The 72089-nt window shown below is 39.6% G+C and overlaps 2 protein-coding genes across 4 annotated transcripts in view; one reads left to right on the top strand and one right to left on the bottom strand.

Moving 5' to 3' along the window:
* The window catches only part of LOC139653002 (mucin-2-like), a 29235-nt gene extending 690 nt beyond the window's left edge, over positions 1–28545 (bottom strand). Inside the window, exons 1-14 of one of the 3 annotated variants that reach the window (XM_071529941.1) lie at positions 28429–28545; positions 27609–27893; positions 26967–27239; positions 25952–25999; positions 16838–17110; positions 16431–16478; positions 6530–6802; positions 5283–5558; positions 5046–5144; positions 4490–4564; positions 3602–3655; positions 3039–3068; positions 2570–2644; positions 642–710 (exon numbers count right to left, since the gene is read on the bottom strand). In XM_071529941.1, the coding sequence (XP_071386042.1) occupies positions 642–710; positions 2570–2644; positions 3039–3068; positions 3602–3655; positions 4490–4564; positions 5046–5144; positions 5283–5558; positions 6530–6802; positions 16431–16478; positions 16838–17110; positions 25952–25999; positions 26967–27239; positions 27609–27893; positions 28429–28498 (1948 nt within the window). In that variant the 5' untranslated portion in view covers positions 28499–28545. Of the gene's footprint in view, positions 1–641; positions 711–2569; positions 2645–3038; positions 3069–3601; positions 3656–4489; positions 4565–5045; positions 5145–5282; positions 5559–6529; positions 6803–16430; positions 16479–16837; positions 17111–17444; positions 17730–18266; positions 18342–25951; positions 26000–26966; positions 27240–27608; positions 27894–28428 lie in introns of those variants that run through there. The other 2 variants (XM_071529942.1, XM_071529943.1) reach the window with 2 other exon arrangements.
* A 4868-nt stretch (positions 28546–33413) lies between these two features.
* Positions 33414–71719, top strand: atf6b (activating transcription factor 6 beta). Its single transcript, XM_071529932.1, has 17 exons — positions 33414–33716; positions 41363–41442; positions 42689–42770; positions 46232–46291; positions 46470–46549; positions 48224–48440; positions 50781–50945; positions 54328–54497; positions 56004–56183; positions 57712–57794; positions 59158–59382; positions 62841–62948; positions 63726–63825; positions 64257–64324; positions 64463–64562; positions 65884–65968; positions 67769–71719. Exons 1-17 carry the CDS (start codon positions 33644–33646, stop codon positions 68104–68106), a joined length of 2214 nt encoding a protein of 737 aa, XP_071386033.1. The 5' UTR covers positions 33414–33643; the 3' UTR covers positions 68107–71719.
* Positions 71720–72089: the final 370 nt, after the last annotated feature.

Below are 72089 nucleotides of genomic sequence, written 5' to 3'. Positions count from 1 at the left end.
AAAAACCTATTATCTGCAGATCTGTGTTTTCACCTGACAGCAGCACAATGTTGAGGAAAGACTACACACACAGCAGACAACAGATGTTTAATGCAGTGGAGGAGACATGAGTAGAAAGAGGAAGTAGTCTGACACTGAAATAGCGCAGTGGAAAGTCAGCGTGTGAACCTTCAATTTCCAACTCATAACAACAAGTTTTCTAATGGGAGGGACGTTTTAAAAGTGTTTTTTTTTGTTTTTTTGTTATCATGATCCAATCCCTAACCCTAAACTTAACCAAAGTTAAGGTTAAGGTTGGACACGACATTGTCACCTTTCAACAGGTGAAAAAGTCGTGTCCAATTCCTGTTATCGTCGCAGAATCCAATTTGTGGTGAAATTAAAGAGGGGAAAAATACAAAATACATTTGCCCCTCTTTCATTTGGGAAGAAACTTTTACCATCTGTTCATTGCTCAACATTTTGAAAATAGTCTCATTAGTGATTATTACAGCAGAATAATATGGAGCTGATATCACCAGTCATGTTCCTGACACAACATACGGATTGTCATATATCGCCCCATCCCTATTATTCAAATGACACTGTTTTTAGAGTATTTTAAAGTGCAACCAACATGAAAAGGTAATAATTAAAGTCACCTTCATTGTTTCCTTGAAGATTAGGCCCAGTGATCAGGGAATATGTGGAGTTGTTTGGTACAGACGTCTCTATGAGAGGAGAAAACATGGAGACTGATTACATGAAACTCCTCTCCACGCATGGCAGTGACCGGTCATTCTTACAGGTTTACAAGACACATAAATGGTATCTTTCGGTCTGGACCATCATTTTGTCAGTGTGCATGTGCTCTTTCACTCACACTGCATGAGACCTCGCTTCACTCAAGTGAAACTGTACGATGAAAAGGAAGAAGACCACTTCCTTTATTACCTTTCACCCCTCTGATAGATAAAAGTATGTTTCCACTGAACATAGAACAGAGAATGGGAAATGCTACTATAGCTGCTGCTACAGCATCATTGTTAGTGTTGGTTGGAGCCTAAAACAGGTCACCGCTCTTTTGCTGGTGGCAAAACAAGAGACAGGGACAATGCTGTTGTTCTCAACTGGGAACCTGGGAGGAAAAAAAAAATTAAGCTAAAAGCTGCTTTTACTACTTCTACTACAGTAAAAGTAGTAGTGGAAGCAGTAGCAGTAGTACTAGCAGGAGTAATTGTTGTAGTAGTAGTAGGAACTGTAGTAGCAGTAGCAATAGTGGTAGTAGTAACAGTAGTGGTAGTAATAGTACTAGCAGTTGCAGTAGTAGACCTAGTAGTAGCTGTTCTAGTAGCAGCAGTAGAAGTAATAACCAACAAGTCCTCCAAACCATACGACCACATCGGTCGTTTGTTCCTCCCCTCTCTAATACGACCCACAGGAGCGTTTCCTAAATTAGCGCCCCAACCGGCGGCAGGAGACGGCAACAAGCACTTCCAACGTGATCTCACAAAAATACGTGAAATGAACAAGACCTCGACGAATTTGAAAACGTTCCGCCACAAACTGAATTACATCCCAAAGGTTGGTTAATGGTTAAATTTAGGCAATTAAAACAAGTTTGGTTAAGGTTAGGGTTAAGGCAACCTTGGAACCCATCGTCTATCCGTCTGATGATGATTAGACTCAGGGGGCGATGGACAATATTTCGGGGTTTCCAGTGTAGCCAGCGGACATCCGGGCTAAGACTTCCTTTTCCGTGCGCCGGTCATTGTTTACAGTCCGATTATATTGGCCGTCACCCTCAGAGTCTAATCGTCATCAGACGGATAGACGATGGGTTCAGAGATTGGGGTTAAGGTTATGGTAAAGTTTGGCAAATAAAACAACTTGGGTTATGGTTATGGTTAGGCAACTAAAACAACTTGGTTAAGGTTAGGAAAATGGTTTGGTCACGGTTAAATAAAAAAAAAGTAAAATGTGACTCACGGTTGTATGTCCTTTGGAAACACTGGGAATCGAACCCTGGTCGCCAACATTGAAGGCAAACGTATACGCCCATCCACCATCCCCGACCACGACACCCTTACTTTCCACCGTGCTACTTCAATGTTGAGAGAGAAACTTGACGTGGACGCATTGTCGTTATTTACACGACCGCTAGATGTCACTTAACTTTAAAACATACCTATAGGTCGTAATAAGCTGCTTGTACAAACAACGTACGGGGTCGTTTTTTGGGGGAGGACAGTCTCGTAATAACAGTAGTTGCAGTATTAGCAGTAGTAGTAATAATAGTAGTAAGTAGCAGTAGTAGTAGTAGTAGTAACAATAGTAGTAATAGTAGCAGTAGTAGTAGTAGTGGTAGTAGTAGCAGCAGTAGTAGTAGTAGTAACAGTAGTAGTAGCAGTAGTAGCAGTAGCAGTAGCAGTAGCAGTAGTACTAATAGTAGTAGTAAAAGTGGCAGTAGTAGTAATAGAGGTATTAGCAGTAGTACTAGTAATAGTAGTAGTAAAACCGGAATATCCTGGTTTTATTACTACTTGGACTGTGTGAAGGTGGATGTTGATGCAGTGTGGTCGGTCTGTACCGGTCTTGTCTCCTGGCTGGACTGGAGCTGGATCAGGGATGATGCAGTATGTGTCGTCACTTTGGTTCGGTCCATCTGCACAACAAAACAGCAGCAAGCATTTACTGACAGAATGTAGACATGATAGACACACACTGAGCAACACTAAATAAGGCTAAACACAGCGGAAAGGAAGGGAAGGCAAGGGAGACAGGGGAAGGGAGAAACCTAACCAGTGTGTTGTAACCAGAGTTTTATAAATACGTTGCAGTAATACGTTCACACGCTACAGTTTGTGTCCAAATATAACAGCGATAAAAGTCCCACTTTTCACATGAGCTCATCTCAGCTCATCTGGAATTGTTTGAAAAATCCTGTACTTTCACAGTTTTCAGCACTCTTCGAATTTGAAGAATGCTGAAAACTGCGATTCATAGGGGCTGGATACCAGGCTAGTACTTTGTTGGGTTTAGTGAAAACATAAACTTACCTAACCAGACTGCAGGAGTCTTGCTTTTAGCTAGTGAGAGAAACAATAAATTACAGTTTTATGTTGGTATTTGTACAGAATGATGCAGTCATATATAAAGAGCACAGCACAGTGGGTTGGACTGTGGTTTCCCAGCAAGCGTTTGGCAGATGACGACGTGCAGCAGGAGGCCAAGTTCAGCATCAACATGTATATGATGCTATGTAAAGCCCTTTGAGACATGTTTGTGTGATAAAGGGCTATATAAATAAACAAGACTAGACTAGAGACTAGACCTCACACACAGTGCAAAGGGACAGTCTAAGATATATGATATACATGATATACTATGCTGGTTACTTTGCATGTAAATACCGACAGCAATCCACCAGTGTGCAGCCATTCAGGCAGCTTAGCATGCAGTGTGGGTTCTGTGGTGTTTCTATTGTGTTTCCTGAGGCAGTCTGAGAAGCAATAGACAGCAAAATGCAAAAAAACCCCCAACTTGATTTCAATGACTACAACTATAGTCAGTGTTAGAGTTATATATCACCAAAATACAGTTAGATTATTTTACTAGTTACCTGGGAAATCTGCCAAGTAGTATATAGCTGATGGTCCAGTGGGGCGTTTTACACCTAGAAGTAGAGTAGAAGTTGAAGTTAAAGTTGATGTATTTGTTTGATCTGTATTTTTCATGTGTTTGTTGTGTAAAGCACTTTGTGTAAGCCTGTTCTTTGTGTTTAAAGGTCCCATTTTCTCCACTTTCCAGAGTTTTATTTTGTGTCTTGAGCTCCATTCAAAGCTGTGTGTGTGGTGTCATGAACCAAAAACACTCTCAATCCATTTTTACACGTTCATTTTCCAGCATCTCTCTGAGCCTTACCAAGAACAGGCTGTTTCTGTCGCTGTGTCTTTAAGGCTCATTAATATTAATGACCCTCTGTTCCGATTGGCTAACCGTTTCAAGAGTGAAACGTGAGACGCCGCGGCCCGGCAGCTACAGGTAGGGAAAACTCTCCGGTAATAAACAATGACAACCGCTCAACTGCTTTGAAAAAAACACTTTGTTAGTCTATTATTTCTTACAAAAATGATAATGAGCGAACCTTTGTGACGCCACAAAGTTACGGAAGTCCAAACGGCTCGTTTTTCTAATATGGATTGTGTGGATTTAGTTGGCGACCGTGCGTTTTGATACTTTCACCATGTTTAGATAGACCATACAACTCCTTTATAATCAGAGGCAAGGGGAGTCCTGTTTTACACCATATGGGACCTTTAATAAATTTGACTTGACGACTGTGGTTTGCTGTAGTTAAAGGAACAGTTCACCCCAAAATGAGCCTGCCGGGTGTTCATGCCATGCCATAAGCACACAAGACCAGCTACTGTTATGTGTTACTCTGGCTCATAATGGAAAAGGGTAGTGATCTCCTTCGGAAGTGGCACTTCCCATTTCCCATACTCACCGCATGTGGGCTGAACCACAGATCCATCCGGTATCTCAGTATAGATTGGCTCGACCCTCTGTTCATCACTTCCTGCTAGAAAAGGTCAGGAAAGTGTCTTTCAAAATTTTATCCATTACATCACCCCTGATTATCTGCTTTAAACTGTAATCAGTAAATGTCATCGGCTAGGTTGGTCTGTAATGTAATCTAGCCTTTTGGTAGAAGCGCTTTCGTAAAAATCACTACCTTCAGTTCATCATGGGGCAACTGTAATATATGCATAATTTAGTCTAGAAACCAAGGCAACCAAGGGCTGAAGTTACCTGCTATCCTTTAAAAAATACCATGATTTGGTTTTAATATTTTACAATCAAATATTGTGTAAGAGTCATGTTTTTCCAATCGTGATGATCTCATTCAGGTCTTCTGATTGCATCAAAACTGTTGATTTCTGTAAAATATATTCTGATGCAGAACTGGCACATATAAATAACAAGAATACAGTATAATGTAAGTGTTTGATTGGTAATATTCTCAAAAGAACAATGCCACTTTCAGGTCAAGCTTCGTTCACCTCGTCTTTTGGACCAGCATCTCCAAGTGATGAAGACGATGATGAAGAGCAGTATTCCAGACACCGTACCAACAGGAAGTTGCCAGTAGCCAGGAGTAGCTGGAGGACAAAAAAAAAACAAAAAAAACATTCTGCACCTTATGCTTACCTTCTTAACTTTCAATTTTTAACATGGTAATATGTTCCGTTCATAAAAACTAACTTGAAGAGTTAACATTTAGATCTGTTTTGCCTTACTCGCAGTCATCCTGGTTGTTGCCAGTGGGGTTGATGGTAATATAATTGTTGGTGGTGTTGACGTTGACGGTGATGTTGCCAGAGGTACTGGTGCTATCACTGTTGTTGTTGTTCTTATTGTTGTCATTGCAGTTGCTGTTTCTGTTGGCGGTGTTTCTGTTGGTGGTGTTGACGTTGACGGTGATGTTGCCAGAGGTACTGGTGCTATCAATGTTGTTGCTGTTCTTATTGTTGTCATTGCAATTGCTGTTTCTGTTGGTGGTGTTTCTGTTGGTGCTGGTGGTGATAATGGAGTGTCATTGCTAACTTTGTGAGGTATAGAGAAAATGTTAAACTGGGCAGAATATTACAAGTAAATGAATGCAATTATTAGTTATTGATTTACTAATCAATGGCAAGAGCTTCTCATTAACAGCCAATAGCGCTGCATCTATAAGATGTAGCATGGAGGTAGTATAACCAAAATACTGACTAGGTGCCTGATACAAAAAGGCAAAACAATGAAAATGAAAACAACGATAAAAAGGTACCGGATTGATTCTCCTTTGTTGGTTTCTCATAGCAACAATAGAGGTCGTTCTTTACTGTGGTTATAGGTAAAGCTGGGCTGTAGCCTACTAGCACCACCAAAGTAATAATCTCAGTAAAAACAAAATGTCCTCAAATGTATTGTGACTTTTATACACCAGTTACAGCACATGTGCAGTGACTGAAAAGTTTTCTGGCAAAGGAACCAATAAAGTGCAGCTAGCAATGCTTTATGGGAATTATCAGCACATTTGGAACGTGTCTGTGATCAATCAGATTGCTTAGGTGAAATTATTCATTGTATAATCAGCAACGTTTCAACCTCAACTATTTTGTGCAATATGCCTGAGACCAGCTGAGGTTAAAACGTTGCTGAAGGTTAGCTTGTTAGTTAGATGACCTTCAAGCTCAAACTAGCCATACTAGCCTATAGCTATCTATGTAAGCTAGTTAGCTAGCTGCTGACCTTCAACATCATGATGTCATGGTCATGAGTGTATGATAAAAATAAGACATTGGCATTTATATTTTCATATTTTGATGACTAGACCCTCTTTGAACTCAGCCTAAAGGCTGCATCTGTTAGCTTGAATAAATAATGTACTTTCTTTTTTGCATTAAAACTTCTTCTTGATTTTCTCCCCTTATTTTAGCTTTCTTTGGAACTTTTTCCCTACTTCACGAATGTACTTGCCTCGCATCTGTCACAGTCTTCTTACCTTTGATCACAGTCAGATGCACAGCTGGTTTACCATCACAGTAGTACAATCCAGAGTCAGCAGGCTTCACTTTAGTTACAGTCAGTGACTTGTCCTTGGTGGAACCAAAACACCTGCCTTGGCCTGGAACATGCTTGCCCGTCCCGTTTTCAATAACATAAATGTCTTGTTCTCCTCCACTGATTATTCTGCTCCATGTTAGAACATCTAAACCAGCATGAGGACATTTCAGAGTGACGTTGGTCTTCTCTACAGCTCTTTGTCTGGCTGTTCCTGTACACAACAAACATATTGAGCAAGTAAAAACCTATATTCATGTTGCATAATATACCAACAATATCTACTGCATTACCAATGCTGTAATGAAGCTAAAGCCCGTTTTGGGGCTACTATTAAAGTAATGAGTCATCTTAAAACTTTGACTTGCAAAACAGTTGTGTTATTAAGGACAGAATCATCTGTGAACAATGAATTTCAATAATTTCTTCTTTTTTTTTACATAATGAACATGCAGCATTTTGGAATTAAATCTTTCAAATATCAAGTGGAGACATGTTTTTAAAAAATAGAAAGCAGAACACTGATATATTTTAAAATACAATTCAGTAACTTTGATGTTGCTTGATATTACCTGGTGGTATCACTGTCAACTCCACAGCTGGTTCATCATTACAGAAGTACTTTCCAGTGTCTGAGACATTAGTTTTGGTTATGTACAGTGAATTATCTGCCAATGATTGATATCGTTTAAATGGGTCATGAATGTGTTTTTTGTCCCCGTCACCAGCAACTGTAAGTATGTCAACTTTGCTTCCTTTACTCTCTCTGCTCCATGTTGCTGTAGGCCTATCCTCCACAGAGGGAGGACATGGCAGAGTGGCTGGGTCCTTCTCCTCAACTATTTTATGGTTTATCTCTGCAAAATGAACAACATTTTTTAATAATAAGCATCTGTTTAGAAAGAAACAACATTTCTAATATTGTGAGCACCTCTGATCTAGCAGGTGGCTTGCTATTTTAAAGCCAGAATAAGAATTATTTTTAACTGCCAAATGCAATGGGTGCACACTGAATTTGATCTGGTTAATTGGTGTTTACACTTTGTAAGACAGACACAAATTACATGACTGACACACTAGTTGCAACTCCAAAACATGACAGGACCTCAAAATATAGATGTACTGTATGACTAAACATAACAGTAAACATGATTAAACATAAACCCACGACAGTTAAATTATTTTCAGAATGTAAAAGATCAGATAATTTTTTTCAAACTATAACAAATCAGTTCAAGCACCCATTTTTCAACATTTTGCGCTCTGTGGCATGCATATGAGCTGTAAGAAATTAATCAACTGTAATGGAATCAAGTAGAGCAGATTAAGAAAATGTAAATAATAATAAATGTATTAAAAGAATATTACACTGGGTGACTGACTAATTTGAAAAGTCCTTACCTGCATTAGTATTACTGCCGGCACAGACCAGAGCAAAGGCTAACAGGCAGTCAAAGACATTCACCCTCATCCTGATACAGGCTGAAATGATCAGAGAATGAACAGAGAATAGAGACTGACCACAGTTTCCCTCTGAGCTGAGAACAGGAACTCAGCTGTCGCCGTTTACGTGAGTTCCTGCACTCGAAAGGGATGCAACGTTTTCAACACATCTGAGTGTCTTGTTTGAGAAGAAAAACACTGGTGTTACTTTCGAATGCACTGAATTTCACTACCAACAAATATTGTGTCAGAGGGTGCCTGTCTTTATACGGTAATAAACCTCACCGATGGTCTGGATCTGTGATGCTGTCAAAGTGTTGTTTTCCTCTGCTTCACCTGTTTATTGCAATACTTACAAGTTTCAATGCTGTTGATACTGTCCATCTTGAGAAAAATTGGGTCTATGAGCAACTCCTGTTTATGCAATGTGCCTAACATTTGGTATCCTTGTGTCACACCTTTTGCCAAGCTGGAATTAATTTAGTGATCATAAATGTAACAAGGACACATACAGTGTAAAGCCCCTTTCACACTGGTCAAAAAACCCACTAACACCCGCTAACATCCGGCTTTTGTCTTCAGTGTGAAAGGGTCCAAGCGGCATTCACTCCTGGGTCAAACGACCCTGCAGTAGTCACGGGTATTTTTCGGCTCCACCTCCGATCGGCATTGATGTGAACATGACACCCGGGTGGACACGCTAATTTTCGCCGCGACGCTATGACGCGCGATGAAGTACCGGACGTTATTGTTATTTATTTATTTTTTTATATATATATGGCTGTCGGAACTGACGTCCGGTAACTTACCAGCTACACCACTCGGCTGCTCCAAACATCAGACCACGTGCGTCCATGAAGAAAACGTGAGTAGCTTGTTCTTCTTAGGGGATTAAGCCCTCACTACGATCGTAATATCACTGCTGGATTGAACGCTGCATAATTCCAACCGTTAATAATAATAACTAACTATAACTAATAACTTAACCACGGTAACGTTGTCACTGGCCTCCATGCGTTCTACTGTTTGCTAACTCTGTTTTCCGGGGTGTGTTCGTGACGTCGAACGTGACACAGCAGAAAAAAAACAGAAAGGCAAACTCGTCTACTGAAAGGAGTCAATCGCCTATTTTTAGCGGATTTACCCGCGTTTAAAAAACCCGCGTGTACATGCTAATTTTGGTGTAAAAAGGGTATAATAGATGTGAAGCAGATGTGAAGCAGCTAAACGTTACTATTCCTCCTAATGGACACTGGGGGCAACAGTGAGTGAGTGAGTGAGTTAGATACAGGTCCATGAGTTGCTTTGAATCTAAAAACAATGCTACTACAAACCTGAGTTGTAAAATGTTTATTCTCTCGGCAAATAAAACTATACAACAATTGAAATACAGTCTCTATGCTTTGACCAATTAGTGCAAATATCAACCGCTCCATTCAGAAGCCACCAGAATCCACCCTAACAAATAGAGGAATGTATATTAGAGGAACCCTGTGAACCAAAATAGTCAATGTGAACGTTGGACGTAGTTAGAGGCTCATTTTACACCCTATGGACTTTCACATTATATTAAAAAGGGGGTGGGATCTGGATTCCCATATTTGGCCTAAAAAATTACATTGTGCTTGACCAGTTTATAAGTCTGCTGTTCTTTGAGCCAAAGAGAAAAATGGCTGGGCCAGTGATAAAAGTGGGCGGGACTAGGCCCAGTACTGCCACTGACATAACAGAAAATGGTCGAAGAAGAGAGCTGACCTGCTAAACAAAGAAATAAGTTCCATATTAGACAGAGCAAATTGGAAACTTAAGGCAAGGGAAACTTTATTTATATAGCACATTTCATACACAAGGCAAATACAATGTGCTTCACATAAAACAGAAAAAATACATAAAATGACATTATAAACGAAAGAAAGAAAGATATTGAGCAGTCACTCTCACACTGGTGACACCTCTGGTCAGCCATAACTTCTCTGAGAGTGACTCCCTCAGTTTTTCCTCTCAAAAGGAAATCAGTTTAGATGAGATCTTGAAGGATTCTTTGAAGGATTCTTCGAAGGAGCCTAGAGTCTTTCCAGTGGTCTTACCCCACCCTATAGGCAGGCCCCACAGCCCCTATAGGACTTGTAAATGTTCCTGTAGAACAATACACAGATCATCTAAACAATTACAATTATAAACTTCAAGAAATCCTTCAATTCTCAATACAGGTTTGAGGATCCCGTCAGAGCGGATAAACTACTCACCAGAGTTCCTCTAGACTCCTGTTGGGATCCTGTTCCTGAAGCCAATTGATGAATAATTTTGTATAAAATAGGTAAAACATAAATAAAATACATGAAATAAATAAATAAAGATAGTATCTGTTACATCTACATACAGATGATTTAGCAGAAGGCCACAGAGAAAAGGAATGTTTTGAGCTGACTTTTAAAAGAGCTGACAGTGGGAGCATATCTGTTTGTGTGTATGTGTGTATGTGTGTGTATGTGTATGTGTGGGTGTGTTTCTACCCTGTGGTGTTGGCTTGTCTGATCAGAAGTAAACGTCTCTGCGGTCTGCGTCATCCAGCGTCCTCTTTCACCTAAACACACTTCAGTTAAATTAAGCCACTGGCCTCTTTCAATGAAGAGAAGTGTTATAAAGTCTCTCAGTAACTCACATTCTGGACACATTACTGTATAGACACGTTACCTGTACATGTGTCATGTGGATAATCTGAATATTTTACAATGCACATTTGCACTTCTAGGTACATTCTGTCCATATGTTCTGCATGTGGAGAGGAAACTGTGAACAAACATGTGAATCTGTCCATGAAGACGCTTATTTTAATTATGTGTTGTATTATCATCAATTTGTTCATTTATTATTGTATTTTCTTCAATACTGTATGTTTTTTCAGTTTTTACCTACATCCCATTGTCTGCAATTGCAAAGTTTAGTCATTGCAATAGCAGACAATGGGATGTATTTATTAGCAAACAGCTGATAAAATGGAGGGCCTACATACAGACATAGAATACAGTATCGTCAGCAAAGCTAGGTTATAGTATTTTACTTACACACATAGAAACACTGCTGATAGAATAATGTGATTCCACTGTTACATGCCAGAGTATGTGTTGTCTTACCATCATAAAATTATTTTACTATATACAGTGATAGGTATCATCATATATGTTCTTCAAGATGTTTTAAATGTGTGTGTGTGTGTGCGTGTGTGTGTGTGTGTGTGTTAAGACACTCCATCAGAACCAGAGGTCTTGTACTCTTCTTTGAGGTAGACCTTCACACCAGTTCAACCAGTGATGTTCAGCTGGAGGTCCGCCGGCCGCAACTGAACCCCAAAGCCCCTTAAACCCAGCCTCAGTACATCCATTTATTTATTTTGTTTTATACTGTTTGTGTCTTCATGTTCTCACTCATCTCTCACTGACCTTATTGTGGGCCAAATACCTAAAAACGTGAACCTAAATCCTCCAGATTCTCAAGATCCATTTGTTTCAACAGTAAGACAGAGCCAGACTGAGTTTCCCACCACAAGTGTGACAAAAGTTCAACATGGCTGCTTTGGGGAAACCGTTTATACTGCATTTATTTTTACATCTTTGGAATGTAGTTTTTATTTGTTTTATTTTTCTCTTTGTCTTACTACATTGCACAACTCTCATAATGCTCATTCTTTCATACTTTCATACCTACATTTCTATTTAATAGAATCTGGTGATAATTGTCAGTTGTTTTATGTTTAATATATATACAGTACCATTTGCTCTATTCTTATTTATATTCTATTTATCTTTTCTGGATCCTGTTACATCCCCATAGGATTAATAAAGTTTAATAATCGTATTTGTCATCTTATATGTGTGTATGTGTGTGTGCTGCACAAAGCCGTCAGATGGAAAATTATGGCTAACCAACAACACGTCCTCTCTCTGTGTGTGTGTGAGTCTGTTAAGGCGTCAGTGTTTTTTTTCCACATCAGGTACTGAAGAACAACCACAACCACAGTCTATTAACTACATGCAGGGACTTTCAAAGCTATAAAGTGATATACGGGGCTTTGGTATAGAACTGGGTGTGTATGTGTGTGTGTGTGTGTGTGTGCGTGCGTGCGTGTGTGTATGCATGTGTGTGTGTGTATATACAAAGAGACTTCTATTCCAACAACTGATCTTTCACTCAGTGTAAAATCTAGACAATCCAGTCTGTAAAAGTTTTCTCATTTAGTCAAGCTGGGGGACTTTTCATACTTTGACTTAAATGCTTTATACTGAATTTAATTATTTTAATCATTTATGTCATTTCCAAAACATTGATTAAAAAAAATAATCAAATGACCAATTTAATACATTTTGAATTCAGGCTGCAACCCCACACAATGCTGAGAAAGTCAATGGGGTTGAATACTTTCTGAAGGCACAAACATGTAGAATACCCAGATACTGATACCATGTGGAAATACAAACGACACTGTTACTGCTTATAGACAACACTCAATATAAGCAAATATCTGTTTTTTTACTCCTATAATTAGAACCTCAGTTTTGTCTTTATTCAACTGCAAGAAACTCTGTGACATCAGACGTTAATGTGTTTAATACACTGAACCAGTTGGTTGATATAGAAATATACAATTATGCATCTTCAGCATAGCTGTGAAACTTGACTCGTGCTCTCTGTTTCCTAAAGGTAACATATAAAGACTGAATAATGAGCGTGTAAACATTTTTGCATTAAGATGTCAAAAGTCAAAATATTCAGTGTGCTATAGTTTAATTCATCAGAAGAAAAATATTTCCTAAACATGGAAAACTTCACATAATAAGAGCATGCATTCAAGTATTCATAAGTGGATTCAAAGGTGGGCACTACTGTTGTCAAAGTTCAGGAACCTCAATGAAAATATAGTTTGGATTACAAAGAACATTTAAATATATAATGTGTGTATGTGTGTGTATGTATGCAGCGATGGCTCTTCAGAAGGCCTGACTGAGTAAAGTGCTGCTGACAAGATTTGGCGGCAGTTTGGTTTCTCAGCAGTGTGTCTGTAAGGTGCTAAAGCTCTTCTAACACTGCAGACAGCGGAACAGTCTCTCTCTGGTGTGGCTCCTCTGCTGCAGTCAGAGGCTCTGAGATGTGAGGAAGCCTTTGCCACACTGGTTGGGTTTCTCTCTAGTGTGAGCGAGTCAATGTTTTGTTTCACCTGCTCAGCTGACTGAAAGACTAACCTGAAAGACTATAATTAGACATAGCCAACTGTTCCTCTCTCAAAATGAGTTGGCCTGGTCATGGTTTGACACTCCCCCCTCGGGACTGGGTGCCGGTCCCAAGTCCTAACAGTTGGCATGATAACAGGAAGTGAAAAAAAACATTTCTATTTATTTAAAAGAAGTTGGTGCATTCCTCTGCAATCAAATCAAAGTGTAAAGGCAGTTCCAGATTACATTCACCAAAACACAAGTGTTAATCTAATTTATTTATATTGTCTGAACTTTATTTACAAGAACATTTTTTGGAAACAGAGGTCAGAAGCTGAACAGTGACAGAATGAATACGAATAAAGGAAAGTTATTTGAGCTATCAATCAGGACCCGGACCGCATCACGTCACCACAGATCCTCCTGATGATGTCTTCTTCCATCTTCCAATACAAACACAGTGACATTGATCAATAAATGTCTTTACTGTTTGGTTTTGTGTAATTATCCCAAACTATTGTGGATAGATTCTAAGTATACTTGTGATTTTGTATACCTCTCTTACTTCTAATCAACAACAGCAACATTACTGCTACTGCTACTACAATTAATCATCACAGTCATGATGATAGTATTGCTTTTAATAATGCAACTTTCTAGAAGAAAATATTTACAGAATGGTAGACCAGAATCTGGACATTGCTGGAGACGATGTAACAATTCAATGGCTGATCACTTTCACATATTTTGGAATTGTCCAGCATCCCAATCCTATTGGCTAGAGATAGTAACAGAAATAAAATCAATACTGGGTTTTGAGATTGATTATAGTTTTGGCACTATATATTTAGGTAATATACCAACTGGATTTAACGCTCATGACAAGTACCTTCTTAAAGTATTACTTGTAGCTAGCAAAAAAGCAATAACTAAGAAATGGCTAGACAAGGATCCACCAACAAAAGGAGAGTGGATAGCGATAGTAAAGGAAATGTATGATATGGAGAAACTGACCTTTTCTCTAAGACTTTGTATCGATACATTTTGTAAGTATTGGTCGAAATGGTTATTACATATTAATATGGATATTACTTTTTCTCTCCTCCTTAACTTTATGTATGTGGTTTACTAGTATTATCACATTTCTATATATATACTGTATACCATATTTCCTCTAATATTGGCCCGGGCCTTTATTTACCTCAACTGCAGAGGCTACCAGGCCTTTATTGGAAGCAGGCTTATATTAGAGACAGGCCTTTATTTGTAATTCCCTCTGTTTGATAAGTATATTTGCTCATATTTTCGTACGAAGCCTCCTTGTTTTCTGATCTGCTTCTGTTGGGTTCGTTAGATAGCCGTTTTTTTGTTACTGCAATGCATTATGATAATTACGGTAATCGAAGGCGGCACGCTCCAGAGACTTCCGCCAGGAGTTTACAGGTATCCACCGTTGTTTTTAGCTGCGACCAGCAGCACTAGAGCTCGCTCTGTCGGTCGGTCGGTCGGTCCACAAAAATTTCCCCACACAGTACGTGGTCGCAGCTATGGCGAATTCACGCTTGTTTCCTTTGTTTTTTTCCCCGGCCTGTATTTTGGGCCGGCTTTTATTTGTTCGTGTCGACCACGGCCCCGGCCATTATCGGAGACCCGGCTTTTAATTGACTACCGGCCACTATTAGAGGAAATACGGTATATATATATTTTTTTTCATTTTTTGGAAAATGGGTTTGTATGTGAACTTGTTGGATAAATGTCATAAGACAATTATCATTTGAACTTACTTTGAGGACTAGATGGACTGGGACTGATATAGACTTGAGGTGATCCTTACTTGATGCCCTGTTGATGTTTTCTCTTTATGCCTCTCTTTCTTCCTGGGACTATCGGGAAAGTAACCCTTAACACAAAGCTAACTACTGATAACATAAGAGCTGTATTGTATTACCCCTGGTGACCTGTCTTTTCAGTTCTCCTGTGTATTAAACTACAAAAATGAAGTGATAAAAAAAAGTAATACAAGTTTCTGCAAGCACAAGTCACATTATTATTTTTCTGTCCGTTTCCTCTCTATAAACAATCCATAATATCACAGAAATACTGAAACACTGCTTGCATTCAGTCTCTGTTACTACTGATGGGTTTGAATCCTGGCTGAATTCCAATAGGCCAGTAGGTATACAGTATACTCGCTCTCTCATCCATTCATCTCAGAAGTGATGCTCAGTGGTGACATTGGCAATGACATCATCATACTCAACATCCAATCCCTCATCAGCCTGGCTGGGCGGGACTGTTACCGTGGAGACGGGCAGGTCATTTCCTGCAGTCAGAGAATTTAGACAATTTGTCATCTGACAAATTATGTGAAATCAACATCCATTAGTTAGTGCTCATCAGTTTTTAGAAAGTTGGTTGATTATTTAATTAGTCTTTTACCTCCACGCCGGTGGTAATACATAGACAGCATCAGGAGAGTTGAGATGCAGTAAGGACAGAACACCACTAGGTGGCAGACCAGTCTTTCAGTAGACAGGAGGGGAGCTGGGGGAGGGGGCGGAGCTGTGGCAGGGGGCGGGGCTAGGGAGAGAAGTACACCGGATCAGATGAACGTCTAGATGAGAGTAAATCATGGACCACACAATTCACACGAAACTTGGTGTGGAGCATCTTGGGACTGTGCTCTTTCAAACTTCTATTTGGATAATTGATTGCCATAATGGGTTGGCTTTTATCAACCAATAAACTTTTAATGAAACATGCCCTAACACAAAATTGGCCATAAGTCCTTGACCATTCATCTAATCAAGCTAAAATTCATAACACATGTTGAGAAGTGTTGTTTGAGCACGCCCACAAAAGCATTTGGAGTTCCATCACTAGTTGGCGCTACAAATGCAAAAAGTTTATATCTCATAATTGACTGAATGAATTTTAATGAATGAATCTAGGACCATGTCCAAGTCGATGTAATTGAATAATGGAGTGCACTAATACAGTTAAAATACTCTTTCTAAGGCTTTAAACGGCCTATAGCTTGGACAGTGGACTCACCAGCCTAGTGGTTAATGTGTATGTCTGCAATGCAAATGGTTGTAAGTTTGAATCCTGTGGGTAACACTATTGCCTCACACCATTAAGCGTAATGTCTTAAGTTTCTCATTTTTGGACAAATGACCATATTGTGCTTACCCTGTGTCATTGCAGTTGCTGTTTCTGTTGGTGGTGTTTCTGTTGGTGCTGGTGGTGATAATGGAGTGTCATTGTTAACTTTGTGAGGGATAGAGAAAATGTTAAACTGGGCAGAAGTAAATTAATAACTAATAACTGTATTAATTTACTTCTGCCCAGTTTAACATAACAGTTATTAGTTATTAATTTACTAATCAATGGCAAGAGTTTCTCATTAACAGCCAATAACGCTGCATCTATAAGATGTAGCATGGAGGTAGTATAACCAAAATACTGACTAGGTGCCTGATACAAAAAGGCAAAACAATGAATTTTGAAATGATTTTCTCCCCTTATTTTAGCTTTCTTTGGAACGTTTTCCCTACTTCACGTATGTATTTGCCTCGCATCTGTCACAGTCTTCTTACCTTTGATCACAGTCAGATGCACAGCTGGTTTACCATCACAGTAGTACAATCCAGAGTCAGCAGGCTTCACTTTAGTTACAGTCAGTGACTTGTCCTTGGTGGAACCAAAACGCCTGCCTTGGCCTTGAACATGCTTGCCCATCCCGTTTTGAATAACATAAATGTCTTTTTCTCCTCCACTGATTATTCTGCTCCATGTTAGAACATCTAAACCAGCATGAGGGCATTTCAGAGTGACACTGGTCTTCTCTACAGCACTTTGTCTGGCTGTTCCTGTACACAGCAAACATATTGAGCAAGTAAAAACCTATATTCATGTTGCATAATATACCAACAATATCTACTGCATTACAAATGCTGTAATGAAGCTAAATAAAGTACTGAGTCATCTTAAGACTTTGACTTGCAAAACAGATGTGTTATTAAGGATAGAATCATCTGTGAACAATGAATTTCAGGTAGAGATTTTTTGTTTTTACAAAATGAACATGCAGCATTTTGGAATATAACCTTTCAAATATCAAGTGGAGACATGTTTTTAAAAAAATAGAGAGCAGAACATTGATATATTGTAAAATACAGTAACTTTGATGTTGCTTGATATTACCTGGTGGTATCACTGTCAACTCCACAGCTGGTTCATCATTACAGAAGTACTTTCCAGTGTCTGAGACATTAGTTTTGAGTATGTACAGTGAATTATCTGCCTCTGATTGATATCGTTTAAATGGGTCATGAATGTGTTTTTTGTCCCCGTCACCAGCAACTGTAAGTATGTCAACTTTGCTTCCTTTACTCTCTCTGCTCCATGTTACTGTAGGCCTATCCTTCACAGAGGGAGGACATAGCAGAGTGACTGGGTCCTTCTCCTCAACTATTTCATGGTTTATCTCTGCAAAATGAACGACATTTTTTAATGAATAAGCATCCGTTTAGAAAGAAACAACATTTCTAATATTGTGAGCACCTCTGATCTAGCAGGTGGCTTGCTATTTTAGCGCCAGAATCAGAATTCTTTTTAACTGCCAAATGCAACGGGTGCACATTGAATTTGATCTGGTTAATTGGTGTTTACACATTATAAGACAGACACAAATTAAATGACTGACACACTAGTTGCAACTCCAAAACATGACAGGACCTCAAAATATAGATGTACTGTATGACAAAACATAACAGTAAACATGATTAAACATAAACCCAGAACTGTTAAATTATTTTCAGAATGTAAAAGATTAGATAATTTTTTTCAAACTATAGCAAATCAGTTCAAGCACCCATTTTTCAACATTTTGGGCTCTGTGGCATGCATATAAACTGTAAGAAACTGTAATGAAATCAAGTAGAGCAAATTAAGAAAGTGTAAATAATAATAAATGTATTAAAAGAATATTACACTGGGTGACTGACTAATTTGAAAAGTCCTTACCTGCATTAGTATTACTGCCGGCACAGACCAGAGCAAAGGCTAACAGGCAGTCAAAGACATTCACCCTCATCCTGATACAGGCTGAAATGATCAGAGAATGAACAGAGAATAGAGACTGACCACAGTTTCCCTCTGAGCTGACAACAGGAACTCAGTGTGTGTCTTGTTTGAGAAGAAAAACATGCACTGTATTTTACTACCAACAAATATTGTGTCAGTGTGTGTTTTTCCAAAACACACAGATGTGTTGAAAATGAGAGGGTGCCTGTCTTTATAATAAACCTCACCGATGGTCTGGATCTGTGATGTTGTCAAAGTGTTGTTTTCCTCTGCTTTACCTGTTTATTGCAATACTTACAAGTTTCAATGCTGTTGATAGTGTCCATCTTGAGAAAAATTGGGTCTATGAGCAACTCCTTCTGTTTATGTGATGTACCTAACATTTGGTATCCTTGTGTGACACCTTTTGCCAAGCTGGAATTGATTTAGTGATCATAAATGTAACAAGGACACACACAGTGTAATAGATGTGAAGCAGCTGCATAGTTCAGGAGGCGAGTGAGTTGTCTGTAAATGTTGCTATTCCTCCCAATGGCCACTAGGGGCAACAGTGAGTGAGTGAGTGAGTGAGTGAGTGTGAGTGAGTGAGTGAGTGAGTGTGAGAGTGAGTGTGAGTGAGTGAGTGAGTGAGTGAGTGAATGAGTGTGAGAGTAAATCAGTGAGTGTGAGAATGAGTGAGTGAGTGAGTGTGAGTGAGTGAGTGAGTGTGAGAGTGAGTGAATGAGTGTGAGAGTGAGTCAGTGAGTGTGAGAATGAGTGAGTGAGTGAGAGAGTGAGTGAGTGAGTGAGTGAGTGAGTGAGTGAGTGAGTGAGTGAGTGAGTGAGTGAGTGAGTGAGTGAGTGTGAGTGAGTGAGTGAGTGAGTGAGTGAGTGAGTGAGTGAGTGAGTGAGTCAGACATAACAGAAACAGAACAGAAACATGCTGCGCCGCACAGCCACACGCTCACTGGCATCTGCCATGTCGGATATTATTATAGTTAATGCATGTGTAATCGTTATTGATTACAAAATGGACAGTGGTGATAGCATTTTGTCTTCAAACGTATAGAAATGATATTTAGCAAGCAATTAAAAGCTGGAGCTGCAATGTCAAATATTTTGCTTTTTAACAGATCACTCACATATCTGTGTGTTAAAGGATTACATGTTCCTCTATGGACTGTGAAAACTGTCTGACCCCTGGCTTTATTAAACAAATCCAGTTACATAAGATCAAACATGTACTTTTATCTTACTGTTTCCTGGTGTTTTAGTGTATGAAAGGCACATTCTTTTTTATAAAAGAGCAAAACAAATAGTGATTATTATTATTAACTGCATGGTGCTCAAGCTCAACACAAGGCTGTTTTTCTTGACCTATACAAGGTTTTCACCCAACAGCAGCACTATGGTACAATGAAACTGTGACTGAGATAAACTTTAAAGTTTTACTTAATTTCCACAGATCACTTTTGAGATTTACTGGTGCAAAAAACCTCAATAATACACAACAATTTGTCTGTTATTGCAATGTTGTTTCTACAGAAAACAGTATTGGACATCAGTGGCAATACTTTTACATATGTGACAGTAATGTAAAAATCAATGTAAAATGAATATAATATGAATGTTAATCTCCAAATAGTATGGATGAATGTAACATGAATGTAATGATGAAGCCTCACACTGCACCTGAGAAGGTTTCACTGCAGGTGGTGATAATGTTGATTGATGTTAATGTTAATTGATGTTACTTCTGTTTAATTGTTGTATAACTGCTGTAAAACTTAAAAAAAAAAAATTAAATAATAATAACTATGTCCCACTGTCATTGGGGGCCGCCATCGTTCCACTTTAATACACACTGTCAGTCCAATGTAGAAGGATTATGTCAGCTGTCAATCAGAGCCGAATACACACACACACACACACACACACACACACACACACACTTCTCAGGAAACAGCTTCATTATCTTAAATCATCACGTCATGTTGTACATCATGTGAACTTGGGGGTGTGTGTGTGTGTGTGTGTGTGTGTGTGTGTGTTCTCAGGAAATGATGGGTGTGTTTTTTACATTTCTTTTTATGGTGCATTATCAATGGTTTGGCTTGGTTCTGAAACGTCAGCTGTCAAAGTAAAATTTAAAAAAGAAGTAAAATATCTTTTATTTTATTCATGAAACATTCATTCAGTCCTTAAGTGAGAACAAAAAAAACTGAAATAAAATATTATGTGCCATATATCATTTTTTTTTAAATAAACAATATTTTATATATGTATACATACTTTCTGCAATTAAACAGAAGGGAAAATCAATGTGTCAGTTATTTAGATGAATGTCTGTAGTTAGTTGGAGTAGAAGTTTTCTCTTTGATCCAGAGGAGTTTCTGTAAAACAATAATTTAGTTAGAGTCATTTATTAATAACCATGTACAGGAATGTCATTAATGAAGGCTTTCATTCTAAAAGGTTATTCCTCCATTTTGGGTAAAAAAAAAAGAAACATTATGTGTGTCTATAGTTCAATATTTAAAAAATACATGATGTTATCCTCTTATGTGACAGATTAATCACTCCTATTGATTAATAATCTGTACAATGATCACTATACAGCAACACTGCATCATTCTATCACGGGGTGTTCTTTCAAAATGTCTTGAAACCTTTCACATCTGTGTTTTCACCTGAGAGCAGCACAATGTTGAGGAAAGACTACACACACCACAGATGATCGATGCAAAAAGGATTAAGTGGAGGAGACATGAGTAGAAAGAGGAAGTAGTCTGACACTGAAATAGCGCAGTGGAAAGTCAGCGTGTGAACCTTCAATTTCCAACTCATGACAACAAGTTTTCTACTGGGAGGGACATTATAAAAGTGTTTTTTTTTGTTTTTTTTATCATGATCCAATCCCTAAACCTAAACTTAACCAAAGTTGGTTAAGGTTGGACACGACATTTTCACCTTTTTTTCACGACCTTTTCACAGGTGAAAATGTTGTGTCCAATTCCTGTTATCGTCACAGAATCCAATTTGTGGTGAAATTAAAGAGGGGAAAAATACAAAATACATTTGCCCCTCTTTCATTTGGGAAGAAACTGTTACCATCTGTTCATTGCTCAACATTTTGAAAATAGATGTGGTTACATCCTGTAAAATGTCACTTGTTTGTGAGCAAAATTCTTGAGATGATCTTATCAGTAAAATTAGAGTGGGCTACACTTTCATGCCAGCAATCTCATTTTATGTGAAAATAAAAAATAGAAAAATAGGAACCTGCATACTGTTAAGAAAAGGGGAGGCTTAGAATACACAAATCAGAAGAAATCAGAAGAATTGAACACAGTGTTCAGGCGTCAAAAATGGTGTCGCACTATGTGGATATTCTCCTTTTTCCAGCGTTTCCTCTCCTCTCTTTGATATATTTTGTATTTATTTAGAACACACACAGCTATTGAAAAGCACAAATGCGATCCATTGTAACACATAATTACATAATTATTTATTAGGGATGGGACGATCTGCTTATCTCACGATACGATTCAATACACAACATGTGGTTCAGGATTCAATACAACCACGATACGATGTGATAAAATAAGTTCAATGACAACAAAGTCTGACTGTGCAGAATTCTGTTTATTTCTGAGCCGCAAATCTTTCTAGCGATGCCATTGGCTGCTAGAATGTAAACAACAATTTAAAAATGTCATTATAAAGTGACAATAATATAATTTGGATGGAGAGCTTGTGAAACTGTGATGGTCAAGAGTCTCATTAGTGATTACTACAGCAGAATAACATGGAGCTGATATCACCATTCATGTTCCTGACCCACCATACGGATTGTCATATATCGCCCCATCCCTATTATTCAAATGACACTGTTTTTAGAGTATTTTAACGTGCAACCAACATGAAAAGGTAATAATTAAAGTCACCTTCATTGTTTCCTTGAAGATTAGGCCCAGTGATCAGGGAATATGTGGAGTCGTTTGGTACAGACGTCTCTGTGAGAGGAGAAAACATGGAGACTGATTACATGAAACTCTTCTCCACGCATGGCAGTGACCGATCATTCTTACAGGTTTACAAGACACATAAATGGTATCTTTCGGTCTGGACCATCATTTTGTCTGTGTGCATGTGCTCTTTCACTCACACTGCATGAAAAGGAAGAAGACCACTTCCTTTATTACCTTTCACCCCTCTGATCAGCAGTAGTAGTAGTAGTAGTAGTAGCAGTAGTACTAATAGTAGTAGTAAAAGTGGCAGTAGTAGTAATAGTAGCAGTAGTAGTAGTACTAATAGTAGTAGTAAAAGTGGCAGTAGTAGTAATAGTGGTATTAGCAGTAGTACTAGTAATAGTAGTAGTAAAACCAGAATATCCTGGTTTTATTACTACTTGGACTGTGTGAAGGTGGATGTTGATGCAGTGTGGTCGGTCTGTACCGGTCTTGTCTCCTGGCTGGACTGGAGCTGGATCAGGGATGATGCAGTATGTGTCGTCACTTTGGTTCGGTCCATCTGCACAACAAAACAGCAGCAAGCATTTACTGACAGAATGTAGACATGATAGACACACACTGAGCAACACTAAATAAGGCTAAACACAGCAGAAGGGAAGGGAAGGCAAGGGAGACAGAGGAAGGGAGAAACCTAACCAGTGTGTTGTAACCAGAGTTTTATAAATACGCTGCAGTAATACGTTCACACGCTACAGTTTGTGTCCAAATATAACAGCGATAAAAGTCCCACTTTTCACATGAGCTCATCTCAGCTCATCTGGAAAATCCTGTACTTTGTTAGCCTGGTGTCCAGCCCCTATGAATCGCAGTTTTCAGCACTCTTCGAATTTGAAGAGTGCTGAAAACTGCGATTCATAGGGGCTGGATACCAGGCTAGTACTTTGTTAGGTTTAGTGAAAACATAAACTTACCTAACCAGACTGCAGGAGTCTTGCTTTTAGCTAGTGAGAGAAACAATAAATTACAGTTTTATGTTGGTATTTGTACAGAATGATGCAGTTATATATAAAGAGCACAGCACAGTGGGTAAGACTGGTTTCCCAGCAAGCGTTTGGCAGATGACGACGTGCAGCAGGAGGCCAAGTTCAGCATCAACATGTATATGATGCTATGTAAAGCCCTTTGAGACATGTTTGTGTGATAAATGGCTATATAAATAAACAAGACTAGACTAGAGACTAGACCTCACACACAGTGCAAAGGGACAGGCTAAGATATATGATATACATGATATACTATGCTGGTTACTTTGCATGTAAATACCGACAGCAATCCACCAGTGTGCAGCCATTCAGGCAGCTTAGCATGCAGTGTGGGTTCTGTGGTGTTTCTATTGTGTTTCCTGATACAGTCTGAGAAGCAATAGACAGCAAAATGCAAAAAAAAACCCAACTTGATTTCAATGACTACAACTATAGTCAGTGTTAGAGTTATATATCACCAAAATACAGTTAGATTATTTTACTAGTTACCTGGGAAATCTGCCAAGTAGTATATAGCTGATGGTCCAGTGGGGCGTTTTACACCTAGAAGTAGAGTAGAAGTTGAAGTTAAACTTGATGTATTTGTTTGATCTGTATTTTTCATGTGTTTGTTGTGTAAAACACTTTGTGTAAGCCTGTTCTTTGTGTTTAAAGGTCCCATATTCTCCACTTTCCAGTCGTTTTATTTTGTGTCTTGAGGTCCATTCAAAGCTGTGTGTGTGGTGTCATGTACCAAAAACACTCTCAATCCATTTTTGCACGTTCATTTTCCAGCATCTCTCTGAGCCTTACCAAGAACAGACTGTTTCTGTCACTGTGTCTTTAAGGCTCATTAATATGTCTGTTCCGATTGGCTAACCGTTTCAAGAGTGAAACGTGAGACGCTGCGGCCCGGCAGCTACAGGTAGGGAAAACTCTCCGGTAATAAATAATGACAACCGCTCAACCACTTTGAAAAAAGCACTTTGTTAGTCTATTATTTCTTACAAAAATGATAATGAGCGAACCTTTGTGACGCCACAAAGTTACGGAAGTCCAAACGGCTCGTTTAGAGGCTCGCTTTTCTAATATAGATTGTGTGGATTTAGTTGGCGACCGTGTGTTTTGATACTTTCACCATGTTTAGATAGACCATACAACTCCTTTATAATCAGAGGCAAGGGGAGTCCTGGTTTACACCATATGGGACCTTTAATAAATTTGACTTGACGACTGTGGTTGGCTGTAGTTAAAGGAACAGTTCACCCCAAAATGAGCCTGGCAGTGTTCATGCCATGTCATAAGCACATAAGACCAGCTACTGTTATGCGTTACTCTGGCTCATAATGGAAAAGGGTAGTGATCTCCTTCGGAAGTGGCACTTCCCATTTCCCATACTCACCGCATGTGGGCTGAACCACAGATCCATCCGGTATCTCAGTATAGATTGGCTCGACCCTCTGTTCATCACTTCCTGCTAGAAAAGGTCAGGAAAGTGTCTTTCAAAATTTTATCCATTACATCACCCCTGATTATCTGCTTTAAACTGTAATCAGTAAATGTCATCGGCTAGGTTGGTCTGTAATGTAATCTAGCCTTTTGGTAGAAGTGCTTTCGTAAAAATCACTACCTTCAGTTCATCATGGGGCAACTGTAATATATGCATAATTTAGTCTAGAAACCAAGGCAACCAAGGGCTGAAGTTACCTGCTATCCTTTAAAAAATACCATGATTTGGTTTTAATGTTTTACAATCAAATATTGTGTAAGAGTCATGTTTTTCCAATTGTGAAGATCTCATTCATGTCTCCTGATTGCATCAAAACTGTTGATTTCTGTAAAATATATTCTGATGCAGAACTGGCACATATAAATAACAAGAATACAGTATAATGTAAGTGTTTGATTGGTAATATTCTCAAAAGAACAATGCCACTTTCAGGTCAAGCTTCGTTCACCTCGTCTTTTGGACCAGCATCTCCAAGTGACGAAGACGATGATGAAGAGCAGTATTCCAGACACCGTACCAACAGGAAGTTGCCAGTAGCCAGGAGTAGCTGGAGGACAAGACAAAAACAAAAAATCATTCTGCACCTAATGCTTACCTTCTTAACTTTCAATTTTTAAATGGTAATATGTTCCGTTCATAAAAACTAACTTGAAGAGTTAACATTTAGATCTGTTTTGCCTTACTCGCAGTCATCCTGATTGTTGCCAGTGGGGTTGATGGTAATATAATTGTTGGTGGTGTTGACATTGACGGTGATGTTACCAGAGGTACTGGTGCTATCAGTGTTGTTGTTGTTGTTCTTATTGTTGTCATTGTAGTTTGTACACATGGTCTAGGACCATGTCCAAGTCAATGTAATTGAATAATGGAGTGCACTAATACAGTTAAAATACTCTTTCTAAAGCTTTAAACAGCCTATAGCTTGGACAGTCTCATAACTTGGTCCTATTTTTTGCTGTTCCCTTGGTGGCCATTCTGTGGACTCAGTAGCCTAGTGGTTAATGTGAATGTCTGCGATGTCAATAATTGTGGGTTTGAATCCTGTGGGAAACACTATTTCCTCACACCATTAAGCTTGTGGTAACTAAGTGTAATGTCTGAAGTTTCTCATTTTTGGACAAATGACCATATTGTGCTTACCCTGTGTCATTGCAGTTGCTGTTTCTGTTGGTGGTGTTTCTGTTGGTGCTGGTGGTGATAATGGAGTGTCATTGTTAACTTTGTGAGGTATAGAGAAAATGTTAAACTGGGCAGAAGTAAATGAATACAGTTATTAGTTATTAATTTACTAATCAATGGCAAGAGCTTCTCATTAACAGCCAATAGCGCTGCATCTATAAGATGTAGCATGGAGGTAGTATAACCAAAATACTGACTAGGTGCCTGATACAAAAAGGCAAAACAATGAAAAAGAGAAAAAAAAGATAAAATGGTACCAGATTGATTCTCCTTTGTTGGTTTCTCATAGCAACAACAGAGGGCGTTCTTTACTGTGGTTATGGGTAAAGCTGGGCTGTAGCCTACTAGCACCACCAAAGTAATAATCTCAGTAAAACAAAATGTCCTCAAATGTATTGTGACTTTTATACACCAGTTACAGCACATGTGCACTGACTGAAAAGTTTTCTGGCAAAGGAACCAATAAAGTGCACCTAGCAATGCTTTATGGGAATTATCAGCACATTTGGAACGTGTCTGTGATCAATCAGATTGCTTAGGTGAAATTATTCATTGTATAATCAGCAACTTTTCAACCTCAACTATTTTGTGCAATATGCCTGAGACCAGCTGAGGTTAAAACGTTGCTGAAGGTTAGCTAGTTAGTTAGATGACCTTCAAGTTCAAACTAGCCATACTAGCCTATAGCTATCTATGTAAGATAGTTAGCTAGCTGCTGACCTTCAACATCATGATGTCATGGTCATGAGTGAATGACAAAAATAAGACATTGGCATTTATATTTTCAGATTTTGATGACTAGATCTCCTTCTTTGAACTCAGCCTAAAGGCTGCATCTGTTAGCTTGAATAAATAATGTACTTTCTTTTTTGCATTAAAACTTCTTCTTGATTTTCTCCCCTTATTTTAGCTTTCTTTGGAACTTTTTCCCTACTTCACGAATGTACTTGCCTCGCATCTGTCACAGTCTTCTTACCTTTGATCACAGTCAGATGCACAGCTGGTTTACCATCACAGTAGTACAATCCAGAGTCAGCAGGCTTCACTTTAGTTATAGTCAGTGACTTGTCCTTGGTGGAACCAAAACGCCTGCCTTGGCCTTGAAGATGCTTGCCCGTCCCGTTTTGAATAACATAAATGTCTTGTTCTCCTCCACTGATTATTCTGCTCCATGTTAGAACATCTAAACCAGCATGAGGGCATTTCAGAGTGACGTTGGTCTTCTCTACAGCTCTTTGTCTGGCTGTTCCTGTACACAACAAACATACTGAGCAAGTAAAAACCTATATTCATGTTGCATAATATACCAACAATATCTACTGCATTACCAATGCTGTAATGAAGCTAAAGCCCGTTTTGGGGCTACTATTAAAGTAATGAGTCATCTTAAAACTTTGACTTGCAAAACAGTTGTGTTATTAAGGACAGAATCATCTGTGAACAATGAATTTCAATAAAAATCTTTTTTTTTTTTTTTTTTTTTTACAGAATGAACATGCAGCATTTTGGAATGAAACCTTTCAAATATCAAGTGGAGACATGTTCTTAAAAAATATAAAGCAGAACACTGATATGTTTTAAAATACAATTCAGTAACTTTGATGTTGCTTGATATTACCTGGTGGTATCACTGTCAACTCCACAGCTGGTTCATCATTACAGAAGTACTTTCCAGTGTCTGAGACATTAGTTTTGGTTATGTACAGTGAATTATCTGCCTCTGATTGATATCGTTTAAATGGGTCATGAATGTGTTTTTTGTGCCCGTCACCAGCAACTGTAAGTATGTCAACTTTGCTTCCTTTACTCTCTCTGCTCCATGTTGCTGTAGGCCTATCCTTCACAGAGGGAGGACATGGCAGAGTGGCTGGGTCCTTCTCCTCAACTATTTTATGGTTTATCTCTGCAAAATGAACGACATTTTTTAATAATAAGCATCCATTTAGAAAGAAACAACATTTCTAATGTTGTGAGCACCTCTGATCTAGCAGGTGGCTTGCTATTTTAGCGCCAGAATCAGAAATCTTTTTAACTGCCAAATGCAATGGGTGCACATGAATTTGATCTGGTTAATTGGTGTTTACACATTATAATACAGACACAAATTACATGACTGACACACTAGTTGCAACTCCAAAACATGACAGGACCTCAAAATATAGATGTACTGTATGACAAAACATAACAGTAAACATGATTAAACATAAACCCAGAACTGTTAAATTATTTTCAGAATGTAAAAGATTAGATAATTTTTTTCAAACTATAGCAAATCAGTTCAAGCACCCATTTTTCAACATTTTGCGCTCTGTGGCATGCATATAAACTGTAAGAAACTGTAATGAAATCAAGTTGAGCAGATTAAGAAAGTGTAAATAATAATAAATGTATTAAAAGAATATTACACTGGGTGACTGACTAATTTGAAAAGTCCTTACCTGCATTAGTATTACTGCCGGCACAGACCAGAGCAAAGGCTAACAGGCAGTCAAAGACATTCACCCTCATCCTGATACAGGCTGAAATGATCAGAGAATGAACAGAGAATAGAGACTGACCACAGTTTCCCTCTGAGCTGACAACAGGAACTCAGTGTGTCTTGTGTGGTATTTTACTACCAACAAATATTGTGTCAGTGTGTGTTTTTCCAAAACACACAGATGTGTTGAAAATGAGAGGGTGCCCGTCTTTATGATAAACCTCACCGATGGTCTGGATCTGTGATGTCAAAGTGTTGTTTTCCTCTGCTTTACCTGTTTATTGCAATACTTACAAGTTTCAATGCTGTTGATAGTGTCCATCTTGAGAAATATTGGGTCTATGAGCAACTCCTTCTGTTTATGCAATGTACCTAACATTTGGTATCCTTGTGTGACACCTTTTGCCAAATGTTTATTCTCTCAGCAAATAAAACTATAAAACAGTTGAAATACAGCCTCTATGCTTTGACCAATGAGTGCCATTATCTCTGCAAAATGGCACTCATTGCTAAACAAAGATACAAACAAAAAAAGTTCTATACTAGAGAGAGCAAATTGGAAAGTTAAGATAGTTGCAACATCACCTCACACCTTGCCTGCAGTAGGCGAGATAACTAACCACACAGAGAGATTCTCTATCTTTTCATGGTAAAAGGTGTAAAAACTATGCAGCAATGTATTATTCGCTGGAAACTGCGGTGGCAGCAACAAGCAATCACACACATCATCAGTTGGAAACATTTTGCTGGTTTTGTTTCAGTCTCAACAGAAAGATCATAGCACACAAGTATAGTAATGAAGAATGAAGATCACGGTAACACTTTACAATCTCTTTATTCCATATTATTAACCTGCCTATAAACCTAAAGGTATAGTAAGTACACAGTAATACTGTGTAAGTAGGCTATTGCTGAAAAGTTAAATTTTGGGCTGTAGCTATCTTGTTGTACTAACACTGTATTTACACAGTATTACTGTGTACTTACAACACTATTCCATAGGTAATACACTGGAATAAGGCCATTGGTGATGCATCGCAAAATCTCAACCATGTCTGGCTCCTCCACTGGAGGATCGGCTGCCCACAAATAATAGCTAAATGTATAACAACCAGGCTAGAAAATTGTTATGTGAAAAACATCGCAATGGGGTGGGTGGTGGTCAATTTATTAAAATGTAAAAGTGAATAATGTGATAAGGTGGATTTGTTTCCAAACGTAGGTTACTGTGACACAGTAAACTGTCTTGTCTTTAGCCCTAGTCTCTACTCCAAAAGTTGTAGCTTGAGAAGAGTCAGCTCAGTTAACCTGAACAAACTGTTAGCTAGCTAACTAGCCAGCAAACACACTGATGCTAGAGTAATGTGAACATGTGAACACTACCCACTGAACAATCTTACGTTGATTAGACGTTTAAAACATGTCTAAATGGCCCATAGCCGTCTAGGCGACGTTGAAATCATGTCTTTTGCTCAGTGGGTAGCCAGTAACCACAACTAACATTAGCTGCTACTAGAGACGCTGCCACACAACAGTGAAGGTTCATATCTGTACATCATGAAGCGGCTGTCAGATGACGTACATTTATAATGTGATATGTAGGTGTTACAGTAAAACCACTGAGCTAATTACTGCAAACACACGGTCTGCCTCTCAACCACAGGCTAAAACTATGCAGAATACAAAGTGGGAAGGTGTGTGTGTGTGTGTGTGTGAGAGAGAGAGAGAGAGAGAGAGAGAGAGAGAGAGAGCTGTATAAGATACAGGAGTATAGGTGTGTGTATAGGGTTTGTGTGTGTGTGTGTGTGTGTGTGATACACAGATGACTTGTATATTAGACTTCAGTTTATCATACTAAGCACCAAACATTACAAAACATCACAAAACTCAATATATGATAAGACTAAAATAAACAAAAGATTAAATGTTTTGAAGTTCATGATGAAACCTCAGGAGCAGACAACAGGGTTTGTGCTTAAGCCTTCCGTTAACCTTTCTATTAACCTTTAAAGCCAAAGTTGTAATTAATAAAAATTTATATATTTTGGGCTGAAATTAAAGTGGATACAGACAACTTTTCAACTTTCCCCCCGTTGTCCCCCCCTAGCGTTTCTAAGTGGTATTGTTGTTTGCGCTGCTGTCACAAAGACAACCGGATCTCTTTCTGTTAGAGCCTAGCTCCATCTGTCTGCTTATCAACTCCTTCATCATAACACAATATAGTAACTTTCACCACTGCTCATTTTAGAAAGGCCACTGCAAGAAAACGTGTTCTTTGTTTAGATTATCAAACGGAGAAGTGGATCATTTGTTTGTTTCAGGCTGCTAGCGTTAGCGTTAGCTAGCGTAGCTAGCGTTAGCAACATGGCTAATGTTGCTAACGCTAGCAGCCAACAAACATAGTTATCGTAGATGTTTGTTTCTTTTGTTCTGGCTGGTCCTGGCTTCCTTGTAGCTCCTGGTTCATTTTGTGGCTGCTAGCGATAGCGTTAGCAACATGGCTAACGCTACCGCCAGCAGCCTGGCTGCTGTCCAAAGCAAGAAACAACCGTAAGAATCCCAATTTGAACTAGAAACCCCGATCTCAGTGCTATGATAAAGGCAGAGTAAAACATCCGGTAGTATTAATAAGTAGGCAGGTTGTGTTACTTACTGATCCAGTAGAAAGAATGCCAACTGAATGTCGGTTTTGAACTCTCTCAAGTCCCGGAGCTGTCTCCATCCAGTGAACGCCCGTCCGAGGGTTCACTCTTGTTTTACCTCTATTTCTATCACTCTCCCTCTTCGCCTCCTTTGCCTCCTCCGTCAACGTGGTTCTTTTTCTCTTGCCGGGTAGTGTCTCCACCGCCACTTCGGTTGTTCCACCGTCCGCCATTTCTGCTACTGGGGATAGCTACCGATAGCTACCGGGGAAAACCTATCCTATTCCTCTTTTGGTTGCACAATGGATGACGCACTTCCTTTGTGCCGTAAATCGAGCCTTCATTCTCCCGGGAGATCGTACCCGGTGGCAGACAGAATTGCATAGTGAAAGCGAGGCTTCCCACTGAACAATCTTACGTTGATTAGACGTTTAAAACAAAATGGCCCATAGCCGTCTAGACGAGGTTGAAATCATGTCTTTCGCTCAGTGGGTTATAGGGAACCAATCTAAATGCTGATGATGTCATTATTCTATAGCCATTACACTGTGCAATCAACATTTACTTCATAATGATAAGTTAAAGCAAAAAAGTTGTCTATAGGGTCTTTACGTAACGTTGAAATTCTCTGTTTCAGTCATATCAAAATCCAACATTAATTTACATCTGCCTAATCCATAGTATGAATCAGAGGTGGGGACTCGAGTCACATGACTTGGACTTGGTCACAGTTTTAATTGCTTGAGACTCGACTTGATGCCTGAAGAGAAGACTTGAGACTTGACCTGACTTGGGTTCTGGTGACTTGGGACTTGACTCTGACTTGTACTCTGATGAGATTGAAAAGGTTTCTAAAGTCTTGACTTGAGATCTTGTGTTTGTGTAAATGACTTAGATTGAAAGTGATGAGATTTGTTCCAGCAGACGACCGAATTTAAATTCTGTTTTCTGAATTTGTATGGAATGATTGAATTTATTGAAGTTGAAACTGATTCTAGAAATCAAACTCATGATGCTCTTACCAAGTTTTTATCCTATTAAAACCATATTGCATTGAAAAGTCCTAGATATTTAGTTTTCTTTAAGATATGAAATTGATACTGGACTCTTGATTTGTTCTGACTTGACTTGCCGTTCTACATTTAGACTTGAGACTTGACATTAATGACATGGACTTGACTTGGACTTGACTTGGTAATCTACATTTAGACTTGGGACTTGACCTGAGACTTGAGCCTCAAGACTTGAGACTGACTTGGGACTCGAGCAAAGTTGACTTGGTCACACCTCTGGTATGAATAGATGGCTATAATAGATGGCCTAGAATTTTCATCTTTTCTGTCATATGAACAGTTGTGGAATAAAGTCAAACAATTTTATACATGAGGATCCAAATGCCTTAATATTTCACTAGAGGGCGTCCTGTTGTCACTTACAAACACACAGGAGGACCACAGCCATGTAAACACTCTGCTCTACCAATTATATGACTCTCTGTTCATAACACCTGCTCCATTCCCATTCATTTATCTATAAACAAACTACAATGCTAATATGAACGTGTGTGCTATTGTTTGGTTTCACACCTTTAATGCATTTCCCTGTTTAAAAGCTGTTGCTTCCCATTGTTTGTGATTGTTATTTTTATCTTAATGGGCCTAATCATTCTTATTCTTAATTTTTCCTCCGTTACTGCCCTTAGGAATGTGCTTTAGAAATACTGGTAATGCCAATTAAGCCTCATAGAATTGAACTGAATTTAACTGAATTGAATAGCCTGTCCTCATTCACCCTTCCCTTTCGTTATGTAATAACTCCCCCCAAAAATGAACAATACAAATAAAAGCCCTAGCTGCTACATCAGGACTTCAGGAGAGTGTCAGTTGGATTGGTTGCACAAACTAGCCGTCATACGAAACGACATGACTCAATGTTACTTTCAGAAAAGATAATTATTGAATCAAGCGTGAGCTGCAATGTGAGAAGGTTTTTTTTTGGTCGGGTAAACCATAATTGGTCAGCACACTTGTCAATTTGACGCGGATCCGAAATATCATGACGGCCATTGGGTGGTTTTCCTGTCAATCAAAATCCGGGCCTTCCATTCGGCCAAATCAGCTTTAAACCCCTGTCTCTTTAACGCCCTTAACAATAGGTTGGACCGTGCCCAATCGCACTACTCGAATCACTTGATTGGCCGAGCGGATTGTCGATCACGCTGGTCTTCGCTCCCATTGGCTTCTCTGTCGCAAGTGGGCGGTGTTTTTCCGGAAAATACGTTTCCTTGTCTGTCATATGCGAGAAGAATCGATAGATCGTTATGAAACGGACTGAATAATAACAATAATTACTTATCCGACGGGGGGGGAATACCTCGTTAGTTTCAACTGCAAATGACGCTTACGCCTAATATCGCCCGCGTACTTTAATGCGAGTTAGCGCGTCCATTCACTTTCTGTTTATTTAGCGATCAGTCATCACCTCGCTATCTAACTGCAACCCCCTTTCCTCCAAACACACGCCTTTGTGGCTATGACTACGGATTTACTGTCTGATCTGGATAGCCGTTTCTTCGCTGATAATCTCCTGACGAGCGAAGACTGGGGTGAGTCAACGTTTTAAAGTCTCTGTAACGGAACTATTAACGTATTTTTAACCCGCGCGCTGTCGGTTACGGGTAACGTTAAAAGCATGGATGCCCAGACGAACAGTCACCCATCCCCGTCCAGCTGGGCAAGACTGGGCGTTGAAGCATCTGCAAGGGCCAAGTTAGCTTCATTTAACTCCATATCATGCACTCAAAACGTGTTTATTTGAGAATGAGGAAGCTAACATGTGGGTAGAGATGCACGTTGAGTTATATTCACATGCGGATATATACTGTATGTATGTGTGTGTGTGCGTGTGTGTGTTTCCTTGGTCAGCAGACCCGGATATGTCAGTTTATCTTTCACAGTGGGTGGAAGCGTGATCACACGTTATTACAACTGCATGTGTCCTTTCTTGTCTTTCCTTGTCTTCGTTTCTTCCTGCATTTCACCGCCTTGTGTGTGCATGTTTCCTATTCAAGCCCTGTCACGAGCAGGCTATGAGGTCATGATCTCTAATTGTTGTTACTGAAGGATTTAGTGGAGAATAAAGCCACCTAAAGCTCAGTTCAGCCATCTGTCTGCTTGCAGAGTAGAGACAGTGAACCCACCTGTGTAAGGCTAACACACAAATCTTTATTTCCTGAAGTGATTGTATACAAAATAGAGAGTGTTGTCAAACCGATGTGAATTATGGGAAAGAGGGTTTTTGAAGGTGGTTTCCTGAAAATAAAATAGATTTTGTTTACTAGGGCTGCACTATCGACAAATAATCATGCTGTATGATACTTCTACTGAATATGTCAATTGCAATATAAATTGCAATTCAGTGTGCAGACAGATTTTTCTACATTATAGATTTCCCAGCAAACAAGAAATATCTTAAATAAAAAACAGATGTTGCTTAAGATTTGCGCTGTCTGAATACAGTGAAAGTTTATTTTTTATCATGTGCAATTTCATTTAGAGGCCGGAAACTGGGCTCAGCACCCACTACTCTGATAAAATAACTGTAGCGTCTTGTGGTATGGAAATTGAAGAACATATTTTGATTTTCTATTTATTTATTGAGCCTAATGGTGCAGCCCTAATGCGTGTCTTATGATAACAGCTGATGAGACTCGCAGCTTTAATTTCCCACTGCGTCACGGGTTTGCATCAGTGCACAGCTTCTCACCACATCATTTGTCTTTTGTGTGAAATTGATTGAACCATTTGTGACTTGGTACAATGGGCAGTGTGGCCTCTTCAGTCTACAACACACACACACACACACACACACACACACACACACACACACACACAGAAATACAGCCAATTAACCCAGTGCTGTGTGTCTGATGTCAGTGTTGGACCTGGAGGTGGGGGTTTACCCTCGGCCTCCAGCCACATTCTGGTCAGTTTTGTGGCTTGTAATTGTCTAGTTTACTTCGCTTTGGCAGGTAAGAAACCAACATTTGGAGGTCTGAAACTTTATTCTTAAAAAATACCTAGTTGGTGGGTATGATAGTGAAAGAAGGTGGTGATGTTTTGCATGTTTCAACCACTGTAGCTGGTAGGCAAAGAAGTCAAGTTTCATGCCTTGGTTTTGTCAAATGCAGTCAAGCGCGAAACTCAGTAGTATCTCCTAAACCAGTGATTCACAACGTGCGGTCTGGGGACCACCAGGGGTCCTTGAGGGGGTTCCAGGGGGTCCGCAGCAAATTGATGAATTGTTAAGCATCACCATTATTTAATTTACAAGAGGTTAACACAATTAGACAATGTAGAAGAATGACTGTTTTGATCATAGTTTCTCTGTTATCTCTCTACCTACAATATAGACAGTCATGGAATTCTGGACAAAATCATATCTAACAATAGAAATATTCTCAGATTTGGGTCGGAGAGACAAAATCTCATCAAATGGGGGCCCTGATGTGGACTAAATAAGAGTCCTTGACATGAAAAAGGTTTGAGAACCACTGTCCTAAACTAACCCCAAACTCATACAGGTGCACCTAAAATCCAAACCACCTCTTCCACAACAGGCGAGTCAGTCCAGAGGTTGTTTTTACTTATTCAGCCCGGGTTCAAAGTGAGACATTCAATCTCACCCTGGGACGCCGCTGAATGAAAACATTACTATTCTTGTCATGTGGGAACCAACCAGACCAACCAGGCGGAAAGTGGGAAACGAACACCAGCTACCAGCCAAATGCCGGTAAGCGTTGGCCGTGGCCGTTAATGTTTTGTTACACCACCAACCGCCCTGGCAGATAACCAGCCGTTATTTGTTGTTCCTGTTCTGTGCTAAAAGTAAATTTGGCAGAGAAAACGGTGACAGTAGCCTAGATGGTGAATTTTGGGATTTACCACCCATTGTGGCTGGTCTACAAAAGGTTAGTTTACGGCCCTGTTACTGGGCTTCTGCAGTCTTCTGCAATAAAAACTTGGCTAGATTAGATTAGACTGAAACTTTAATGATCCCCGTGAGAAATTAGGTCAATGCAGCAGCAGCAGAGAATAAGGTAAGATAGATCAGAATAGAGTAAATACAGAGAGTATAGACAAAAATGCAACAGATAGTTACAGTAAAAAGAACATATTGAAGACAGTACAATAAATAATTAAAGTTAAAGCGTTCTCCTCTGTTTGGCTGTGAAACGTGAGTCACACAGACACGCCTGAACCACAGCCTGAGGATACATTGTTGGCTTCTTAAAACCATTCAGCCTGGAATCCAAGGAACAAATGTCACTCCAGCCTCAGACTGGTGAAAATATATTCCTCCTCCTAGCTTAGTGGTTGGGACCCATAAAAGGGAATTAAAGGATAATACCAGCATTTCTTTAAGTCAGTAGCAGCGGTCCAGCTTCCTCTCTGGTTCTGCACACAGCATGGTTGCAGATATCAGCGATCTTTCTCCTTCAGTCGTTCTTGTTCGGTATGAAAAACAAACTTCCACAGAGCGAGAGAATTTAGTGCTATGGACCAGTAAAAATCTTTCTTACTTACCGTATTTCCTCTAATATTGGCCCGGGCCTTTATTTACCTCAACTGCAGAGGGTACCAGGCCTTTATTGGAAGCCGGCTTATATTAGAGACAGGCCTTTATTTCTAATTCCCTCTGTTTGATAAGTATATTTGCTCATATTTTAGTATGAAGCCTCCTTGTTTTCTGATCTGCTTCTGTTGGGGTTCGTTAGGTAGCCGTTTTTTTGTTACTGCAACGCATTACCGATAATTATGGTAATCGACGACAGCACGCTCCAGAGACTTCTGCCGGCCGAGCCGTCTTGTGGCATACTGCCATCTTGTGGCACTTGTACGTTACTACAAACTACAGTTACATTATATAACAGGCACCAGGAGTTTACCGGTATCCACCGTTGTTTTTTCCTTTGTTTTTTTCCCCGGCCTGTATTTGGGGCCGGCCTTTATTTGTTCGTGTCGACCACGGCCCCGGCCATTATCGGAGACCCGGCTTTTAATTGACTACCGGCCACTATTAGAGGAAATACGGTAGTCTAACAGCTTGCTGCTGCATAGCAAGGCCTAAGTGGACCAGACTCATCTCTGCACTGTTTACGAGTGTCCAGCTGAAATTATCCACCTTATCCATTATCAATAAGCATTATTCGTATTCATCAATAATGAAAATAATGCAGTCACGGTCACAATTACCTTAATTGGCAGGTTTGGTGGTTTCCTCGCCTGAACGATTAAGATTTTGCTGCAGTTCATTTTGCTTTTATTTGCAATCTGGCGTACAAACACAACTTTTTCAAAACTATGGTCTTGTCTGTTGCTTGGATGTTTTTTTGTTTTTTAACTATGCTGGCTGAATTTTTCCCCCCTCGGAAATAGTATTAAATTGATGCGATGGCTTCCTTGTTGATTATATGGGTCACAAAACAAACAGATGTGAAAAATAGACACTCAAAAGTGTCTCTATCAAACAAGCCCAATAAATAGCTTTGTATGATACCGCTTTATGGCCTTGTGTCGTGTATTAGGATTTACATGTTACATTTTATCACTCTGCAGTGCTAGAAACCACATGGATCTGGTGTGTTACAGGGTGAATAGACAAGAGTTTTCCTCTTCTGAGACATTCAAAGTGGATTTTAACAGCAAAATCAAACTTTTGAATGTGTGTTTTTCACATCTACACATCATTTCACATAATTTCACATGTTTTGAATTTGCTGCCAGAGGAAGCCGTCACATCAGACACGGTATGTGGTCAAGATTTCCTCCCAAGATTTTGAATGGGTTGTGGCCGGAATCGAATGTGAGTAAATGCAAATGAGTTGCAGCAACATCTTGAGACCGTGAGAAAAGCAGGCTTGAGACTGAATCCTTAACTGGCCCGGACTCTCTGGGTGGGGAAGATAAAAGACAAATGCTTTCCTTCCTTCCCTCAGGAATCACTGTTGAGATGCCCTGGAGCAAGGCATTCAGCTGCTGCAGTGATGCTGCTCAGTAGATAACAGTAGAAGTCTGGTTGTGCTGGGCAGCTCCCAGGCGTGGATGTCTGCAGCTGGATGAATGTGAAGCAGCAGACGGTGTGAGAGAAAGAGCAGTCAGTCAATCTTCCCTGGAGAAATAAAGAAATAAAGGAAATAAAGGAATAATAAATAGGAAATAAAGGAATCTGGAACACTGTTTTTGCAAGTTTCTGAACACAATTAGTATGACCAGGCATAATGCTGTAAAAGAATGACCATCACTCTCAAAAGACATACCAACACCTGGTCTAAGATGTTGATATCCAACCGTTAGATACACACTTTGCACTCACACACTCTCAATTGCATGGCGAAAAAGTCTGCATCTTTTCATATTTTTATTGATCTAGTTTGAACCAAGGCAGGAAACTTTTTTTTTTTCTGTCCAAAACATCCTAAAATTCATCTGGCGCTTTGACTATTATACCAACGAACTAGAGTTTTGGACCTTCAAATTACGGCTGCTTACCTGCCAGTGCTGCTGGTAATGTAGACAAACACTTTGTGCATTCATGTGCTCTCAGAAATATCGGAAAAACGAATTTCCCACTTGGAAATTTCACACGAACGCTCTCCAAATTCGAATGATTAAGTCGAAAAATGTCACTACCTGAGATTTGATGCAAAGTTATGACACAATAGTGACCTTTAACCTTCTCAACAAGGTGAAAAAATCAAGCTTTGTGTCAGTCAACAGTAGGAAAACACATACACATTTACTGCAAGTTTGTAGTTAGCCAGACTAGGGCTGAACAATTAATCAAAATTTTATCGAAATCGCAAAATGGCCTACTGCAATTTTCAAATTGCAGGAGGCACAATATTTGTTAAAATGTGTGTCAAAATAGCATTTTAAATGAAATATTGTGGTGCTGCAGAGATGTCCTGGCCTACACATCATATTCTACAGACCTAAGAAAACATCTTTGTTTGGTACAGATCCCTGCAAAAATCACACCATAGTCATTTTAATACGTTTTTCAATGAAAATGAGAATAAAGATGTAAAAATTATCATTCCCTCTAATATCGCAAATCATATCGCAATTGCAAAATCAGTCAAAATAATCGCAATTAGATATTTTTTCAAAATCATTCAGCCCTAAGCCAGACTAACCTAACATTTGTTTGAATGAAGTTTGTCAAATTATCTTGTTAAGCTGCAGGAGGTCCGTGTTTATCTGCTGTCTGTCTTCTGGGTTTGATTTCATGACAGAACGGCACATGAAAGCACCTCTCTTTAGAGGCCGACGTGAAAGTCCCGGATGTCGGACTTTCCCACCAGCATCTGAACACACCATTACCTGCTGCAGCCAGAATTTAGCTGCATGTTGCTATAGTGTTTAGTTTCCCACCCTGGTTAGATCTGGATTAGTTTTCAAAGTTTTTGTGCTGATGCGTACTCCAGCAGACCAGAAACAGTCGGCTTCTTCCGTACAATAGGCTTTATAGATACATGATCCCTGCTGTGCTGCTGAAGCTGTTTGTCCTCGGGCCTTTAAATCCACACTGTTGCATCTTAAAAGCTTCCTCCTCACTTCTTATGTTTCTTCTGTTGTCGCTGCTCAGGCTTTTAGAAGTAAAAAAAAAGAACACCCTGAAGGAGCTAACAACAAGGGATTTGCATCAGATGTTCTTTAGGGATTATATATGCTATTTGATGGGAGTGCATACATTTTCCACCGAGCTGCAGGACCTCCACGATGTAAAAACATGCATGTACTGAGCAAATATTAGCTGCTGCTGTGAGGTGTTTATGATTCACACCTCTGATGGGAAATGGTCTACATAGATAGTCAGAGTTTGCCCCGGTTGTTTTAGCTCAAAGTCCACAGTCACGTGTTTTCATCAAACCAAATAAGGCTCGAAATGGGAGAAATAATGGTGGACAGGGTCATGGTGGAAACTAGTGTTGGTTTGAGTGTTGTTTTCCTGGACATGAAGCATATATAGAGCTGCTAAAACTTTATCTAAAACTATGTAAAAGTAGCTAAAACTTCATCTAAATCAATGCTAAAGTAGTTAAAACTTTATTTAAATTAATGTTAAATTAGCTAAAACTATGTAAAAGTGGGTGGAACTTTAGTTGAGTTGTCCCTCATCTCATGTGATCATACATGCCTGTTTGCCTGTATCAGTATATTTACCTGATATATTATGATGCCCAAAATGATTTGAACCCCACTGATCAATACACTTGTAATGACTTTTCTTTATGTCCAGTTTTTTGTCAAATCTGATCTTTAAAGTGACAACTAAATGGCATTTGGAGAGAATCTAGCCTCCGTAATTTGACGTTTTTCCTGTTGAAACAGGATGTTGGGGCGGGGCATACTGCAGGGAGGGATCATTCAAAAGTGTAAACCAATAGGACATCAGTTAGGGAGAGGAAGGCAGTTGTTATAAAATCTGTGATGCTTATTGCTTGGAATTATTATTTACGCCTCCTGGTGCGGCATGATGTCACCATTAAAGATACACTGTTTTCCAGAAAGTAAAAGTAGCAGGATTTTGATTTTAAAAAAATACAAGAAAAAACATTTTTTGGCATGTAGGCCTAAACAGGTGTAGCTTATTATTATGACATACAAAATTGGCAAACAAGCTGAAGAAGTCTGGTCATTTTTACAACTGACCAGATTGGATTTGTGTGTTTGGACAATATAATCAGTTGCTGTCATTACGACATTGGTTGTCATAGTAACACAGACTAAGGAATGCGTTTTCTGTCCCAACACTAAGTTTGTCTGTTGCCTATTCTGACGCTTATTCTCACATTCGGTATTCTCTGGCTGCTTCTCCTCCTCCATGTTTGTTGCTCTCTTCTTCCCGGCGCAAGGTGTGACGTCAAGTGCGTGTCGAGTGGGAAGCAATGGGGAAAACAAAACACTTGAAATCTGATCTGAGCGGTCAGACTGAGCCGCATTTGTACTGGGATGCAGTTTGAATCACCTGTCACAGTACAGCAGAGGTGATTTAAATCTGAAAAGATCTCTCTCTCTCCTCTCTGTTCCCCTCCTCCTCCTCCCTTCAGGTGCATACAATTTTTTTGTAACTCGAATCATTTTGTGTGTCTTCTTCGCCGTCTGTTCATCGGTGTTGCCTCCTGTCTCTCTCCTCACAGCCTGTGTGTGTGTGTGTGTGTGTGTGTGTGTGTGTGTGTCTCCTCAGATGCCTGCCTGTACCAGTGTGAGAGCATGGAGGAGGGCGAGGACGGAGACTTCAGCCGGGGGATGAAATACGACACATCGGTACGGGACAAAAGGAAGAGTCTGTTCTCTGTCCTTTCTGTCTGTGTGAGCCGGGCTGAGGCCGGCTGTAACCGGACCTCAGTCTAACCTCATCCACACACTCCGGTCCAGCCCACCTGCACTAGAACCAGGACTCAGTTCACACACTTCACACTACGTTCAGGCCTCGGTCTGCAGGAAAAGTCACACAGTAATTCACAGTAAAGTCACACAGTTAATGCTGAAGTTTACAGGACTTTAAAGAAGAATCAGGAATTTAAATAGAGATACTCCCATCCTGCTTCAGGCATTAATGCCCATTTATATTGCTGCAGAAAGTTGCCTGCAGAAAGTTGCCTGTAAAACTGTGACTGTTGTTTTATATGAAGCCCTTTATTTTGTGTTTTCTGCACCTGTTGGCTTTATATACTCAATCTCCCTTGGGACAATAAATAAATGATATTGTATGGCATTTAGGCTACACCAAACAAGCTTATGAAATTATTTTGAAAGCTAAATATGGTCCAACTTGCAGGCGAAGTGGTATTCATGGTAAGTGTTAATGCTTCCTATTCAAATTTGGCTCCAACACATGCAAAATGTCAAATGTCAGATTTTAAATATTGAATATGGTGCTAGCAGAGTGCATGATACTAAGGAAATGACTGGACAACAACAAAGTCAGTCATCGAATATACAGTATATATTTTTTTCATCTTCATTTATTATTATTTTCAGTGTGCAACTGGTGGCAACCAGAAACTGAATTTAGTCAGTGTCATCTGGTTTTTGACATAACTGAGTTTCTTGGAAATCCCATAACACCAAATCCGTACATTCATAAGGATTCATTGCCTACAGATTGTGTTTAAATTTATTGTGTTAATAAATTTGTCAGTCACCATAGAAATGATCAACCATGTAATTTGATATATATTCACATTGAATTAGTCTAGTTACTGAGTTTATTTTGGCAGCAGAGGAAACCAGGGAAGTGCAGCCATCAGTAGGTAGAGTAGAGTAGATGGGTCAGAGGATAATCGGGCTAATTGTTTGTCGGTTGGCTGATTGGAACACACACACACACACACACACACACACACACACACACACGTAGGAGTACTGCCAGTCGACCTACTGACTAATCCAAGAGTAGTTTGGCCTAATTTTCCTCCTATTTTTTCCTCCCTCTCCCTCTCCCTCTCTCTCTCTCTGTCCTTCTCTTCTTTCCTTACTCCCTCTCCCGTTCTCTGCCAACCTCTCGCAGTTCGACAACGACCTGGTGCTGACCCTCGATCCCGACAACCCCACATCGCCATGGCGACACCTTGACGACAACCTTCTCACAGGTACGGCGCGGCGGCCCTGAAGCGCTGCGAACGTGAAACCGCCTCCCAGTCTGCGTTTCCCTCTCAGAGATCAAGCTGCTGAAACATGAGACACTTCTTCTTCTTCTTCTGCACTTCTGCCAAAGCGGCTGCTAAAGCCTGTGCAAAGCTTTAGTTACATGGATTATTTAGGCATTTAGTTGATGCTCATATCCAGCAGAACAGCAGAATAAGCTTTAATTCGTACATCAACAAGTATCCCAACAATAGCTGCTATAAATATTCCTTTGTCCCTAAATTGTTTCTGGATTTTTAATTAGACAGAAGCAAAATCAGCAGTTTTAGTTTTGTTTAGTTTTTAGTTTATTGCACATATTATGAAGAAAAAACATAGTGGGCTTGTCAAGCTGTTGTGAAATTAGGAAGTAGGAACAGCGAGTGTAAAACAATATCAGATCTGCCTTCCAGATATTGAGTCGCTTCCCCTTTTTAGCGCAGTCAGTGTCAGTTATCTCGAGGCATAAAAATCAGCTCGTTTCCTCCCGTTCGTGACTGAAGTGATTTTAACAGAATCAATAAACGATCGGAGCTTTCACCTCGATTCACCTGCTCAGCCTGTTTCACAGAAAGCTTTGCGTGTGAGAACATTTAGACTCCGACGCTGTCTAGCCAGGAACATTTTGTTCAGTAATAGTAATAATAAAAAAAAAAAAGGAAATGATTGGTTGCTCTACTAGGATCAAAAATGTGTCGGGTGAAACGGGGAAAAAAGAGTGCTACAAACAAAAGGACAATCCAGGCACTCCAATTATAAAAATATAACCACGAGGAAGGAAATATTTGTATTATTATTTGTAATATTTCCTTCCTCGTGGTTATATTTCTATATTTGGAGTGCCTGGATTGTCCTTTTGTTTGTAGCAATAGTAATAATAATAATAATAATAACTTCATTTATATAGCACTTTTCTTTTTCTTCTTTTATTTTGCCCACAAGTTTGTGAAAACACAGTCATTCCTTTACCTTTCTATCTCTGAGCAGCTTGCATGCAGAGATGCAGTGAAGCTTTGTGGATTTTTGCCCGTTTTCATTAGTCAAACCTCCTTTTTAGTTGTGTTAAATCCATGCTGTCTTGTTCTGTGGATGAATTAGATAACAGCACAGTGATAACAGAACCTATTAGCCCAGTAGCCTACTTTTTACTGTGTTACAGCTTTAGACTCATATATCTTTTATTAAAGATTGGATGTCAGCCAGTTTGTGTCATCCACCGCCGCTCTGATGGATATTTAGTTTAGTTTAGTTTAGTTTAGTTTAGTTTAGTTTAGTTTAGTTTAGTTTAGTTTAGTTTAGTTTGGTTTTATTTTTTTCTGGTCAATTTTACACAATAACAACAAATACAGTTATGAAAGTGGTTTAAATAATACTAAATCATTATATCAAAAATAAAACAAAATCAAACATTATATTGTATGACCGGAAAAAAAGGTGTAGGCTGAAGCCTAAGCTTATTGTGCCTGCCCTTAATACTTAACAAAGCATTATCCTTGCTCTACCCAAAATAGCTGTGAAACAAAACAAACAAAAAAATAAATAAAAAATAAATAAATACATTTAATAAAGAAACACAACATAATAAAACAGAAACAGATAAACAAAACAAAGACAGTTCATAATTGTCATTCATTTCTCAGTATTGGTCACAGCTTTTGTATCTTTCAAATGTAATGTTTTTGAACATTTTCTTAAACTTACACATATTACTATATTCTTTTAGTTCATTATTACAACTATTCCATAATTTGACCCCTTTAACTGTCACACATCTATTTTTCACATTTGTCCTTACCCTCTCTTTTTAAAACGTATACTTTCCCCTGAATGGATACCTGCTCTCCCTCATTGAAAACAACCCTTGGATACAGTCAGGAAGTGTTCTGTCTTTTGCTCTAAACATTATTTGTGGAGTTTTAAAGTCTACTAGGTCCATAAATTTTAAGGCATACGTATTTGTAAATAATGAGTTTGATGGGTAATTATTATCAGCCTTATTGACAATTCTTATGGCTCTTTTTTGCAGTATAAAGATGGAATTTGTGCTAGTTTTGTAAGTGTTTCCCCATGCTTCCACACAGTATGTAATGTATGGAACTATGAGTGAGCAGTATAGAATAAATAGTGAGTGATGCAGTTTGTTTGATTACTGATATATAGATATACAGAATATATATGATATAATTTATTGGTACTATTCTGGTTGTCTGTGAGAAGCTGTTAACCTGAATTAATTGTAATGTGACATTTGGATCAGAATATGCATGACTATGTATTATTATTAGTAGTGCTAGTATTATCAGCCTGGGTTTCAGTGGAAAGTTTTGGTGTTTCAGAGGCGTTTTCCACCCCAGCAAAATGGTCAAATTTAAAGATATTGAATATCAGCTATCAGCAGCCTTCAGAGACCCATATTGGTTAAACTGCAGTTCCTGCCAATACTCAAAATGTTGCCTGTGGCTTCACTGTTCCCTTTTCAGTCATTAAACAGACAAAAACACTGTTAGAGAATGTGAAAATGTGGCTCAGTTTCCCTCAAAAAGCACAAATATGTATTTTTTATCATACTTAAGTATCTCAGTAAGAACAGTTTCAGTGGTGCGGCCTGTGATGGAACCAAATGATGTTTTGTATCATACTGAAGCATCTTAGTAAGAATAGTTTCAGTGCGAGAACCAAAACTAGGACGGAAAAAAATCCCCCTCCTCCTCCCACCTTTCCTACTCAACACTTGGAGGGGAAGCACTGGGTGTTGTTTGTCCTGCTGAACACATGAAACAACTTGTTCTTATAAACTCACAGATCTGCGGTTTGACAGTAATAATGAAATTCAGAAAGTCAGGAAGTGTCGGTCTCTGTGTTTCTGACGAGCTTCCAGCTTATCAGTGACAGGTCAGTTTAGTCTGGGGGTGCCAAGTTATCCTCAAATAAACTCTCTCTCTCTCTCTCTCTCTGTCTGTCTGTCTGTCTGTCTGTCTGTCTGTCTGTCTGTCTATCTATCTATCTATCTCTCTGTCTCTCTCTCTCTTTCTGTCTGTCTGTCTCTCTCTCTCTTTCTGTCTGTCTCTCTCTCTATTTTTCTGTCTCTCTGTCTCTCTCTTTCTGTCTGTCTCTCTCTCTGTCTCTTTCTGTCTGTCGTAGATCTCTGCCTGTCTCTCTCTCTCTCCCTCCTCTCTCTGTCTCTCTCTCTCTGTCTCTCTGTCTCTCTCTCTCTCTGTCTCTCTGTCTCTGTCTCTCTCTCCCTCTCTCAATTCAATTCAATTCAAGGTGCTTTATTGGCATGAAATACAAAAGTACATATTTCCAAAGCAAAGTCAACAAATTAAAATAACAGTAATCAAACTTAAATATACAATTGATATGTCAACAAATATACAATAGTTAATTCTCTTTCTCTCTCTCTCTCTCTCTCTCTCTCTCTCTGCAGGAGACGGTCCTGTGTTAAAAGATGAAATGACGATAACTCAGCCTTTACCAGTGGAAATGCGTAAGTTCTTCTCCAAGTCATTTTCATTTTCATCAAATGCATCTAATCTGTTGCACAAAAGAAGAAGAAGAACATGCTTTGCAATTTTCAGTGTTTTGATAGTGTCCTCTGACTGTGTGTGTGTGTGTGTGTGTGTGTGTGTGTGTGTGTGTGTGTGTGTGTGTGCGCGTGTGCCCAGTGTTCCAGGTGAAAGCAGAGCCTCCCTCCCCTGCGTCCTCGCTCTCGTCAGACTGCTCCGCAGCGTCACCAGACCCACAGGTGTGTGTGTGTGTGTGTGTGTGTGTGTGTGTGTGTGTGTGAGTGTGTGAGTAGACAAAAGGAATAGGAGAAATGAGTAGAATTGGGAATAGTACACAGACCCAAATACTTATCGGCTTTATCAAAGACTGTGATTTAATTGATATTTGGTGATATAGTAATCAAACGGAAGGTGTTGGCACCAACGAAATAACGAAAACTAGGTGTGAAAAAACATTTTCGTTAACTGAAATAAAAATAAAAACGAGGCTTTACAAAAAAACGATTACTAACTGAAACTGTATTGTGTGTTTACAAAACTAACTAAAATAAACTAAAATTATAGAGAAAATGTCTTGTGTTTTCGTCTCAATTTATTTCATACATAAGCCTAGTATTTTGAATTTTTGAATCTCGCCCCTGACAAATACCCCATATTACAAAAAAAGACTAAAACTAACACTGAAACTAAAAAAAACAAAATTAAACCTAAGCATTTTCAAAAAATATGAACTAAACTAAACTAAACTAGCAAACCCGCTTTAAAAACGAATTAAAACTAAACTGAAATTGAAAACAAAAAGTCAAAACGAAATAAAAATAAAAACTAATGAAAAATGCGAAACTATAATAACCTTGGTTGGCACCTGTGCAGCCCGATAAAACCAAAGAACAGTAACTGTGTGAGTAGTGCCGCTGAACAAAATAAAAAAAAGAGAAAATAAATAAATGTACTGGCATGTTCTATATGTATGAGACTGGGGGAAAAAAAAAGGTTGTGGAGTGTAAACAAGGTGCTGTTTTGGGGGGTCAAGTCTCATTGGTTAGAATGCCAGCTGGCGTAAAACATACATTTTTGTGTTGATTTTCATTTGGAATCGGAATCGATTTAGAATCAATTCCATTACAAGGAGTCAGAGTTGGAACCATCCGTCCTGCTGTCAGGGACCAATTGAATTACCTCAAAGTTTACGTCTCCTGACAAAAGTACTGCTGTTACAGAAGTAGACTATATATCATTTAATAGCATTTATAGGTATAATTTTAGTTGGTATGAAATCGCAATCCTAGTTATGAAGTTTAAAACAAAAAAGTAGTAACTGCTGTTTTCACTTATATCAAAATCTTAAGATTTTGATATTACTTCATATATTACATATATTACTTCATAATATTATGTTTAATATCTAAATATTTGCTACTGCTACCATGTCAGAACACTGAAAAACACAGAAGAGACAAGAATGAAATATTTAAGTGAGATGGGGAAAAACCCAAAGGCCTTCTGCACAATTTCTCTTCTCAAAACAATGAAAATGTCTGCGCTCTTTTTATCAAGTCCGAAGTCGGGTGCGTAAATTCAAAAACTCAGAGCATAGAAGATCAAAAGGATTCACACATTATAAAGGTAAAAAAAAAAATACAAAGACAGGCCAGCTGATGCAAAAAATGCCAAAATGTATTTACTTGGTGACAAGGTGGGGAAAAAAATGGTGCAAAAAATAAAAGCGCACAAACAGAAATCTCAAAACAAAGAAAGGAAAGAAAGACAAAAAACTATGAAAACTATGAAAAACACAAAACAAAAAAAACAAAAATTAAGATGACAAGCAAAGACGGACCGGATGACAGAATCTAAACAGAACACAACAAACTGGAACATGACAGAAAGACACCTACATCCTCCTGTCCCAGATCACGGTGAAAGGGGAAAACCCTCCGACGCCGCCCTACATGTACGGAGACGTGCTGTCCCCTCCGCTGGGCTCCATGGAGGTTACCGTGGCGACGACCACGGCGGCGGCGGCCCAGCCCCAGACGCAGATGCCCGCGGTGACGCAGACGCAGCTGCAGGCGGCGCTGCAGACGCAGATCCCGGCCGCCGTCAACGGGATCGACACGCAGACCGCAGGTACGACGCTTTATCAATACATCAGGCCGATATTCACCTTTTATTGAAAATCAGATATCTGCCGGTCGGAGTGATGGATATAATGCAGTTTGATGGCATTTATTTTAGGATTGATCAATACTACACTGGTTGTCTGTTGGAAGCCCTAAACCTGAATTGAGACATTTTGATCAGATTCCATCAGCATGTTATGGTTTGTTTTGGTGACACAGTTTTGGTGAGTTTTACATGGGTTTTATAGAATTGACATGAGACAGAATTTCTTTATTACTGTCACTTTGGCAACCACAGATCTGTGAGTTTTAGTGAGTTTTACATGAGTTTTAGTGAGTTTTAGTGAGTTTTACATGAGTTTTACATGAGTTTTAGTGAGTTTTAGCGAGTTTTACATGAGTTTTAGTGAGTTTTACATGAGTTTTAGTGAGTTTTATTTGAGTTTTAGCGAGTTTTACATGAGTTTTAGTGAGTTTTACGTGAGTTTTAGGAGTTTTACGTGAGTTTTAGTGAGTTTTACGTGAGTTTTAATGAGTTTTACGTGAGTTTTAGGAGTTTTACGTGAATTTTAGCGAGTTTTACGTGAGTTGTAGCGAGTTTTACGTGAGTTTTAGCGAGTTTTACGTGAGTTTTAGCGAGTTTTACATGAGTTGTAGCGAGTTTTACGTGAGTTTTAGCGAGTTTTACGTGAGTTTTAGTGAGTTTTAGTGAGTTTTACATGAGTTGTAGCGAGATTTACGTGAGTTTTAGTGAGTTTCAGTGAGTTTTACATGAGTTTTAGTGTCCCATGATGGTCTAAATGCTGTTTCGGAGGTTTTCCCACCCTGACAAGAACACAAATCGGGAAGAAACACTGAATACTTCCATCTTTCATTTAGATTTTTTTGCATCAAAATGGTCAAATTTCAAGGCACCGATTATCAGCACAAATATCGGCCATCAGCAGCTTCAATCCAAAAAATAATAATATTGGTATCGGGCTTAGAAAAACCCATATCAGTTGAACCCTGGTTTGCTATATGTGGGTGTCTGAGACCCCCATGACATCAGCAGCAGTAGTAGAAGCAGCAAAAATACACATCATTCCACAGGAAACAGCATTGATACAGGTACAAATAAAAAAAAAAAATATCAGTATCTGTATTGGCTGTCAAAATCCATATTAGTCAGAACATAGGTTTGATTCCTGTGAGGTTTGCTAGCTGTGGAAGTGTTTACTGTTCACAGCAGCAGCAGCAGCCAATCAGCTGACACCTACAGCCTCAGACAGCAGCTCAGACACAGCAGCTCCTCCCAGCAGCCATCTGCTGCACAGACACACACACACACACACACACACACACACACACACACACACAGAGGTTTTCTATGTGTGCATGCAAATGGGTGCAGTCAAAACCCCGACATTTGAGTAAACTCAAATAACGTCAGTGTGTAGAGAAGATGGAGCGCTAGTCCATCTAGTAACCCTGACCCTGAGGAAAGGTTTTTTGCCAGAGGCGCTTGTGTCTATGAAGTGTGGAAATACACTAATTTCTGGGTGTCTCTATACACAATAAAGACATCAGTGAATCTCTTATCTAAATTTCAGTTTCCCGATTTGAAACCAGTAAATGAGTGATGACAGCCTTTCTTCCTCCTTGCTTTGTAGCCTGGTTTATCTGTCTTCTCAGCTCTGTGCCTATAAATTAATTTATAAAGTCGACTCTTTGTTGTGCAGGGAGTTCAGCTTCCTGATTGAAGGATGAAAAATGTGAGCGGAGAGACCGGTTAAATTATTTCAATATAAATCCACATTCCAGTTGATGCACGGCTCATCCGTAACTGAAGTAAACGAACACTGAAGAAAAACACTTCAAACAAACTCTCTCTCTTTCTCTCTCTCTCTCTCTCTCTCTCTCTCTCTCTCTCTGTGTGTCTCTCTCTTTCTGTCTGCCTCTCTCTCTGTCTCTTTCTTTCTCTCTCTTTCTCTCTCTCTCTGTGTCTCTCCCTCTTTCTCTCTCTCTGTCTCTCTGTCTCTCTTTCTGTCTGCCTCTCTCTCTCTGTCTCTCGCTCTGTCTTTCTCTCTCTCTGTCTCTCTTTCTCTCTCTCTCTCCCTCTCTCAATTCAATTCACTTCAATTCAAGGTGCTTTATTGGCATGAAATACAAAAGTACATATTTCCAAAGCAAAGTCAACAAATTCAAATAACAGTAGTCAAACTTAAATATACAATTGATATGTCAACAAATATACAACAATTAATTCTCTCTCTCTCTCTCTCTGTGTCTCTCTCTCTGTCTCTCTCTCTCTCTCTCTCTCTCCCTCCCTCTCTCTCTCTCCCTCTCCCTCTCTCCCTCTCTCCAGTCCTGCCGGGCTCGGCCTCGCTGAAGGCCAGCAGCATCCTGAGCACCAAGCCGCCCATCCAGCCTCGGCCGCTGTGCGTCGCCGCCCTGCCCGTCCCCCAGACCCCCGCCCCCCCCAAGACCCTCATCCTGCAGGGCCTGCCCCCCATGGACCAGACCAGGCCCGGTAAGAGGATGTGTGTGTGTGTGTACAGTGTGTGTGTGTTTGATTTTGCATGTGCATGAGTGTGTGAGCTTTCAGAAATCCCCAGATATTTTGTATTTTATATAAACACTACCAGTCAATAGTTTGGACACGCCACATTTTTCTTTATTTTTACTATTTTCCACATTTTAGAATAACAGTAAAGACATCAAAACTATGAAATAACACAAATGGAATTATGCAGCAACCAAAAAAAGTGTTAAACAAATCAAAACTATCTTATATTTTAGATTCTTTAAAGCAGCCGCCCTTTGCCTTGATGGAAAGGCAAAAGGCTTTGGAAAGAAATTCATACATAGGATCAACTTCACTATTTATATTTGTCTGAGAAACTCATTTCAAGCATTTAAGCAGAAGCCTTTAGATCAAAATGAATTTAAGAGAATGAGGAACGCAGAACATTCAGTCAGGTGGGTCCAGACTGCTTTTGTGAGTGTGTGTGTGTGCGTGTGTGTGTGTGTGTGCGTGTGTGTTTGGTTATCATCTCTCTCTATATTTGAATCTTGAAGCTTTGCATAACACTGAGAGACCACAAAAGTAGGAATGAAGATAAAAAACGTTGGAATATTTTTTGAACGGAAGCTAAGCTAGTAGCAATGTAGGAAATGTGTAATTTTAATAACTTTCCCTTCTTTACATTTGAATCTTCCACGTTTTGAATAAACCAACCAAAAGTGGAAAAAGATAAACAGAATATGAGTGCATGATAAAAGCTTTCAGACAGGAGTCAAACTCTGCAGTAGCAGAGCAAAAGCCGTTCCTCTGTGCGAGCCAAGTGTTCCCAGAGTTCACAGCACATGTTTACACGCCGGATTCTCCCTCCGCTGTGTTTTGGAGTTTCTGCCTGTCTGGCGAGTCGCTGACATTACATAACAGCTGGTTATACAACTCCACTCACGTCACATTCCTTCCTCTTTTTCTCTCTCTCTCTTTTTTTTTTAATAAAAGGAAGTGGGCAGGCTGGATATATTTTTCTTTTCTTTTCTGTTTCTTTTGGGATGGGAGGAATGAGGGAGGTGGGAAGATAGAGACGGTTACCGCGGCGATTTGAGATGCATATTCAAACCCACAGCTGCTGATGTGAAGCTGTGTAGGAGGAGCATCAGGTTTCCAGTGTGTTTTGGACGTGCAGTTTCCATTCCTATCTGGAGAGAGATTTGTGTCTTTCTGCTTTTTTTTCTGCTTCTTTCCTGATAGAGACGCACAATTATGGCTAAAGTGATAATCGCTATTTTGCTAGATATTGTGGTCGTGATGATTAATGACAATACTACTTCTTTGACTTACACTCTAAGAAAAAGACAAAGGTGAGGCTTATTTGGACAAATGGATAGTATACTGCAGGCAAAGTGAGAGGGTGACAACTTAATCCCCTTTTTTCGAGTGAACTGTCTGTTTAAAAAAAGGGAAAAAGAAAATGTAATTTCTGGCAAACTACTCCTTTTTTAAATTTCTGTTTTTGTTTTTTTCACGTTAATAATAAAGTATCAAAAAAAGAAAAACCAAAAAAACAATACTTCCTTTTGACGATTTGGGGAACATAATTATGATTATATGTTATATAATCCTCTTTCCCACATCTTCATAACTGGCCGTTCTAAAGGAGATGATATGAAAATAGATGAGTTAATTTTACAATAATTAATGGTGAAAACTAAAATGTTGATTTAAAACATTTGCAAGATTAATTGTACAGTCCCTGGTTACATGTCTGAAAAGTTTGTTTTTGTTTGTTGTTTTTTTGAGCTATAATCCCATTAGTCATTACAATGCTAGAGCGATAGAACATAGAGGGCTGCAGACAAGCTTTGATACAAATAATTTTAATAAGATAAGATAAGGTTTCACTTTATTGATCCCCTGGGGGAAATTCGGGAGCCACAGCAGCAACTGGCGGAACAATGCCAAGGCAGTACAGGAAAGGTAATTAAAATCACAAGAAAATGGGGTGGGATGGGGCTTTTCTTGTACTGACATCTGTAAACACAGTGTGACTTCTGCACACACAGTTCTCTCTGTCAGCTCTCCTCCTCCATGCAGCCCATAATAACATCTCCACATTCCTCCCGCTCCCTCTGCCTGTGTGAGTTTATCTGTAGAGGGGAGGCGGTGGGCAGCTGCTTAACAGGCCTCCTTTAGGTCCTCAGGCCAGAGCGAGGAGTGTTTCTCTTCACCTTTAATACTCAGACTTCATGAGGTCAGCGGTGCGGTGATGGCAGGTCTAACAAACACCACTTACGGGATGTTTTCCTCCAAAGTGCCTCACAGTAGCATTTAAGTCTAAATTTAGCCTGGTTGGCTCCAGTGGGAATACTGTAACTCTGCTAGTAGAGCTGCACAGTTAATTGTAGATAGTCGTGTATTGTGTATTGTGATTTTATGTTTCCATGATTAATAATTGGGTAACACTTTACAATAAGTGTACTCTAAGCTAAGGGTTAGTTAATGCTTAATAAGCATTAACTCACCCTTAACTAACAGTTAACTAATGTGTAATTTACTAATGGTGTTCATGTTAACTAAGGTATTAATTTATACATTATTTAATAGTTTATAAAGATGATTATTAAATAATGTATAAATTACTACCTTAGTTAACATGAACACCATTGGTAAATGAATACCAGACACATTAGTTAACTGTTAATTAAGGGTTAGTTAATGCTTATTAAGCATTAACTAACCCTTAATTAATGTACCCTTATTGTAAAGTGTTACCAATAATTGTATAATTCTGCAATATTGAAGTGTCAGTTGTGTTTTCAGCTCCCCTGAAAATCCCAGTGTGGTATATCAAGGGTTTCTGTTACGTTGACTATCTTTGGAAAAAACGTAGTGAAGAGCATAGAGGAGAAGAATTTCTCCCCAGTCAAAAATAGAAACGGAATAAATTCAGCTACTCTTGGATGAATTTGGATTTTAATTTATTCCTTTTCTAGTTATTTCCAGTTCATGCACCTTGGTTTAAAGACAAAGTTGCGACAGTTCTTTTTCTGAATGAAAATGTTGTTATAGTTCCTAAAAGTGGATCATAATCTGTCCTTTGAAGACGCTTTGATTTTAAACCAGATGACGACAAACCGGTACAGATTCTGTGCAAATAAGAGGAAGACGGTGAGAGTGAAAACAAGACTTTCTAGCTGCTGCCACTTTGAGGAATACTGCACTGAAAAAAGTGAAAAAGTAAAAATATATCAAGTGGCAAAAGTGCAATAAGATAATTTTGTTTCCTGAAATCGAAGCAAATATTCATGATCACAATATTTAGCAGAATAATCAGGATGATCATGTGTTAGTGCCTTGCTGTTCCCACAGATCTAACTCTAACCTTCTCCTCCTCCAGTTGTCCTGTCCCAGTCGGTCTGCCTGGGTTCGGCTCCGGCCATCGTCAAAATGGAGCCGGTCTCTCCCAGCATCCCTCAGCACTGCTCCAGCCCCACGGCCCCGCCCGCCAGCAAGCCCATCGTCCCGGCAACCACCACGTTGCCCGGCAACAGCTGCAACGACATCGATGTGAGTGAGCCCGTCGTGTTCCTCCAGTCATGGTCCAGTGTGTGTGTTAGCCTGAATTAACATGTGGCAGATAGTGGCAGAGTTAAAGTTTTAAATTGATTTTCAGCTTGAGAGCCAAACTAAATTCAGCCACTTTGTCTGCCAGGGTTCCTACGCAGGTCTGGAAAGTCTGGAAAAGTATTAAAAATGAATTTGATCATTTCCAGGTCTTGAATAGTTTGGGAATTTGAAAAAAATGTCTGGAAAAGTATGGAAAATGTTGTGGTTCAGGTCTGATACACACATGATTCTAGCTTTTATGTTGTTGTAGAGCCACTTTGAGTCCACAGTTTTTGTTGATGTGAAGAATAATGTTCAGATAGAGGGACGCTCTTATTACCCAGCCGCTGTCAGCATGCATTATATCAAATACCGTCCAAAATCGAATCCGGTCAAGAACATAGGGTCTGGGAAAAATATGGAATTTTAAAATGGAAACCGTGTAGGAACCCTGCCAATCATCTATACAGTGATATGACCTAGTTAGCAGGGGCAAGATGTCTATCTGCGTAAATCATATTGAACACCAGACAAAATCTTAAAACAAATCAAGGTCTGGAAAAAGTATGGAATTTTTTAATTGAAAATGTGTAGGAACTCTGGTCTGCTAAACCTGTTGGTAGTGCTGGTTGTGCCATTAGAAAACTAAAAACCTGGTTGAAGTGTGGCAGTCTTGCACAAAGGGCTCTTGAGTGTTAAAATATGCTCAGCTGTCACACAACAGCTCATCCTCTCCATTGGAAACAAGAGAAAAAAAACAACACAACACTGTAAAGAGAGAAGAGAACCCAGACTCATCAATCACATTAGCATATTGCATCATAGACACATTGATAAGACATCATCATAAATCAGCATAGGTAAAACTTCGGTATATCCATGAAAGACATGACATATCTCACTCTGTATGAAAAACAGTTATTATTAGTATAGAAAGATAAACACAACAGTTATCTAGTTATTTTCCTTCAAAATCATCAGCATAACAACCAATCAGGAGTTAGGATTGCCTCTTACATCATCATGACATCTGAACACTGGACTCCCCCTCAGGCTGTCATGTTATGTCACACACCTTTTAACATCTATTGATCTCCATTAACTTTTCTTTTCTGTTTCTTTTCTCCTTCTCTCTCCTCTTTCTCCTCATTTCTCTTCATCTTTGCGTCTCCCACTCCCCCATCTCTCTCTCTCCTTTTACTTCCCCCGTCCCATTCTCCTTCTCATCTTTCATTCTCCCACCCTTCGTCCCCCCGTCTCCCCTCCCCTCCTCTCTCTTCAATCGCTTCCTCCCTCCTCCTTCCTCTTCTTCTTTCTCCCTTCCCTCTTTGTCCTCTTCCTCCTATCCTCGCTCCTTCTTCCCATCTCTCTCCTCTCCCTCCCCAAACCTCACCCTTTGTCTTCTCATCCCTCACTTCCTTCCCTCTCTCCCCAATCCTCCTCCTCCTCCTCCTCCTCCTCCTCCAGATGAAGGTGCTGAAGCGTCAGCAGAGGATGATAAAGAACCGGGAGTCAGCCTGCCAGTCAAGGAAGAAGAAGAAGGAGTACCTGCAGAACCTGGAGGCCCAGCTGAGGGAGGCGCAGCAGGAGAATGAGCGGCTCCGCAGGGAGAACCAGGCGCTGAGGGAGAGACTGGCCGGGAAGGAGGTGAGGGGAGAGGAGAGGAGAGGGGGAGAGAGGAGAGGAGGGAGGGGGAGGTGAGAGAAGGTGCCACTCAAATTCAATTTTAAATTCAAAATGCTTCATTGGCATTAATGAGAATGTCAGTGTTGCCAAAGCAATGAGATGCATGACACAATGTTATATGAGCAACAACAATACACTTTTGATTAAAATCAAATAAAATATAATGATATCTCTAATAATAATATCCGGTAATAATATCTCTCTCTCTCTCCCACCATGCATCCATAACTCCACAGTTTACAACCTAATAAGGCAGAAATGCCAGAAAAATAATCAATATACCACCAACCATCAATATATCACTGTCAAATTAATCGTGATACCTTGGTATAATGACTGTAAACAAATGAGAGCATGTTGGAGACGATTGGTCTCCTCTATCTCATACCAGTAGTATTGTTAGACAGTTTACATGTTGGAAGTGATTTCTCCATCTTCCTTTCCCTCCTTCCACCGTCTGCTGCCAGAAACGCTTTCAGCTTTAGCTCTGTTTGCTCTGGAAGAACAGCACCCTCTTCCTGTTTTGTTTCGTAAAGCGATCCAATCCAGCAAAGTCTGACCCGGTGACTCACAGTGTAAAATGCAGTGACGAGGCCGCTGGAGGCTGCCAGTCAATGATCTTGTTTGTTTACAGTAATTATACCGATGTCTCAGAAAGAATGTGGTGATGATTTGTTGATGAGTGGGAACAGAGGTGGTGAATATGAATATGAAGAAGAGAGAGTGCAGTAAATACCACAGTGGCTCCACAGCACAGATCTGTGATTACAGAACCAGCAGCTCACTGATTTCCCTGCAGACCGGACCGACTGCAGCTCTGGAGACTCAGTCGGCTCATTTAATACACAGAGGGATTCACAATGCTGCTGCCGCTGCTCCAGTGTTCAGGCAACAACCACAGGTTGAGCCAAGTGGAACGATTTTGAGAAGCAGGCAGAGATAACAGACAGAGGCATGGAGAAAAGAAAGGCATCCTGTAAAACCTGTTTCACTGTTGGGAAGATGACAAAGAGAAATTCATAAACTACACAGATTAGCATAATATACCGTTTTTATTTATTGATGCGGTGGTAAAACGGCAGTAAAAGGCAGATTAAAAACAACAAAAAATACAAATGGGTGCATGTGAGATTAAAAATAACAACTCAAAAAGAAATGTCACCTTAAAAGAAACCAAAAAAGTCAAGTTGACAAGCAAAGACACAGCAGGATAACAGTTAAAAAAAAAAAACAGTAAAACTTGTGTAACAATAATATGGATTAACAGTGAACCATCTTGTCACTGAAATAGAACTTAAATCACAGAGCAAGTCTCAGTGTAGTACTACATTTTTGCATGTTTTTGCAAATTATAGCATATGTTTATGCATGTGTGTGTGCAGGCACATATGGATTTTTGTGTGTGTGCAGCATGAGTAAAACCCTGTCTCCTTCCTGTGTGTGTGTGTGTGTGTGTGTGTGTGTGTGTGTGTGTGTGTGTGTGTTGCAGGGAAGCGACTCGGCCAACAACAAGAGAGCGGTGTGTGTGATGGCTGTGCTTCTCTTCATGACCTTCAGCTTCGGACCGGTCAGGTATTCTGCTCCCCGATCTGTTCTGAACTCAGGACCTGAAAACCGCTATCTCAAAACTCAACCGCTTTTTCTTTCAGTCGTTTCTCCCTCTTATCGATTAGGAGTAGTAGCGAAAGGGAGAGATACCATAACGATAAATATTTGGAAACTATGAACACAGAACTTGAGTTAAAATTTCAGTTTTTTATTAAATGTGGAGAAGCAGCGTATCCGCAGGTGCTTAAAAAGGTCTGAAAAGGTCTTAAAGAAGCTAAAGGCAGTAGAATTCAAACATACAGTTACTAGAAGCCTAATTGTTTTTCACCAGGTTTATTTTTCTAAAGTTTCATTTTGATGCAAATCTAAAATTAGACACTAGTATTGACAGATTTGTTACATTCAGTGATGTCTGCTCAAGGCACAGATGGAAAGTAAGGCAAATCCCACTACTATAATAAGAGAGCAGTTTGTGTGTTTGTGTGTCCCACCGGAGAGGAGAGGAGGAGAGGAGAGGGGAGAGGAGACAAGGAGAGGAGAGGAGAGGAGAGGAGAGGAGAGGAGACAAGGAGAGGAGACGAGGAGAGGGGAGAGGAGAGGAGACAAGGAGAGGAGGAGAGAGGAGAGAGGAGGAGAGGAGACGAGGAGAGGAGAGAGGAGAGGAGGAGAGGAGGAGAGGAGACAAGGAGGGGAGAGGAGGAGGAGAGAGGAGAGGAGAGGAGGAGAGGAGAGGGGAGAGGAGGAGGAGGAGATAAGGAGAGGAGACGAGAAGAGGAGATGAGAGGAGAGGAGGAGAGGAGACAAGGAGGGGAGAGGAGGAGAGAGGAGAGGAGGAGGAGGAGAGAGGAGAGGAGAGGGGAGAGGAGAAAGGAGAGGAGAAGAGGAGAGGAGAGAAGGAGAGGAGGAGACGAGGAGAGGAGACGAGGAGAGGGGAAGGGGGGAGAGGAGACAAGGAGAGGAGAGGAGGAGGTTATAAATAATAGTGTCATGAATTGTGTAGATGTGATTGGGAGCCGCAGCAGTGTTGGCTTTATTTTCTGATCTTGTATTAGTTTATTTGCACTGTTAGTTTGATCCACATTCATAGTCTTCTTGCCTCTACTTTAATAAACACAGTTGGACAGTGTGTCCCTAAACATTTAATTTCCTATTTTCCTTTTTCTTATTCTGCCCATTTATATTTTCATAACGTTCATTAGCTGTGTTCAGTTGAAAATAAGCTGTTTTGTCACCTTTTTGTTTCTTTATTTTGGTTGTTAAATTGGTCTAAAATCTTTCTGAAAAAAAAAAGGCTTTCTGAAAACTGCAGATTCTCTGAGAAGGAATTGATGTTTTTCGGAAATCAAGATGATCTCGATCGGTAACCTTCCTCTCTGACTCCCTGCAGCATCACAGACAGGAAGCTGCAGGAAGGAGTGGTGTCGTACACAGGGAGACGGCTGCTGGAGATCGAACAGCAACAGCAGCGACAGCAGCAGCAGCCGTGGCGGCAGCCTCCTCCTCCTCCGCCCGCCAGCAGAGAGGAGGACAAGACGGAGACGGAGGAGGAGGGAGGGGAGGAGAGGTGGAAGAGAGGCGAGGCGGAGAGAGACGCAGAGTCCTACCAGTTCAGGTGGGACAATTTACAATTTCGTACAATTTTGCAGACGCTTTTATCCAAAGCGACGTACACATGAGATTTTAATACAACACAAGCAAGGTTCTAGTCAGGAGAGAACAAGGAGAGTAAGTGCCATAAAGCTAAGTTAGTCTGACAAACTGCAAAACACTGAAGGGTTTACAAAACGTTTGGCTTTCACACCGGCTACACTTTCTTTTCTGTAGTGTTTGGAGTGTTTCTGTAGTGTTCGCCCAGTTGTGAATGAACTTCACAGTGACAGTGTGAAGCGAAGAAAGCTTTCTGCTGAATTAGTGTTGCGCTGAATAAGTGTCACGCTGTCTGATTTGAGAAACTTTACTTGGCGAGAGGTTTTCCAGAACTGGTCCTCTATCTTTGGAGTGTTTGACATCATCTTTACCATCATCAGCTCGCATAAAATTCACTCTCTCAAAACTTAAATCCTTGTAAAAATCCTGTGTTTATTTTGACACAGGTTAGGTTTGCCTCACATTTTACCGGACAATCATACTTTTATTTATTTTTATTTTATTTAACCTTTTTTTAGCCAGGCAGGTCAGTTAAGAACAAACTCTTATTTACAATGACGGCTTAGCGAGAGGACAAAAGGACCTCTCGAAGGGTAAAGGGAAAAGGGGACAAAAAAAAAAAAAAAACACGCAAAAGAAAGTAAACAAAGAACAATCCAGATAAGACTATCAGACACAAATTATCCATACATCGCAGAGGCAGAGAAGCCCAACACAGTATGGGAACAGGGAAATAATCTAAACACACACCAAACAAACAACCAAATAAAATTACAAGTCATGCAAGTCTTGAAGCAGAACAGACAAATTTCTTTGTCAGTTAAAAAGCTGGGTGACAGTTGCAGGTGTGTGTGAACAACTCTGCAATAGAGTCCTTAAAAGCAGTGAGGGAGATCAATTTGTCCAGTTTACTTTAGTCATACTCCAGAAGTTTATCATGTTCTTCATCCTGACAGCCTGCTGTTTTGCTGCTGAGCTGGGGAAGGTGTGTCAGTGAAATTCTGTCTTATGGGAAATGCAAACGGCAAAAAAACCCATCAAAAAACATCTAAAACAATCCTTATTCACTGAATAAAAAAAAAAAAAGCCTTTCATGTTTGGCTATTTAAAGTTATTATATTGTTTGAATCTTTTCCTGTGGTATTGTTTTGAAACTATGAAATCTGGGTTTGTATTGATACCGAAGGCACATTTTTGGTATTGGACAACTCTCCTTATTCACATTCACATTTACATTAAAAACCTCCTTTTTTTCTAGCTTTTGCCTTGCATGTAACAGTATTGAGTCAGACATTTACAGACATTATAACAACAATAACATTTAAGATATCAAAGAACAGATATAAACCACACAACAGGTAACATCTGAACAGACAGGTGAGCCAGGTGCTGCAGCAGGTCAGGGTCCTGGTCCTGGGGCAGAGTCGGGGGGGGTAAAGTGCAGTGTGAACGCTGCGTTAACGAGCTTTTTAATTACCCAACACTGAGGCTTAGAAGTGACCTAACAAAAGCAGAGTAGACATGGATCGGCCTCAAGTTTATTTCCTGTTGTTGTTGTTTGCTTCAGACCGATCAAACCCAGTCACTCTGTCACAGCTGCACAGGTAATCATGTATAATCAAATCATGATCTAACAAATTATGGAAAGTCTTTATTAGGAATAACCCCTTGAGATATTTTATTATATTATTATTTTTCAAGGGGGTCCTAAACGACAAAAATACAATATAAACATAATTAGACAAAACATTTAACAAAACAAAAACAAAAAAAACAATAAATATCAAATAATAAGACATACAAAATCAGGAGATCATACTCCAAGCAGAGCATGAAAAAATGATCATTCATTCATAGATTATAGAAAAGTATTAATGTATTCATATCAGTGATAGCATTAAGTAATAAAGTTATAAAACATAATTATAGAGGTGTTATTATTGACATGTACAACTGATCCCATAATAAGAAGACAGACTGTACAATATTGGCATCACAGCAATGTTGAAACTGATGTAGTGGAAAATAGTGAAAATGATGATATAAGATGCCAAAAGTGCAGTAAAATGATTTTGTTCTTCAAATGTTCCTCAAACTAATATTCATGATTAACAGTCATGATCACAGTATCTAGCAGGTCAGACTTCACAAGGGGGAAGATGGGAATAGCACAAGCAATATTTTCTCTGTTTAACCCTATAATAATAAGATTGTCATCATCTGTATTACTACGAAATCTCAGCAGCCGGATGCTTTCACACGTTGATCCGCTCACACCTGCTCGCTAAGCATCAGGGAGAAATGCAGAAAACGTGCAGAAAGCCTCAGGTCAGGTTCACTGTGCTGAAGGCATGAAACCTGTTAAACCTTGTTGGGGAATCAGCAAAGTATGAACCTTGTAGACGGTGTAATTATCTGTACGCTACGAGCTTAAATCATTTAAACTGTCAGATTGTTGGACCGTGCAGAGCCATGAGGCAGGTGGAGCCGTGATGCTGTGATGTAAACACACTACAGGTCAAAAGTTCAGACACTCCTGACTGAATGTTCTGTGTTTCTCATTCTCTTAAAGCCATTCTGATCTAAAGGCTTCTGCTTAAATGCTTGAAATTAGTTTCTCAGACAAATATAAATAGTGAAGTTGATCCTATGTATGAATTTCTTTCCAAAGCCTTTGCCTTTCCATCAAGGCAAAGAATCTAAAATATAAGATAGTTTTGATTTGTTTAACACTTTTTTCGCTGCATAATCCCATTTGTGTTATTTCATAGTTTTGAGAATGTTACTATTATTCTAAAATGTGAGAAAGAAAAAAAAAATGCGGTGTGTCCAAACTTTGGGCTGGTAGTGTAGATCAATGAGGTCGTCTGTTCGAATGCCAGGGAGGCAGAAACAATCTGGGCAGGGAAAGTGAGGAATGTGTTCTCTCTGTTTTAATAACTCTTAAGTGGGTGTGTGTGTGGGTGTGTGTGTGTGTGTGTGTGTGTGTGTGTGTGTGTTTGTCGCCAAGAACCGGAGCGATGTGTTCACTGATGGAAAAAAAAACTGGTTCTTCAGTACATTGATCATTACCTCGATTGTCTTGACATGTGAGCAACGCCGTGTGTGTGTGTGTGTGTGTGTGTGTGTGTGTGTGTGTGTGTGTGTGTGTGTGTGTGTGTGTGTGTGTGTGTGTGTGTGTGTGTGTGTGTGTGTGTGTGTGTGTGTGTGTGTGTGTGTGTGTGTGTGTGTGTGTGTGTGTGTGTGTGTGTGTGTGTGTGTGCATGAATGTACTTGCAAGCAGGTGTGTGATTTCCTCCAAGTAATGAATTTAATGATTTGAAGGACCTCGTTCTTCTAAAACAATGATATTGAATGACACTTTACCCATATTAATGTGTGTATTTCTGTCTGTGTGTGTGTGTGTGTGTGTGTGTCCTTCAGGAACCTGAGTGACGTGTTCAGTGACATGAAGGACCTGGTTCTCCAGGACCTCGACCGGTACTTCACCTCCTCAGACTGTCGGCAGTTCAACCGCTCCGAGTCTCTCAGGTCTGTCACTTTGTAACTTCAGTCCCGCCGGCGGCTCCATCAGTAGGAAACACACGTTGCACGGCCGAGCTTTGATCAAACCCACAGAACTTTATTTTAAATTCTAGTCCAGATCCCACGGTTTCCAAAGATACCAAACATGTCAGGCTGAATTACAGGGAAATGTGTAGAAAATGATGCACAAAACATCTAGATTTTTTTCCATTTGATGTAATGGAGCAGCGTCTTGGTTTGAATATTTCTCTCAGTATCAGCAGCTGGAGCTTCAGTGAAGTGTTTGAACAGCAGATAAAGAATATGGAGGAGACATTATCATTCAGTGTGGAGAAAATGTTTTGGAGCTACTGAAGAGGAAATTTAAGGGGGAAACTCGGGGTGCAAAGCGTTTCATTTCAGCATCAGTATATCATTGCCAAATTAATAGTGATACCTTGGTCTAATGACTGTAAACCAATGAGAGCATGATGGAGACGATTGGTCTCCTCTATCTGTGTTTCTCCACATTAAGACTACATTTCCCATAAGCCCCGTTTCTTTCTGCTCCCCCTCCCTGAAGAGGATCAACATTTTGGAAGTGATTTCTCCATCTTCCTTTCCCTCCTTCCACCATCTGCTGCCAGAAACTCTGAAAGCTTTAGCTCTGTTCGCGACCGTCTTTCTCCCTCTGTCTCAGCTTTACGTTCCTATTTTTCCTCTCCTAGTCTAAGCTCAACAAGTGGAACTAATGTGTTGTGTGTGTGTGTGTGTGTGTGTGTGTGTGTGTTTTGGGTTCTTCAGGCTGGCGGACGAGCTGAGAGGCTGGGTCCACCGCCACCAGATAGACAGGAAGAAGTCTGGAGGAAAACCAAAGACCGCCAAGAAGGCCAAGATCGCCCAGGTGGGACGTCCTGCTGCTGCTGCTCATGCTTTTCTGTTTCTGTTCTTGGTTTCAAACGGCTGTTTTCATGATCTTTCTGTTTCATTATAGTATAGAAACTCCCGATGGAGATCTGCAGAAACCTTACATCTCAAGTTTTGACTTTTTCGTTTCCTGACATGAAGGAAAAAGCAAAGCTATTGATAACTGTAGTTGAGCTGTGGAGCATCAGAAATGATTGATGAAATTTCAGGAGAAGCTGATACTTGGAGATACAGGGATTCTGCAAGACGCTGACAAAATGCGTTAAATGCATTTTGTAATTGCAATTATTAATAAAAATGACCCAGTTTCCCCATGGGGATCATTAAAGTTTCATCTACTCTGATCTAAATAAGATGCTGGCTTTGTAATGTTTATAAAGCGTTCGTTTTCCCTTTTTCCCGCTGCAGAAAGCACAGCTGAGGAAGACCAACTTCTCCAGATATCTGCCCATCCAGGCTCACCGCTCCATAGAAAGGTAAAAACATGCCTGGACTGTCCAAATCAAAAATGGAAAACACGGGCTAAAACATTTCTGAATGAACAGTCGGTTTTCTCCTTCCTGTCCCGCCTGGTCTCTGACTGGTTTCCGGTCTCGGTTCTGTTCTGTCTCCAGTCAGCTGCAGGTGCTTCCTGGTCCGGAGGTTTCCTACAGCGACTTCCTGGACGCCATCGACCGCCGGGAAGACACCTTCTACGTCGTCTCCTTCAGACGGGTGAGACAGCGTGAGGAATGACCCACCGGCTCAGTCAGAACAATTACAAAACAGCTGCCACTGGGAAAAATGCATTTATTTATGCATTTGCTTTTATTTATTCTCACAATCTGCAGTATTCTGTACTTTGATGAACAAGTAGATTCTGTACATTCCCACGGTGCGTTCATAGTGATGACAGATAAAGACCTGATCAATTATCAGTTTATCTGAATGTGATCTCAGCTCTTGATCAGCTGACTTCATCTCTTCTATGGGGAATACAGCAACATTAGGCTGTTTGGCTTGCTAGTTAACATTAGCAACTGAACCGTTAGCAAAGAAGCTTATAGCATGTTACAGACAGATAAAGAAACACCGCTTATACAACAATGTGTGTCAGTATAAAATGCATCTGTGTGATTTATTTCTGTCTCTCACCAGACATCATTAATAGATGAAGAATCCAGAAATGCGCTCTCTCTCTTCGTGTGTCATCTAAATTAATTTGCATACGACAAGAGGATTATGGGAGTGAAAAATGGCAGCTAAGATGTGAAGATTTATAGTCAGTTAAATTTTCTAATGCAACTTTGACCTCCTTTAGTTAATTAGATACAGCTGAATAAAGAACAGAGGTTTTTTTTAAAAACATATATTTATTGATTTTATACATTTAACACATTGTACATAATAACTGAACCTTCCCCTCAAATCAAACATATGGCAGTATATAAATGGCAGTATATAAATAATGAAAATAATTAATTAGCTAATAATCAAGTTAAAAAGGACAAATATTTACAATGGAAAGAAAAAATAACTAAGTAAATAAATAAAATGAATAGAAAAAATAAAATAAGAATACAGTCACAACATAGAGCAGCATACAGCACACATTCCTCACAATAGATTAGTTATTTTCACTGTAACTTCACACTTCCAATGCCTCTTCAATGTCACCATTTTTAACAAATTCCAAAAACATCTCCCAGATGTTGTAAAACTCAGAAGCGTTCTTCCTAACTATATAAGTGAGTTTCTCAAGAGCCAAACTTGATGTTAAGTTTTTCAACCAGTGGTAAAGAACAGAGTCGATTTGTAGAAATCTGAAGAAGAAGTCCTCTTCCGCCTGTAAAAGTCTGACAGTTCAGACAGCAGACTGATCCGATCTGGTCTGATCTGGGTTTGTGTTGTGACAGCTCAGTGTCTGTGGTGTCGACACCGTGGTTACAGTTTATAACCAGACCGTCAAACTGAAGCTCCATTAGGTAAAGCTGCTGCATCCTGTCTGAACCCAGACTGGAAACCATAACCAAACTGTTTCCTCTGCTCTGTGCAGGACCACCTCCTGCTGCCGGCCATCAGCCACAACAAGACCAGCAGGCCCAAGATGTCTCTGGTGATGCCGGCCATGTCTGTCAACGGTGAGTCTGGCTGCACATAGGAGAAATGTCTTATGATAACCTGAGATTACTCTGTAAATATATGGCTCTTCAGTGTTGTCAATAAATGCAATCATTGATGAACTGATAGCTACTTAGAATATTGTAGTCAAAGATATAGAGGTAAATAAAAAACTGTGTAAGACAAACCTCCAGTCAGTGATCAGACATAACGACTTATATTAACAAAAATGTATTATACTATCAAAAAACATGTCAAAATTCATGCTTTTTTTCATATAAGACTCTATCTTTATATAACTTACATCAGTTTTAATGCCACTATTATGATCAATATTATGAATTGAGGTCCTAAAGATTCATGTCAGTCAAGGTGTGTAAACTGTTCCTACAAATAAAAAGGTTTAGATAGATTTACCCTCTACTGATTGTAATACAGTATTATAATCTGTTGTTGTCTGTGAACCTGTGACTGTCTGCTGTGTCAGGTTTCACCCATTCTACCCAGAGAATAGCCATACAGTATATTTATGGAGATTTATATACCGTATTTCCTCTAATATTGGCACGGGCCTTTATTTACCTCAACTGCAGAGGGTACCAGGCCTTTATTGGAAGCAGGCTTATATTAGAGACAGGCCTTTATTTCTAATTCCCTCTGTTTGATAAGTATATTTGCTCATATTTTAGTATGAAGCCTCCTTGTTTTCTGATCTGCTTCTGTTGGGGTTCGTTAGGTAGCCGTTTTTTTGTTACTGCAACGCATTACGATAATTACGGTAATCGACGGCGGCATGCTCCAGAGACTTCTGCCGGCCGAGCCGTCTTGTGGCATACTGCCATCTTGTGGCGCTTGTATATTACTACAAACTACAGTTACATTATATAACAGGCACCAGGAGTTATCCTGGTGCCTGTTATATCCACCGTTGTTTCTTCCTTTGTTTTTTTCCCCATCCTGTATTTGGGGCCGGCCTTTATTTGTTCATGCCGACCATGGCCCCGGCCATTATCGGAGACCCGACTTTTAATTGACTACCGGCCACTATTAGAGGAAATACGGTACATAGATTTTTTTATGTAGAGACCATATTGTACCATATTATCAGAGCAAAATTGGCTGTTTTTTGGGCAATACTAGTAAAACAGTCCCAAAAAAAGGTAAATTTGATGTGGAGCCGGGCAATAAATCAATATTATTGATTACTGTCTTTCAGTGGAATCATATGGTGATGATTTGGTGACTTTTGGGAAATCACAACACACAAGTCTGCCGTTTAAACTGATGATTACAAGCAAATTTTGTTGAAAATTTGCTTGTAAAAGTGAGGAATATTACTTGAAAATGTCAGTCTTGGTTGACATCACACCCCAACATTACCATTCGATTCAATGGGATGAACATTCATTTGAAAAACATGTCAAAATTCATGCTTTTTTTTCCATATAAGACTCCATCTTTCTATAACTTACATCAGTTTTAATGCCACTATTATGATCAATATTATGAATTGAGGTCCTAAAGATTCATGTCAGTCAAGGTATGTAAACTGTTCGTACAAATAAAAAGGTTTAGATAGATTTACCCTCTACTGATTGTAATAATAGTTATCTAGTAATGTTACCAATGTTAATATTACTAGTTATTAACATTTAATCTTTATTATTTATTGAGTCATCCTAGATTTTGCGCTTATTGTGAGCTGCTCTGTGTAAGAGCTTCAGTTAAATACATTAATAATACATTTCAGAATGTAAATTTGACTTTGTTGCCCATGTAGAGTCTCCATCTATTTTATTTAAACCTTGTTTCTCCCCCAGAGAGCCTGTACAACTCGTCTCAGGGTTATGAGATGATGATGCAGGTGGACTGTGAGGTCATGGACACGCGCATCGTCCCCATCAAGTCCTCCGCAGTGCCGCCGTCCCTCCGCGACCCGCCGCCCCCTCCCCCCTCCGCCCACCACCACCACCACCATCACCACGGCAACCACACCTCGCTCCGGGGGCGGCACCAGCACCACCACCCCTCCTCCTCCTCCTCCACCTCTTCTTCCTCCGCCTCCTCGTCTTCCTCCTCCTCCCCGTCTCCGCGGCAACCCCTGCCCGCCCGCCGACGGACAGCGGAATATTTCATCAGCCAGTCGGAGGGAGTCTGAGGCGGCGATCCTGAAGGGAAGGGATTAAGGAAAGGAAAGAAGAGGAGGAGGAAGGGAGGGAGGAGACGTTTAGAGGTTTAAAGGAGGTAAAAGTCAGGGAAAAACCTGGAAACCTTGAGACCCGTATCTCTTAATCTGATGCTAACAGGCGTAATAATCAGATTATCCTGACACAGAACCAAAACATCGTCCCGGTACCTTTTATGTCAAACACACCTCTCTCCTTTGGGGGAAATTGTTAAATAATCAGAAGACCTGAATTTTCCTGAAAAGGGGAAATTCCAGAGCAACAAACGCCAATAAAATGATTTATTTAGTAATTCAAACAATTACTATGTCAAAACCGCTGTTACACGCCGCTATACAGATGATACTCAACTTTATTAGTCAGATACGGGGTTGAAAATATAGATCGATGCCTCCTTAGTAGATAATATCCTAATATATATATTTCTAAACATGAAAGAGTCTAGTGAGATGCAGACAGAGCAGCACACCGCACTTAGAAATCGTGCTGCGTTTTAATATTTAAAGGTGAAGTGTTTAGATGAAGCGCAGAGCGGGAACACATCCAGACATTCTCAGCGGGTGTAGTTGAGGAGTCGGCAGAGGGAGAGCTGGGACAGAGAGCCGGAGCCGGACTTTAGATTTAACTCTCCTACAGTGAGACATGGGTTTGTGGTCTGTTAAGCTCATAAAGAAAGATATAAGAGGCAAAAGAATCATCTCTCGGCCTTTAATTACAGAGCGAAGATGTAGTGAACGCACAATCCAAAACCCTGAGCAGCTGCTTGATACAGAAGGCCAGAAAATGAAATAGAAAAAGATGATTCTCGCACATTAAACTGATGGTTTTCTATTCAAGCGATTTGACCTCAACTGGCCTTCGGTCAGGTTTGCAGTCTTTATGGGTCTTTACTGGTCTCCATATTGAATCTGATGCCAGCCTGAGTAACCGTCATCAAACTGCTCACTGTCCCATTATCTTACCTCTGACTGTGTGTCAGTGCTGATTTGGCTCACAGGTGTTTGGGCTGCACAGTTAGGGCTGAAATTATACTCAGATTATAATAAAATATTAGGATCATGATTTTTCATCTTGATGACTTGGGGAACAAAATGATTTCGCTGCACTTTCTGAATGCCGAATCAACATCTTGACTATCTTCAGGGGGCGTTCTGAGTGAATAATGCAATATTATATGATTTATATACTGCAGAAACTAAACTTGTGATTTCAGATGAAAGCACATTACCTGTGCAGCCCGAACAGGTGAATGAAACTCGCTCACGAACCCTCGACTACACTACTGACTCTCCCACTGGGAGACGTGTTTTTTTTGGTTTCTGTGCAGTTTGCGTTTGTATATTTGTGTTGCTGAGGCTCTCCGTTGTAGTCAGAATACATTCAGAGAGGGAGAAATGCAGTTTGGATGCTTGTCGACAAAACTGGCGGCTGTTCCATGAAGTGGGATCATCATGTCGGCTGGAAAGTTCAGGACTGAAAAGAAATCAGAATAATTGACAACACCTGTAACAAACCAAACACACCCTTACAATGATTTATTTAGTAATTCAAACAATTTCTATGTCAGCCTTGTCAACACTGCGTTCAATTTTATTAGGAGCAGTGTTTCAGTACAAAGATCTTCCTCAGGTTTTCTTCTAACGTGAACTTAAATTAAAAAAAAGAATTCAAGGTTCAGGTTGTCTGATACGAATTAAGTAGAAAAATGTGCGCGCATCCAAAAAACTTACTACAGAGAGAAAGAGATAAAAATCTGCACACTATTGATAGCTCCCAATATGTTTGCATTAAAATGATTGGGAGCTATCAATACAGTGTGTGGATTTTACCTCTTTCTGATAACCTGAGGAAGTCTCTTTACCGAAACTTTGATGCTAATAAAATCCATTTCACTGCAGGTGAAGTGGACAGGAGCTGTGATGCTCTGAAGGGAAATTAGCCTTGTTGTTTGACTCCCTCTGCACAGGAGGGGGTCAGAGGTCAGAGGTCAGAGGTCAGCTACAGAGCAGCACACTGCAGCTGCTTCAATTAACTTAAATACTGGGTGTGTGTGGCAGAGTGGAATCAAACGGACTGATTTCCCCTAAATTAAAAACTAAATCCAGAAACAGAATTTAAAGGTGACACTTCAATCCTACTTCATGTTACATCCATCAGATTCATTTTTGTTCCATTTTTTTTTTTTTTATAGAAATCCATGTTCACTTTTTGAATTATTTAATAGCTGTAAATATCAGTGTTCGCTGTGTAGATATTTGTTTTCATGTGACCTTTTTTTAAAATCTGTTTGTTTTTTCAGTCTTTTGACAACAAAAACTAACAAAAAAGTAACAAAAAAGGAAGAAGTGAATAGATGGATAGACGTTGAATTCTGCATTGATCTTCACATTCGATACCAACTTTCTTCTCTTGTTGTCTGAACCTGTGACTGTCTGCTGTGTCAGGTTTCACCCATTCTACCCAGAGAATAGACATACAGTATATTTATGGAGATTTATATACATAGATTTTTTTATGTAGAGAAAATTGGCTGTTTTTTTGGGCCATACTAGAGACACAGTCCCAAAAAATGGCAGATTTGATGTGGAGCCGGGCGATAAATCAATATTATCGATTACTGTCTTTCAGTGGAATCATACGGTGATGATTTGGTGACTTTTGGGAAATCATGACACACAAGTCTGCCGTTTAAACTGATGGTTACAAGCAAATTCTATTTAAAAACTGACAAAATGAGGAATATTACTTGAAAAAAAAAAAACCTAACATTACCATTCAGCTCAATGGGATGAACATTCATTTGATTAACATGTGATTTTGCATACCATATGAGCCATATGGTGATATATATCAATATTGAAAAAAAATATATAAATATTGCTTTCAGCCATATTGCCCAGCTCTAATTTGATGACTGAATTTTGTTATCTAGTAAATGCAGTTTGTAACTTTCCCTCCCTCTCAACCCCGAATACTTTTTGCTTATTCTTTTGACCAAAAAATTTCTGATTTTTTTTGTTTTGTTTTGTTTGTTTGTTTTTTTTTAATCCAGAGAGAGACTGAAAGTTGTGTGTTTCTTCTTCTCTTGTCTTTGTTCTTGTCCAGTGCCATCGATAGTGTTTGGCCTCGCTTGTCTTATCGGCGCCATGTTTGTGCCACTTCATTACAACTAAATCAAATATATAAAAAAATGATTGTTGTGACTTGACATCCACATGGAGAGATGCCAAAAAAACTCTTCAGACTGTGAACATGGCTGCCAGAGAAAACCACAATGGCCAAAACTCTCTTGATCTGCGGCGCTGGTTTCCTTTTTCTGTCTGTGGTCTGTCTGTCTTTCTCTCTGTCTGTTGTCTGTCTGTCTGTCTGTCTGTTGTCTTTCTCTCTGTCTGTCTGTCCCAGCCTGACGCACTGCACACGCTCCAGCATCTATATGACTGGGGGGAAAAAGAAAGAAAAAAAAAAAAAAACTCTCCTTTGAGAATATGCCACCCATTTTTTCATTTTTTATACGAACTGATTGGTTCTTTTTTTTGTCTAAAGAAACAAAAAGATGAAAAAAAAAAAGTTGATATGAAGCTACAAGTGGGTTTTTGAGGGGTGGGGGGGGTGGGGGGGTAATGGTCGAATCATGTGCTGTCATTTTTATTATTCTTACGAAGCCCCATTGCTTTTTTTTGTTGATAAAAAGATGGGAATGAATGCTACTGTACTGGTGACGATGGAAAATGAGTCAAATCCAGCGCTTCTTTACTGGTTTCTGTGAAAATTAAAAAGTGAAAATGTTGAGTTCTGGCTTTGCAGCTTGGAAAGAAAGTAAAAGCGAAGAAGAAGAAGAAGAAGAAGAAGAAGAACAGCGCAGAGAGGAACATCATCATGTTTTCTAGTATTTTGGGTTTCAGAACCAGTTGAGAACCACCGGGCCAAATCCAACACATTCCCTTTGGCTTGAACA

Source organism: Centroberyx affinis, unplaced genomic scaffold (assembly GCF_046629955.1).
Source record: "Centroberyx affinis isolate AG114_WGS23_722 - 3 ecotype Tasmania unplaced genomic scaffold, CSIRO-AGI_Caff_v1 ptg001852l_1, whole genome shotgun sequence".
NCBI classification, from domain to species: Eukaryota; Metazoa; Chordata; class Actinopteri; order Beryciformes; family Berycidae; genus Centroberyx; species Centroberyx affinis.
The sequence above is the reverse complement of the archived record's forward strand: the minus strand, read 5'-3'. Positions and strand labels throughout refer to the sequence as shown.

Coding starts and splice junctions, on each gene's coding strand:
- atf6b (XM_071529932.1), top strand. CDS start 33,644: ATGACTACGGATTTACTGTCTGATCTGGATAGCCGTTTCTTCGCTGAT. Junction 46,550..48,223: donor CAGCGTCACCAGACCCACAG/GTGTGTGTGTGT, acceptor CTCCTGTCCCAG/ATCACGGTGAAAGGGGAAAA. Junction 48,441..50,780: donor GATCGACACGCAGACCGCAG/GTACGACGCTTT, acceptor CCCTCTCTCCAG/TCCTGCCGGGCTCGGCCTCG.